This window comes from Podarcis melisellensis (assembly GCF_964234715.1).
Source record: "Podarcis melisellensis genome assembly, chromosome: 14".
Lineage (NCBI taxonomy): Eukaryota > Metazoa > Chordata > Lepidosauria > Squamata > Lacertidae > Podarcis > Podarcis melisellensis.
The window spans coordinates 41,654,275-41,708,194 of NC_138546.1; the positions used below are offsets into that span (position 1 = coordinate 41,654,275).

At 45.4% G+C, this 53,920-nt stretch overlaps 1 protein-coding gene across 1 annotated transcript; it reads left to right on the plus strand.

Annotated features, from left to right (window-relative positions):
* The first annotated feature begins 8,167 nt into the window (after positions 1-8,167).
* On the plus strand, positions 8,168-45,924 carry CYP19A1 (cytochrome P450 family 19 subfamily A member 1). Its single transcript, XM_081888630.1, has 10 exons — positions 8,168-8,538; positions 27,723-27,898; positions 32,318-32,468; positions 35,981-36,135; positions 37,988-38,164; positions 39,701-39,815; positions 40,537-40,651; positions 42,544-42,706; positions 44,066-44,307; positions 44,865-45,924. The coding sequence occupies exons 2-10, from the start codon at positions 27,760-27,762 to the stop codon at positions 45,114-45,116; spliced, it is 1,509 nt and encodes a 502-aa protein (XP_081744756.1). The 5' UTR covers positions 8,168-8,538; positions 27,723-27,759; the 3' UTR covers positions 45,117-45,924.
* The last annotated feature ends 7,996 nt before the right edge of the window (positions 45,925-53,920 follow it).

The window sequence follows — 53,920 nt, forward strand, 5'->3', positions numbered from 1 at the left end:
TTACAAGGCTGGCATACATCCCTCTTTGAGAGTTCATTGTATACGTGATCAGTTAAGGTTGATCCATTGGGGGCATCTGCCATAATCACTGCCACATCGTAGGTGCAGAAATGATCTCTTACCTGCATTTGGTCAAGTGATTTTCACTGCTTGTGACCTTTCTGCAGACCTTCTTGAATGCTCCACAGCATCAACGAGGACCCTCTGGAATCATGGGACTTCTAGGGCCACCAACATGATTGCACCCTGGGGGTCCCTGCTTTCTCCCCTACCAGTCCCACCAGATGCTGACCTCCATGGAACCCTCCAAGTCTGTTCATTGGTGATCTAGATCATGGGTGGCTAATATTGTTGGCTCTCCCAATATTGGTAATGGGACATTGGCCATGCTGGCTAAAACTGATGGGAGCTGGAGTCCATCTACCCCTGGAGGGCCAAAGTTTCCTCATCCCTGGTCTAGATAATTCATTTCATCCCACTGAGTGCCTAATAATGATCCTGGTATGAGTTAATTTCAGGAGAAATTACGTACAATTAGTCCAGAGGGAGGAGATCCTATCTTGAGTCAACCTATTGGCCATAGAAGTAAATCAGAGCTTGAATTTGGATTAAAAAGAAGAAACCATGCATATAATAAAGAGAGGAACAGAATGGATAAGATGCACCTGGTGCTTCAGTATGAAGTTTTGGCATGGGTCATTTTGACCTCCATTGTGCCAATGAAGTTTGAAAGTAATTTGCAACAAGAAGGGGGCAAAGTGAGAAAACAACAATTGCTGAACAGTGGAAACTTCAAACGCACATTGAACAGGAGAGGTAATGATGGTTTTGTTTTGTTTTCTGTTGTGTGTTTTTTACAACAAGAAGCACAAAATCACTTAAGGCCCAAATATTCAGGAGTGTGAACTCCTGAATTTTGGTACCATAAAAGTCACATGAAGTACGTCTGAATCTTACAACTGTTGATTGGAGAGGGGGCAGATTGGGACAAGTGGAGTCTTTGCAAGTGCATGAGATCTAACTGCATTTGGCTGAGATCTCAAAGAGGTCCTTCTTGTTCTCCAAGTGGTGTTCACACAATACTAGGAAGAAAATTGCTTCTGCCTGAGAAATATTTGACCTCTTTAATAAATAATCCCAAGATATATCCAATCTAGCTCTAGGCTTTTTATTAGGGAACAAGTCTAATGCAGATTTTTTTTTCAGTGCACAAAATATTCAAGTGTACAGGAATTAATAGTATTCTAGAAATATTTTGTGGCTGAACCAACTCAAAGAGATAATATGTGGCTGTTGTCAAAAGCTACAGCCCTGAGTAACCTCTCTCAGCAATGACTAGGAATGATTATTATTGCTTATCCCCAGTACTTCTTTTCTGGGGGGGAAAGGTGGGGGAACTCAACATGAAGTTTGTTTGTTATTATTGGTAATGGTAAAGGACCCCTGGATGGTTAAGTCCCGTCAAAGGTGACTATGGGGTGCGACGCTCATCTCGCTTCAGGCCAAGGGAGCCACTGTTTTTCCACAGACAGTTTTCCATGTCGTGTGGCCAGCATAACTAAACAACTTCTGGCACAACAGAACACCGTGACAGAAAACAGAGTGCACAGAAACGCTGTTTACCTTCCTGCCACAGCAGTACTTATTTATCTACTTGCACTGGCATGCTTTCGAACTGCTAGGTTGGCAGGAGCTGGGACAGAGCAACAGGAGCTCACTCCGTCACGGGGATTCGAACAGCCAACCTTCTGATCAGCAAGCCCAAGAGGCCCAGTGGTTTAGACCACAGCGCCACCCGCGTCCCTTGTTGTTATTATTACTATTTCTAAACCAGCCTAGACTATGTCCAGTTTTTATAGAGCATTCACCTTGACTTGCTTACCCAAGGTTTGCAGGAAGGTTAGGTGATACCCTGTTTTTTATTCAACGTTTGTTCTGATTTGTTTGCAGAAAAGTTAGATTACAATGGGCATTGGTTTCTGGGGTGTTTATACAGTTGATCTTTCATTCACCCCACACTCGTATTTCAATGCATTCAGTTGTCACTTTGCTAACTGCAGTCTGTTTCTTATTTTAAAGTGGCTTAACTTAGAGCGCTTTTTCCACTTTAATTGCCCAGACCTAAACTTCCTGGACATGGGTGGCGCTGTGCGTTAAACCACAGAGCCTAGGGCTTGCTGATCAGAAGGTTGGTGGTTTGAATCCCCATGACAGGGTGAGCTGCTCTGTTCGCCAGAAGCAGCTTAGTCCTGCTGGCCACATGACCCGGAAGCTGTATGCCGGTTTCCTCAGCCAATAAAGCAAAATGAGCGCTGCAACCCCAGAGTTGGCGACGACTGGACCTGATGGTCAGGGGTCCCTTTACCTAAACTTCCCGGAATGTGTCTGAATCCCTCCTGCAAAATACTGACAACCTGGAGGTACCTGCTGCCTATCAGGAAAATGAAAGAAAAGAGGGTTAAAAAAATCCCTCCACCCACCCCACAACACCCCACCCCACCCCTGTGCTGCTGCACTGAGCCCAATCCGAGTGCTTGCAAAGATGGCAGCTTTTAAGCTTATGAAAGAAAGATGTCAGAAGATCCCATCATGGATCCAGCCCCAGATATTTCTTTTTTCACATTTAATTTGACATTCAATCTGCAAGTGTGTGGGGATGTCACATGTCTGGGTGGGCCTTCCTGATACCCTACATTTCTATGTGCAGGGGAAAATTGTACGGAGCATTTGATCCTGCGGTCTGAAAGCACAGACTTGTTAACTCAGTATGAGGTTGGCCTGGGTGTCCATCAGAGGATGCAGGGAGTACATAATAATACAATATGTCATAATGATGTGATATATTAACTTCTCTGCTGAAAGGAAGCATTTAACTGTGATACAGGGAAGAAAGCCATAAAAGAGGCCAATTTAACCCAATTCGCTTTTCCTAGCACTGATGGGGTCCTATTATGCTTTGAATTAGGCATTGGAGAACACCTCTTGAACTGAACAACATGTTTCTTTTTTTTCTCTCTTTTTAAGAGAAAGCAATAATGCCAATTTTAATTCCATCCCTTACACAGTGAAACTACTGGGTTTAAGGTAAAGGTTACCAGCTGGTTTCACAGCTCATCCTTTCGGCATGGTCTTCAGCCAAGAGCAGGAAGTGCAGTTATAAAACTTCCACCAATAAATCAAAATATATTCTCAGGGCGTATCTGCTCTTCAGATTAGGATAGGGATGGGGGAGGAATTCGATTCAGTTGACATTGAAAGATGAACTTACCTAAATCACACTTACTGAAAGAATACGTGAACTGAAACACAGCTGCCTCTTCAAAATTAATTGCTCCTCTGAATTTTGCAATATAGTTCTCCAGCCAAGCAATGTTTGCAAAAAGGCATTTACTAGAGTAAAACATGCATGGAAATGCATATCTTAGTGAAAATGACATACAAGAATGCATTTCGGTTGGATAAATTGCTTTGCAAATATGTGTACATTAGGCAAAATCATGCACAAAAGAATATTAGGAGAAATTTTGGAGAATTCGCACTAAAATGTTGATGAACTTTCATGATTGCTCTTTAAAAAGTGTGGGGGGGGGATCACTAATGTGGAAATGTGGAGAACTGTAGTTATGAGTGGGAAAGTAAGGAAGAGCCCAGAGTGACAGATCCTTCCATCCCTAGACTAGGATTAATAGCCCTTTCCTTTTCCCATCAAATCTAGGAACTGTAGCTCTGAAAAAGGGGATGCAGGGGTACTCATCTCAAATAGAAATCTCAGCACCTTCACCAAGCTGAGACATTGTAGGGCAGGTATGTTCTGAGGCATTCCTGGTTCAAGATTTCTCCTGATTGGTCCCTGGCTTTAGGAAACCACAGCTGTTTCCTTCTGCACATCCTTGTCCTAAGCTGTTCTTTTGCAGACTTCCAAACCAGATGTCTCAGCTGCATTACCTTTGAACTCTCACTCCATCAGTCCCACCTTCAGCTTTCCTGCCACAAACCCTTCCACTTGGCTTCACCGACTAGAAAATATGAAAAGGTGACAGTGAGTGAGCTCCTTGGCTTCAGCATAGTTATGGTTGCATGAGAATTATAGCTGTGTGGGAAGGGCATACAGTAGGATTGCAAATGCATGCTTGAGAACTCAAATCAACCCACTGGACTTTTTGCATGGCTTACCTTGGTGGAGGTGCCAAACAAATTAATCCTCTCTCCAGCTTTCCCAGACCACTTTGATGGGTGCCAATTTCATCCTACTGAAGTTGCTGCTGTTGTGATTGATTCAATTCCTTACTCACTATTTACCCTGAGGTCCCAAGGCGGGCTACAACAAGTTAAAGGTATTAAAAATCAGTTTGAAACTCAATTACACTCAAGAGCATAGAGCAGGTCTTGAAAGCATCTATCTCAGGGGAGAAAGGCCCGGGTAAAGAGGCAGATCTTCAGCGTGGAATGGAAACTCCGTAATGAAAGTGGGAAGGGAAGGTCACAGTGTAGGGGCTGTCACAGAGATTGCCCTCTTCCAGGTCACCACAATCTGAACTTCTAAGTACAGTGGAACTGCCAACATGAAATTAACACTCTCAGGAAACACACTGGCAAAGCAGGACCCAGCAGGGTTGAATATCACGCTCCTGACCATTGACTGATGGATGGTACCCAGTGATGTCATCTGATGGGCAGGTGGGCATGGACCTCCTGATGGGCCAAGACTGGCCCACTGGGTGGAGATTCCATGCTTTATTTGTATATTTGTAGCTAAACAAGCAAAATACGCCATGTTCCCAGCCCGCTCTGCTTGTTAGCAGCACCGAAGTGAATGCAAACCTGGGCAGTGTGTCTGGAGGTCCTGGTCTGCCCAGAGGACAAGACCCCTCTCTCGGCCTCACTGATATGGTCCAAAGGAAAGCAGAGCAATGCGTTTGGCAGCAGTTTTAGCTACAGCAGTTGCTGGAATTAGGCATGGAAGGTACCGTCCAACCATCTTAGGGACTATGCTCTGTGTAGGATTTCTTCTCCTGAAGATAACCCACAAGGCAGTGGAGGTTTAGGATAAGAGTTTCCCTTCGCCTAGATGGGCTACCTTCCCAGGGTGGCGAGCCCCATCTGCCCCTCGCTTCCCTCTACAGCATGTGCAGAAACCGTCTTCTTGACTGTTGGATCCACTATTGGTCTTGCCCGCTCAATTCACCAGAGCCTGCCTTCACATGCAAGCAAAGTCCCTAACTGAAAGGTTTTGAGATACACCGGCTACTCTCACCTGGTTTAGCCAGCCAGCCAAAGCCATTTCCCAGGATGTGGCCTCTGTCACATGCTTAAAGCTTCTAGGAGTCGCAGGTGAGAACTGAGTGCAGGGTGGGGACCGAAGGTGGATAAATTACCCCCAAAAGGAGTATGGCGTCTCCCCCACCAGAGATACTACCTCTTCCCTAACACCCAAGACACCCCGCAGTAGTCATGCAGAAAAAGAGGTTTCTTTTTAGATGCAGTTATAAAGAACTGTGGGGTGTCATGGAAAAGGAAAATACTCTGCTTGCTGCTCTAGAAAGCATTTTGCATCCTCCCTCCACAAAGGTCCATTGTCAATTTCGACAAGACGTACCTCATTTTAAATGGCATAAAAAAGAACTTTGTTAATTCATTCAAAAGCCTACACAGGGTGAAGAATGTTTAGCGTCCAACCTAGAGATCATTGTCACAAACAACAGTGCCAGTTATTCCGATTTCATTATACAAAGTTCCAGGAATTCTTTTGGCATGAAATAAGTCTTTACTGAATCAAGTTTCATTATGAAAATAAAGAAATAAAATGTTTCACATTATTTAACCGCTTTGATGCTGACCTTACGAGACGCATTCGCATTCTCCTTGTGGCATAGTGGTTTGAATGCAAAAGAGTTTGTAAATGAAGAAATTCTACAAAGGGAATGTAAGACCAACAATTGTCCTGGGCCACCAAACAATTTTTCTACAGCTGCCGTGCTGCCTATTTTTAGAAAAGTTTGTCTCGGCTGCTACCGCTGTGTGTGGATCCTGGGAATGATTGCTGCAGTACAGCAGCGGTGAAGGGTTTTTCTACAAATATTTGCGCAAGAGCAGTGAAATAATAGTAGGCTGTACATGATGATCTGAAGCCTGAATCCCAAACCAGTTTGGGCCAAATCAGATTGAGCCAGAATGCCCAAACAGAGTGATTCGGGGCAGACAAAAGTGGGGTGGTCAGGGAGGGAGGGGTGGAGAAGGAGAGACAAGCAGCGTCCGCAAGTTCTGCTTCCCCAGCTCATTACCAGCAGAGAACTCCCTGGCAGAGCAGCACTTGGCAGGATTCTCCGTTCACCAGCTGGTGAGCACAAGATTCAATCCTGTTCCCTGCAGTGCAGCCATGGGTGCGGAGAGGAAACACAGCATCTCCCTCTTCCTTCTCCCGTCTCCTGACTGCATGCTTAGTTAAATCCTAATTTAGCCTTAGGGTCAGACCCCAAATCTATTCAGGGCCTTGGTGCAGGTCAGGACGGTCCCAGATTGGCCTGCGTTGGGGTCAGTCCAAAGTGCAGGATCATGCCCTCGATCACATCAGATGTGTGCATTCCGAGCATGCACGGTGCTCAGTATAAGGTAAAGGTAAAGGACCCCTCTTCTGCCAACCTAGCAGTTCGAAAGCATGTCAAAGTACAAGTAGATAAATAGGTACCGCTCAGGTGGGAAGGTAAATGGCGTTTCCGTGCACTGCTCTGGTTTGCCAGAAGCGGCTTAGTCATGCTGGCCACATGACCTGGAAGCTGTACTCCGGCTCCCTCGGCCAATAAACCGAGATGAGCGCCGCAACACCAGAGTTGGCCACGAGTGGACCTAATGGTCAGGGGTCCCTTTAAAGGACCCCTGGACGGATATGTCTGGTCAAAGGCAACTATGGGGTTGCAGTGCTCATCTCGCTTTCATTCCTAGGGAGCTAGTGTTTGTCCACAGATAGCTTTCTGAGTCATGTGGCCAAAGGGACTAAACCACTTCTAGCACAAGGGGACACCGTGACGGAAGCCAGAGCGCATGGAAACACCGTTTATCTTCCCGCCGCAGCGGTACCTATTTATCTACTTGCACTGGTGTGCTTTCGAACTGTTAGGTTGGCAGGAGCTGGGACAGAGCAATGGGAGCTTGCCCCTCCGCGGGGATTCGAACCGCCGAGCTTCCAATCAGCAAGCCCAAGAGGCTCAGTGGTTTAGACCACAGCACCACCCGTGTCCCACTACTGTATAAACAACAACAACAATCGAGAATCTAGTGCAGGCCCTTTGTACTTTTCCATCTGGCCCTTGTGACCCCTCCCCAGGCCACACAAACAGCAGCCCTACTTCATGTCCTTGTGTGTTTCCCCCAGTTATGCATCATGCACATTAGGGCTGGCAGTTATGTTTTGTCTGCCTGACACATGCAAAAGATAGGAGTGCTCTTCTGGACAGATTATGAGCTAGTTTAAAGAGTTTTAAGCTTCCATTGCTCTGTGGTTTGTTGTCAAATGCTCGTTGAACACAGGGGGTCCGTTCTTAACCTGAAACTGTTCTTAACCCAAGGTACCACTTTAGCTAATGGGGCCTCCCGCTTGCCACCACACCGCCACCACGTGAGGGTTAAGAGCAAAGTTCTTAACCCGAGGTACTATTTCTGGCTTAGCAGAGTCTGTAACCTGAAGTGTCTGTAACCTGAAGCATCTGTAACCTGAGGTACCGCACTATCATGTTGGGATGCTACTCTGCATTCCATTTCCCCTTCACAGGGCAAGGAAACAGTGGCGTAGCGTGGGTTGTCAGCACCCGGGGCAAGGCAAGTAATTTGTGCCCACAACCCGTGGATTTGCACCCCCTAACCCATGGATTTGCTCCCCCTAACCCTAACCCCCAGGTGTTGCGCCTGGTGCGGCCGGGGCCCCCCTGCACCCCCCACGCTACGCCACTGCAAGGAAATGCCCCATGTAATGATTGCACATCTTCAAGGCTATATAACCAGACAGGGAGCGATGGCCAGGATTGCTACATTCAAGTTTGCAATTGCCATGTGAATCCTAAGTCTCATTTCACCTTCATCTTCACATTGCGATGCCTAGCATCAAAGTTTTGCCTAACTAACAGCGTATCGTTGCTCTTCGCCAAACTATCTCTTGTAGCTCCCTCGCCCATTCGTCAAGCCACTGAGCATTCAAACAGGTTAATTTCTTTTCAGTTGGATTCCTTTTTTAATCCACCGCCAGTGGATTTTGGGGCAGGGGCTTAAGTACATCCTGCTAGAGAGGTTAATTTACAAAATTCTCTTTGGGGTTGCAAAGCCCCTGACCTGCCACCTCCTCATACACAAAAATCTCTTAGCAACCCATCTCTTAGCAACAAGGAGTACCTTTAGTTTAAAAAAAAAGGAGAGACAGGAAAAGATGCTACAAAAAGAGTGATCACCAGGAAATCTTTTCTGATCTTTTGAAAGACCACACACATCATTTAACTATTGCAACTGACTTCCAGAGCAGAACCTAGAAAACGGAAGTGAGAAAACAGCCAGGTAACTTTATTAAACTTTTCTATTTTAACATGTGTCATAGTGGGATGAAAAACTAATATGAAAAAGTATTGGAGTTTTGATTGTGGGTTATTTATTGAGTTGCCTTCATCTCAATGTATCCGGGGGTGGGGTGTTTTGTGTGTTTTTTTGCGGGGGGAGATACCTTTTCCCCCTGTCTGAACAACTGTAGTTATTGTAACTCAGTGAAGATCAGAATTTCCTTCCAAAATTGCTTTGAGCTTAAATCTTCTTGAGCTGAGAGAAGCAGCAAAAGAAGGCTATTTCTGTAACTTTTAATGGTGTGGCATGCTAGAGCAACAGGGTGACTGCTTCCCGAGGCAAACTTGCTTCTCCACTTCATTACTTTTTCCATTATTTCCATCACCCAAAAGGAAGAAGCTTTTCTTTGTTGATCGTGTTGAAATTTGGGTTGGTTTTTGTTACTCCAAATTAGACAGGGGGGTGAGAGGTTCAGCTTCTGCAAGGAGAACTTAATTGACCAAACTGATAAATTTAAAAGATCTTCATGCAAAAGAAATACCTGTAGCTGAACTGGAGGGATGAATGATCTGGTGACTCTCCACTGATGACATTGGCAAGACCTACAAGCCTATTTTTAATTTGATATTCTTTTTGAACACTTTGAGTCAGCTTACTGGAAAAGACAAATTCCTCAGTCAGCCCCCTAAATTAAATTTGCTCTTCTCTTTTTGTTGTTTTAAAAAGAAGTTTGTTTTGTTGTTCCAAAATGTATGTTCTCTTTCCTTGTTTTCATATGTTTCCATGGGTTTCACACCCTAGATATTCATTTAAATACCAAGGGGTGCACCCAAAGGTTATTCTTTTAAAAGAAATAATTCTGTCAAGGGCTACAATGCCTAATAGCTCCCTAGAATGTTGCCAAAAAAAAAAATGCATTCAATCCCTGAGTTGCTTTGCATTCTGTTGATACTGTTCTATGTTTATTTGAGGAAGGAAGGAGAGGTGTTGATGATCATCTGTTTTGAACAAAGAAAAAGAAGTTTTCGGATATAGTGACAGAACCCAGATTCAGATGGGAGAGAGAGAGAGAGAGAGAGAGAGAGAGAGAGAGAGAGAGAGAGAGAGAGCACACTTTGTGGATTATTAAATGCTTTGGCAATATTTTTTGCTATTTGGAAAACCAGCCCTTACATGAGATATAAACTCTGTCGTATTGTTAATGTGTTCTTTTCCACTTCTCCGACCAGCGATGTAGTCTAGAGAGGTAGCACTTCCCAGGGTTTCTTCTAAGGTGGACTTAAGGTAGCTCTGCAATCTGTGAGTTTTATTTACAAGGATAAAAGTGAGCCTAACTGGAGGGAGACGCTTCCTAAGAAGCAGCAAATCAACAGACCCACAATAACTCCCTAGAGGGCAGGTAGGGATGGGGGGCAAATTCAATTCAGATGGCATTTAACAACAAACCTACTATACATCATTCACATTTTCGAAAACAATACACAAATCAAAATGCAGCCGCTCTTCAGAAGTCACACTTCTCCGAATTTTGCAATGCAGTTCTCCAGCCAAGGAATGCATACAAGAATGCGTATACTGGGGGTTGTGTGCACAAAAATGCATATATTTGTGAAAATAACATTTAAAAATGCATTTTATTAGGAAACCTTGGTTTGCCAAAAGAAGAAGAAAAGCTTCATTTTTTTGTTGTTGCCCCTGAACTACCCAAAGTTGCCCCATTTCCCCCTTCCACCCAAATTCCTTCCCTCCTTATTTTTCCTGGCTTTCAGAAGTGTTTATCTTCTTATGTACTTTCAAAGAGTAATTTATTTCATAAACATAATTTAAACAAAACCTTCTTTTCTGGTTGCATGGCTTGGGGAACAGACTGCTCAGCTGCATGAGGACAAACTGGGGTAGGCTTCTATACCAAGTGTGTCTGTGTAGCACATGAAAGTCAGAAAGGAATTACTTTCCCTCGGTTTCCAGGACAGCAAATGCATGGGTCTGCTGTAGTTTTTTTTTTAAAAAGTGCATTGGATTTTTATTTTGAGATTAATCCCAGAAATCCCAGTGAGGCTCATTTCTGCATAGGATTTTGAATTCTAATTTCAGATAGTCACAGAGATCAGGGACTAGTAAGTGGCCATTATAACAGACTAGTTCATCCACGACACTCTTGTTTCTGCTCATCATTAGCTCTTGCCCTGCACACCAGCACCATGCAGCCCTCAACAGGTAAGCTCCGAAGGTTGCCCACCCCTACCCCAGAGAGAGAGGGGGGGATTTACATATACATTGAGGGGGGGAGTGTTTGATCATCTGCTAACTTTGCCCATTTGCCCTCTGACAAATAAATGACCAGTCCATTTTCATTTTTAGTTAGGAAACTGGTCCCTGGTAAGTGAGAAAAATTCCCTGATTTGGGGGGGTTAACAGATGGTGACACATTTGAACGTTTGGCTAGTGTGCTCTACCGCAGACTTTGTACTGGTTCTTGTGGAGATTTTCTTGGCGATTGGACTGACGTTCCATTCCATCCATTTGGTCCCTCAAATTCCTAACCAGGCAACTAAAGAAACTGAAAGCGTGACAAAAGTTGTGCTACCCTTTGTTGTGATGGAGCAGGCTTGGAAGCATCTGCCTTTACAGAAACTAATAAAATACAAAATAACAGTCTAGTTAAAAATGAAGGGAATGAGACCATGGTTAATAAATTCACTTCTGAAATGCAGTTTTGTAGATTGATTGCAGATTGATTCAAAAGCAAGCCATTCTGCAGCAATGATTCCCCATAATGAGACACTGCCTAGCCATTAATGGTTTCTTTGGTACCCTTTCCAACACTGTATTTTTATGATTCCATGTAGATTTCCTCCACACACTGAAGGTTAGGCTAGAAGACTCTGAAGTTCCTCCCAGCTCTCTGATTCCGTGATTAACCAGTCATTTTGGGACAGTGAGATAGAGCATATTTGGGAGGGTGATTTATAGCAGAGAAAGCAGAGAGTTAGTCAGCCTTTTTCTCCATGCAGCATTCCAACACAGGAAAGGACCATTCAATTCTATGGAAAGTGTAGCTTGAGCCTAAGCGAAATTTAATAAAATATTTCATTCTCTCCCCCACCCCCACCAAGCACCTTTGAAAACTTAAGTACCATTTTATTTAGCTTTTCTAACTTTTAAGGCAGCCCTTGGAAGCAACAGGGATGAATGAGATTTTGCAAAATAATGATACAGTGTGCAAAGGGAGGGTCACACAGGACAGATTTTCTCCCTCTCCAAAAAAACCACAATAAACAGAGATGCAGGGTACCAATTGCTCCTTTTGATGGCTATTTTGAGCTGATGTCCCCACTGTTCTCCTTCAAAAAGCTGCTGAATGGAGGGCGAAAGGTGCAATGTGAAATTACCATCTATTCTGGAAGCTACTTTTGATGATTGCTGTTTTTGGTCTTCTTTTTCTGAAAAGTAACAAAGCTGGCATTGTAAGATGTGCTTTGGGAGAGGAGAGGTGGAAATATATCACAGTGGAATTAACAACTCAAGACAGAACATCCTGCAAATCCTCATTTTGTCCCATTCTCCTTTAAAAGGGAAGCAATTACCCCTATATTTTCCTAGGTATCTGAGCGGCATGTTGTGTCCCTCACTTAACAGCTCTGTGTTCTGTAAATAATAGCCACTTAAGCTATCGTGATTGTTGGGTGGTACTTGAAAATTTATACCCCACCCCTTTCCCTTCCTGTCTGTAGCCCAGCTACATGTCCTTAGGATGCAGTCCTATTATTTTAATTTAAAAATGTTTCTCAGCTAGACCTTCAACAAAAGATTCCAGGCCAATAGACAGAAGTATGAATGAAGACTGCCTTAGTAGATATACACTCACTCAACCGCATTGATTGGCAGAACTGGCACTGCTACAAGTACCACAGAAACACCCGTTTCAAATTTGTAATAACTTGATCGTTTCGTGCCGCAGCATCTTTGGAACTACCTGCCTATTGATATCACTGTACACTTTTCAGCACCTGCTAAAATATAGATATATATATAGTCTTTAGACAAGCCTGCCCAGATGTTAAGAAAGTTGCCGCGAGTTTTAATCTGTTTTTAGAGTAATGTTAGGATAGCTCAGTTGGTTAGAGGGTGGTGCTGATAATGCCAAGGTTGCAGGTTTGATCCCTGTATGGCGCAGCTGCATATTCCTGCATTGCAGGGGGTGGGACTAGATGATCCTCAGGGTCCCTTCCAGCTCTACAATAATCCAACCCCCACAACTCTCTCAGCAAAGAACATTGTTATGGGTTATATACACTCTGAAATGAATAGGCCGAAGAAGCTTAGGTCAGTAAATTTCAGGGGTTCTAGCCTGGGTGAAACTTAGCTGGAGATGAATTTGTTAAATTTGCCATTTGATGAGCTCATAATACTGCATTCTTTGATAATAATGGTAGTAACAATTTGAAGAACTTTTCAGGCAGAGCATTCAGGGTTTAATCATATAACGATATATATACTGTATATATATATAACTCAAAAGGAGGTCTGGTTTGAAAAAATGCACATCTCATTAGAAGCCAATGGTTGCATTTATTTATTACATTTATATCCCACTTATTCCTCACATTGTTGTTGCTAATTTTTCTTATTGATAATTTTGTTGCTTTTTCCTCCCCCCCCCCCTTTTTGGAAACTGTTTTGAGGGTTTCCAGCCCCCCTTTTCTTTTTACAATTAAGCAGGGTATAAATTGTATGGAATAAATAAATAATAAATAAAAGTTTGGAAACCGTAGCGGCCAGAGCAGTGGGGGCTAGAGAAAGGGGAGAAGTTTGATTCAGCAGACTTAGACCCACTTTTTTCCCTTCCTCTTTTCCCTCTCTGTCAAACTTTCCCTTTCGTTTTTTGGCCGCTCCTTGGGTTAGCTAGATTAGGCTGGGTCTGAACTATTTTAACTCCCATTCAAACAGGACGGGGTGTGTGTGGAGCTTCACCCTTGTGACTTCAGGTTATTGCAAATAACCTCAAAAATACCAGCAGGGAAAATTATTCCCCATGGGGACACATGACAGCTCTGTCCAAGGTACAGCCAGACTTGTTGATCAAACTTTGCTGAGTGTGTTTTGAAGGGAAACATAGTAAAAAGCCACACTTTTTTTTCTCTAATTGAACGTATGACTCAGTCCAATATTTTGTCCAGTGTGCTGAATGAAATACAGGCAGGAGTACAATGGTACCTAAGAGAGTGACAGGGACTCCAGTCATGACCTTAATCTCAGGGTTGTTGCTGCTGTTTGTTGCTGCAACATGATCATTCCGTAAGACTGTGTCTGCAAACTGCACCTTCTGACTCCTCTCCTGAGGCAGGAAGGAAAAGTAACAGCTGCAAGAAAATAAGTCAAAGAGAAAGATCGGGAGGGAGGAAAGAGGGGAGGAATAATAATAATAATAATAATAATAATAATAATAATAATAATATTTTATTATTTATAGTCCACCCATCTGGCTGGGTTTCCCCAGCCACTCTGGACAGCTCCCAGGTAAAGGTAAAGGTTCCCCTGCCCGTACAGGCCAGTCGTGTCCGACTCGAGGGTTGTGCGCCCATCTCACTTAAGAGGCCGGGGGCCAGCGCTGTCCGGAGACACTTCCGGGTCACGTGGCCAGCGTGACAAAGCTGCTCTGGCGAGCCAGCACCAGTGCAGCACACAGAAACACCGTTTACTGTGCTTTTACTGTGAACCTAGCAGTTCGAAAGCACTTCTAAGTGCAAGTAGATAAATAGGTACCGCTTTATAGCGGGAAGGACAGCTCCCAACAGAATAATAAAAACACGATAAAACATCAAACATTTAAAACTTCCCTAAACAGGGCTGCTTTCAGATGTCTTCCAGAAGTCAGGTAGTTGTTTATTTCCTTGACATCTGAAGGGGGGGCGTTCCACAGGGCAGGCGCCACCACCGAGAAGGCCCTCTGCCTGGTTCCCTGTAACTTCGCTTCTCACAGTGAGGGAACCGCCAGAAGGCCCTCGGAGCTGGACCTCAGAGTCCAGGCTGAACGATGGGGGTGGAGCCGCCCCTTCAGGTATACTGGACCGAGGCCATTTAGGGGTGGCGCTGTGGTGTAAACCACTGAGCCTTGGGCTTGCCAATTAGAAGTTCGGCGGTTTGAATCCCCGCGATGGGGTGAGCTCCCATTGTTTGGTCCCTGCTCCTGCCAACCTAGCAGTTTGAACGCACATCAAAGTCCAAGTAGATAAATAGGTACCTCTCAGGAGGGAAGGTAAACGGCATTTCTGTGCGCTGCTCTGGTTTTGCCAGAAGCGGCTTAGTCATGCTGGACACATGACCCGGAAAAACTGTCTGCGAACAAACATCAGCTCCCTCGGCCAGTAAAGCGATGAGCGCCACAACCCCAGGGTCGTTCGCAACTGGGGTCACCTTCAAAGGGTCACCTTCAAAGGTAGCCCAATATAGAGAGCAGGGAGGAACCAAAGCTCTGTACACACCATACATCTAAAACAATTCCCCCAGTCAGAAAAAGAATCCTGGAAATTGTACTTTACTCCCTGAACTACCATTCCCAGCACCCTTGACAAACTACAGTTCCCAGGAAGCTTTGGGAGAAGTGGAAACATAGAAGCTGCCTTATACAGAGCCAGACCATTGGTCCATCTGGCCAAGTATTGTCTACACAGACTAGCAGTGCCTTTCCATTGTTTCAGGCAGGCATCTCGCCCAGCAGGAGCGCCAACCTGGCTCCATGACCATGGATGCCCGGAACCATGGGTGCCATGCAGCGTGCAAGGCCCTGGCACCAAAATCTGTGGGTATCTGGCCCCTTCATGGGGAAATTTGTGGGATGCTCAGGCACCCAGGGCCCCAGAGACTTGTCACCTATGCCTCACAGTCAGTAGCATAGCTGACAACTTACAAATTTGAAAATAAGGGACCAGCAGCCTCAGAAATAAGGGATCAGCAGCCAAAATAAGGGATTTTCAGAGCACAGGTATGTTCGACTTCTGAGCCCCTCCGAGCGAAAGACAGAAAGTCCAGCCAGCAGCCAAACAAAGCCTCAAGTGGTGGTTCCCACAGCGCAGCAACCCAGCAAAGGTGATGCAGCAAGGAAAACCACCGTCACCTCTCTGCTGGGAAGCGCTGAGCAAAGGATTTTCCCCAAGCAGTCAGAGACTGTGTCTCTGTGCAGCCAACCTCTTCTCCGCCCTTTGCATGCCTCTTCTGGTTCTGAAAAACAAGGTGGAGGGGAGCTTCTCAACACCCTGTGACTCTTCCCCACCCTGACACATCTCTGGCTTTTGGCCTTCCTCCTCCCACTCACCAGCTTCAACTTCAACCAGGCAGAGAGCCTTCTCGGTAGTGGTACCCGCCCTGTGGAACGCCCTCCCACCAGATGTCAAAGAGAAAAATAACTACCAAACTTTTAGAAGACACCTGAAGGCAGCCCTGTTTAAGGAAGCTTTTAATGTTTACTAGGTTATTGTATTTTACTGTTTTGTTGGAAGCTGCCCAGAGTGGCTGGGGGGACCCAGCCAGATGGGCAGGGTATAAATAATAAATTGTTGTTGTTGTTGTTGTTCTGTCTCTGATTCTGGCCGTCTCTCTTCCACGACCTTCCCAGCTCACTAACCCCTTCAGCTTCTGACCCCTCTTCTTCCCAGTCTTCTTCCTCTGACCACCCATTGTTGTCCCACCACCACTTCTGCTTGGTTCCTGACCCCCTTCTTGAAGGAGCCCCACCCACCTGAAAAACATCCGCCTCTCGCTGTTTCTGATGGCTAAAACATTCACTTTTTCCTCATTCCATGACTGTGAGCCATTGCCTTTTTGGGTGGCTCAGGTGGCCTGTCAGTACGCCACAGGGTGCACACGCCTGATTTGGCAGTGATACTTTTGCTCTTTTTTTGACATTTGTGGGCAGCCTAGCAATGTCGGCTCTCCTGCTGTGTTTTGTGGCGCTGGCGTCGTCATCGCTCTCCACTGTGCTCCGGAACACCTTTGGAACTCCAGATGTTGCAGAACTACAGCTCCCAATAAACACACAAGACATAACCGGCTGTACTTTTGAATAAATATGGTATACTATTCATTGAATCAAATTGTAGAGTTCAACGGAAGTTTCATAAAGTTCAACGGAAAAAGCAGAAGACCCAGTGGATCAGTTCATTCTCTAGTCAGTTCATGCATAAGGTCCATACATGTATAAGTGTCTATTCCACCTGTCTGTTCATAGAGTCCAATAATCCACATGAAAGGTTGTTGCAGCCTTGTTTTGCCATCCTAGGTTTCATCAGTAGAACAGACTGGTAACAGTCGTTTCTTACTGCAACCACTACTATGCTATAAGATCCACTATCCTGTAATATTACATATGAGCCTATTCTACTGATGAAGCCTAGGATTCCAGAAATCCTTGTCCTAGACTCTGTGAAAGGATTCTGTGGGACTGTAACAACCCTACATGTGGATTATTGGACTCTATGAACAGACGGGTGGAACTGATCTACTGGGTCTTCTGCTTTTTTTGTTGAACTTTATGAAACCTCCGTTGAAATCTACAATTTGATACAATGAATAGTATACCTTGTTTATTCAAAAGTACAGCCGGTTCCGTCTTGTGTGTTTATCCAGTATGTTTTACGTAACCATAGGTTTGTTGTTGTTGTTGAACTACAACTCCCATCAGCCCTAGCCATTGACCATGCTTGCTGGAGCTGATGAGCATTGTGGGGCTGCAATATCTGGAGGGCCACCCCTGCTTTAGAGCAAAAAAACCTACCATATTTTTCACTCTATAGGACGCACCAGACGATAAGACGCACCTAGTTTGTGGGGTGGGGGTGGAGACAAGGGGGGGATTCTGAATCCCAGAAGCCAGAACAGCAAGAGGGATCTGGCTTCTGGGATAGCCTCTTGCTGTTCTGGCTTCTGGGATAGCCGCTGAAGCCTCTCCTGGGCAATGGGATGAAGGCTCCCTCTGCCTGGAAGAGGTTGCGCGTGGGTAAGCTGTCCTCTGTACCTTCCCCCATCTCCCGCAAGAACCGCGCGCTCTTCAAAGGGAGCTTTTCTGGGAGGTGGGGGAAGTGACACAGCCCCCCACATCCCACAAGAGCCACACAAAGCCTCTGCAGGGCAGCGAGGAGCCTTCCTCCCGCTGCCCTACGGAGGCTTCGCGAGGGGCTATCCAAAAGCCCGAATAGCTAGAGGGCTATTGGTCTCTGGACTTCTTGCTATCTTGCTATCTAACCTTCACAATCACCCTGGCCTTTCTGATTTCAGTGGGATTTACTTCGTATGATATTTCAGATTGCAGCCACAGTGCAGCTGCTGATTTTAGGGCAATTATTGTTGTGGCTACACCGGTATCTCTCACAGTCAGAACATCAAGTTTGCAGGAACCATTTGCAAAGTGGTCAGCTGTTACAGTTTCAGAAGTTGCACAGCTATAGAAGTAGCACAGCACCATTGCTGGAAGCTTAACGGTTCATTGCCGCTGCTATTCTTTTGCTACCACTGGTACATGTGCTGAAGTGCACTGTGTACGAACATTAATGCTTCTAGCCAATGGCTTTCACAAGAAACATGTGGCGCAATTGCCTTGCTTTAGCTAAGCAGATCGGAGGCAGGTCAGTGCCCAGATTGGACAACCCATCTCCCTGGTCTGCTGCACTGAGTTGCTTGGTGGTGGTGAGAAATCTTGGGCATAAATGTACTATGGGACACGGGTGGCACTGTGGTCTAAACCACTGAGCCTCTTGGGCTTGCCGATTAGAAGGTCGGCAGTTTGAATCCCTGTGGCGGAATGCGCTTCCATTGCTCTGTCCCAGCTCCTGCCAACATAGCAGTTCAAAAGCATGCCAGTGCAAGTAGATAAATAGGTACCGCTGCGGCGGGAAGGTAAATGGCACTTCCATGCGCTCTGGTTTCCGTCACGGTGTCCCGTTGTGCCAGAAGTGGTTTCGTCATGCTGGCCACATGACCCGGAAAGCTGTCTGTGGACAAACGCCAGCTCTCTCGGCCTGAAAGCGAGATGAGCACCGCAATCCCATAGTCACCTTTGACTGGACTTAACTGTCCAGGAGTCCTTTCCCTTTTCTTTTTTATATAAATGTACTAAAGAAGTCTTTAAAGATGCCTGCTTCTTGGGAGAAAAGCAATGACAAACCTAGACAGCATCTTAAAAAGCAGAGACATCACCTTGCCAACAAAGGTCCATATAGTAAAAGCTATGGTTTTCCCAGTAGTGATGTATGGAAGTGAGAGCTGGACCATAAAGAAAGCTGATCGCCGAAGAATTGATGCTTTTGAATTATGGTGCTGGAGGAGACTCTTGAGAGTCCCATGGACTGCAAGAAGATCAAACCTATCCATTCTTAAGGAAATCAGCCCTGAGTGCTCACTGGAAGGACAGATCCTGAAGCTGAGGCTCCAATACTTTGGCCACCTCCTGAGAAGAGAAGACTCCCTGGAAAAGACCCTGGTGTTGGGAAAGATGGAGGGGACAAGGAGAAGGGGACGACAGAGGACGAGATGGTTGGACAGTGTTCTCGAAGCTACCAGCATGAGTTTGTGGGAGGCAGTGGAAAACAGGAGTGCCTGGCGTGCTCTGGTCCATGGGGTCACAAAGAGTCGAACACGACTAAACGACTAAACAACAAGAACTAAAGAAGTGGTACATTTTTAAAAAAATGTGATGGGCAAACCAACCGGGAAGTCTAAATACTTGTGGGCAGGTGTCCTCATATTTGGAGAACCCATAAAATGTGTCTTTTCGAAGAAGTACGGCTCCAATGAATGCCATGGCAAAATTGCATTTGGTATGTGTGTGTTGTTGCTGTTGTTGTTTTTTCCATCAACTACATTAAAAAGAGATGGCATTCAAAAAATATTAAGGGACAAGGGGGGAGGATAATGCTCTCAATGGCTACTAGCCACAACAGCTATGCTCTTTAGCGCAAATTTCTCCCAACACATTTTTCACAATGCCATTTTGACTAGTGGATCCATTTTTGTAAGCTGTTTTCCCTTAACAAATGTTTGCATCTTATTTCCGTTGGTTTATTCGTATTTGTGCAGATTATCCCTAATAAATACATTTTAAACAATTTTTATATTCCCATTAAGCATGAATTTCCATTAAACTATGCACACTTGCAAGCTTGTACAAGGCAAATCGAGGAAAGTATCTGCCAACATAATATTGTGATCACTCTGCTCCTATGCATTTAGAGATTCATATTATCGCATGGATCCTGTGCCTCATATATTGGCCCACTTTCAATGAGTCCCCATGTCCCCTCTTGCCCTCTTGTGCCTGAGAGACCAGGGATATAGAGTACCTTGCCCACTATTTATGAACAAGAAGAAAAGAAACAATTTTTGTAAATGTGTTTCAGTTGGGGAACTACATCGCAAAAGTCAGATCCTTGCAAATTTCAAAGGATGGCTGTGTATCAGTTCTTCAGTCGCTTCAGGAAGTCTGAATTGGGTAGGTACACCTTTAAATGTGAACCAAGTTAAAATTCTCCCCCGTCTCAACCCAAGATCCATGGCACAGCCCAAATACAGAGCTTACAGGTAGCAACTGAATGTTTCTTTCATTCTGGAAGCAATAAGAGGTCGGTTTCAGTATCTAATAGGAGCCGGGGTGTTTCAGTCAATAGTTATTTGCCTGTCACCATTCAGATTTAAGTGAATTAATAGACCACAGATACAGAGATTGTCGGTCTTCGTATTCTGTCATTGAAAATGTAGAACACTGTGTCCTGGAATGTGATTTGCGCAGAGACTTAAGGGATAAATGGATTCTCCCTATATCTGAAAACTTTCTGCAATTCTTACTCAGCAAAATCTCATCTGGCCCGGATTCAAGGACAATGAAAATCTCTGAATTGCTGCATCATCTTAGACAGCAAAGGAAGACAGAGATTAAGAAAAATGTGCTTTAACACACAGGAAGGATGTTATAGGGCATTGGTTCCCAATTGGTAGTTCGCAGAGTAACCCACCCAGGTAAGGTAAAGGTCCCCTGGACAGTTAAGTCCAGTCAAAGGCAACTATGGGGTTGTGTCACTCATCTCGCTTTCAGGCCGAGGGAGTCGGCGTTTGTCCACATACAGCTTTCTGGGTCATGTGGCCAGCATGACTAAACCGCTTCTGGCACAATGGGACACCGTGACGGAAACCAGAGCGCACGGAAACACCGTTTACCTTCCCGCCGCAGGGGTGCCTATTTATCTACTTGCACTGGCGTGCTTTTGAACTGCTAGGTTGGCAGGACAGAGCAACGGGAGCTCTCACCCCATCATGGGGATTTGAATCACCGACCTTCCGATCAGCAAGCCCAAGAGGCTCAGTGGTTCAGACCACAGCAGGGTCCATGGCACCATGTACATTTCTAAAACTACCACAGAGATATAAAGAAAATCAAAAGCAGCAGGTCCATAGTTTAGCTTTTATAAAACAGGGAGTCCACAGTAGTTATATAATTAGGAACCATTGCCATAGCGCATTGGCTAAAAATAATACCTGGCAATTCCTCTGTTCAAATTGTACCTCAACCACCAACTTGCTAGATGGGGCTTTGGCAAACTAAATTACATGGGGCCCCAGAGTGTTGACATCAACTTCTGTGAAGGGGGCACCATCTGAGGCTGGCCATGTTGGGCCCACACTTGCAACAATACTGATCTACTTTGCAGGCATAAGGATGAGAGCCAGTGTGGTTCAGGGGTTAGAGCAGGAGTGGGTGGGGTGGTCTGTCTCCTCCCAATGATTGTTGGACTTCAACTTCCATCTGCCCCAGCCAACATGACCAATGGCTGGAGATGATGAAAATTGTAGTCCACCTGTGAGTATCAGACTAAACACAAGGAGAAATGGGTTCAAATTCAAGTCACAATCTCTCAGCCTTACTTACACGCTATGTTAATTGCATCGCTTGCAACCCTGTCAATGGGCTTTAAAATGCAATCTTGGGCATGGTGGGGGAGGGGGCAATTTCCATTAGGAGCATAGCTCCCAAATTATAATCCTGATGGAAATCACCCTCCGCACACTTGCTTTGCAATTTGCAAGGGTGGCCAGGGGGAACAATCCATAGATAATAGGAGATTTCATTTTACTGAAGACATGCACACATATAACGCATAACTAGCTGAAGAGAGTCAGTTCAGAGATAAGGTCACAATAGCTACTACTAATAATAATAAATAATAAATATTTATTTATACCCCGCCCTTCCTGGTTCAGAAAAACCGGGCTCAGGGCGGCTAACAACAAAATTAAAACACTTAATTGAGGCAACAAAAAACAACATAAAATACAAGATATGAATAATAATAAATTCAGAATTCAAAAATCAATTTAGGGGGTAAATCCATCCAATAAACATTAGATGATCACCAGGGCTAGCTGGCTAAATTAGTCCTATTTGGGTCAGCAAGGAGACCAGGGGAGAATTAGCTGTGGGATCCCAGAGCGGGTAATCTTCATAAAAAGGGGAGGGGGGAAGGAAGGGGGATAAAAGATCAGGCTAAGTTCAAATTGAAAGCCAGGTGGAATAGCTCTGTCTTACAGGCCCTATGAAAGGAGATTAAATTCTGCAAGGCCCTGGTCTCATGGGACAGAGACTTTCACCAGGTTGGAGCCATCACTGAGAAGGCCCTGGCCCTGGTGGAGGATAATCTGACTTCCTTAGGGCCTGGGACCTCTAAACTATGATTATTCATGGACCTTAAGGTCCACTGTGGGGCATACCAGGAGAGGCGGTCCCGTAAATACGAGGGCCCTAAGTCACAAAGGGCTTTAAAGGTCAAAACCAACACCTTAAACCTGACCCGATACTCCACTGGGAGCCAGTGCAACTGGTAAAGCACTAGAATATGGAATAATGGACTCCAGGTGATGTTCTTCTTCCAGCCAGCTACTAGAGGATGCAATGCAAGCTGCGAAATCAGCCCTTTTTTTGCAGCTCATAAAGCCACATGGTAGGCATGATTCTGTGCTCTAGCCAGCGCTCAACTGGCTTCTGAACAAAGGTGTACTTAGGCTGCCATGCACCTATGCAAGGAGCTGTATTGGCACCCACCCACATCCCTTGGACCCTTGGCAAGGAGATGTATTGGCACCTCCAAAACCAAGAAAGACCATGGACCAGAAGTGCAAAAAGTTTGCTTTCGGTTGCCTATGAGCCAGTGTGGTGTAGTGGTTAAGAGCGGTAGACTCGTAATCTGGTGAACTGGGTTCTTGTCTCCGCTCCTCCACCTGCAGCTGCTGGGTGACCTTGGGCTATTTCAATATTAATTTGAAATATGGAATAGACAGGAAGTTGGGTCTTTAGTGTTAAGACCAATAGATGTTTTATTGTTTGCCAAGAAAATTATGTGTCTATGGTTATTTTTGTAATTTGTGTGTAATTTGGTATTTGTGTTTTTGTGTGTGTGTTTTTCTTGTTGTATAAATAAATAAAATAAATTTAAAAAAATAAATAAAAATCTGGTGAACCGGGTTTGAGTCCCCGCTCCTCCACATGCAGCTGCTGGGTGACCTTGGGCTAGTCACACTTCTCTGAAGTCTCTCAGCCCCACTCATCTCACAGATAGTTTGTTTTGGGGGAGGAAGGGAAAGGAGAATGTTAGCCGCTTTGAGACTCCTTCGGGTAGTGATAAAGCGGGATATCAACTCCAAACTTCACTCTCCACCAGTGACTACCTCAGCAGTCATTGGGGTCAGGTCTGCTCTGCTCCACCTCCCAATAGCCTCCTTCTCCTCCTCGATCGGTCCATCTGCCTGCCTGCCACCCTACTTTCCTCCCTCCCTCTGCACACTGCTTTCTCTTCTGCCTCCTCCTTCCCTTCCTTTTCCCTCCTCCTGCAACTCTCACCTACACTCTCCGTCTTTCTTCCCTCTGAGCCCCACTGAATGCTCCACTCACACTTCTAATAGCACCGCTGACCGACTGGGTAGGGGCCCCACAGGGCTGTTGTGATGGCCCGTGCCAGGGACCAGACCCCTTTGCTGAGATGCCCAGAGGAGCCTGTGCACCTCGCCCGGCCACCCAAAGCAGTGGAGGAGCAGCCTAGGGAAGAAGAAGAAGAAGAAGAAGAAGAAGAAGAAGAAGAAGAAGAAGAAGAAGAAGAAGAAGAAGAAGAAGAAGAAGAAGAAGAAGAATAGTAGTAGTAGTAGTAGTTTGGATTTGATAGCCCACTTTATCACTACCCGAAGGAGTCTCAAAGCGGCTAGCAATCTCCTTTCCCTTCCTCCCCCACAACAAACACTCTGTGAGGTGAGTGAGACTGAGAGTTTCCCCAGCCACTCAGGGAGGCTCCCAATAGAATATTAAAAACACGATAAATACAGTGGTACCTCGGGTTAAGTACTTAATTCGTTCCGGAGGTCCGTTCTTAACCTGAAACTGTTCTTAACCTGATGCACCACTTTAGCTAATGGGGCCTCCTGCTGCTGCCGTGCTGCCACTGCATAATTTCTGTTCTCATCCTGAAGCAAAGTTCTTAACCTGAGGTAATATTTCTGGGTTAGTGGAGTCTGTAACCTGAAGCGTATGTAACCTGAAGCGTATGTAACCTGAGGTACCACTGTACATCAAACATTAAAAGATTCCCTAAACAGGGCTGCTTTCAGATGTCTTCTAAAAGTTTGGTAGTTATTTTTCTCTTTGACATCTGGTGGGAGGTGTTCCACAGGGCGGGTGCCACTACCAAGAAGGTCCTCTGCATGGTTCCCTGTAACGTCTCTTCTCACAGTGAGGGAACCACCAGAAGGCCCTCAGAGCTGGACCTCAGTGTCTGGGCTGAACAATGGTGGTGGAGACGCTCCTTCAGGTATACTGGACTGAGACCATTGAGGGCTTTAAAGGTCAGCACCAACACTTTGAATTGCACTTGGAAATGTACTGGGAAACAATGCAGATCTCTCAGGACCGGTGTTATGTGGTCCTGTCGGCCACTCCCAGTCACCAGTCTAGCTGCCACCTTCTCGATTAGTTGTAGTTTCCGGGTCACCTTCAAACGTAGCCCCACGTAGAGCGCATTGCAGTAGTCCAAGCGGGAAATCATGCATCATTTCATCAGGCATGTTTCATAACCCAGAGCTACTCAGAATACTAAGGGGCTGCTCAAGCTCCAAAACGCCATAGAGGGCATTCAGGAGAGATTGTGTCAAGCGCTCACTTAATCTTACAATTGCATAGCGAGACAAAGGCTTCAACCAGATTGCCAACCTTCTCCACTGGAAATTCCCCCAGAGCATTTAGGAAACATCAGGTTCCATTAATCTCTGAGAGTGGGCCATCCCAAATGGGCCCCACCCCCTTTACAGGGGGCAATTGCTCCTGGCTGTCTAAACTTAACCTGACAATAGTCAGTCCATCCCAGGAGAGGATGAAACATGCTTCTTTCCTATTGTTGCAACAATGGGGGGGGGGGAATTGTGATGTGTTTTTTCTGGTCCAGGAACAATTTTCGTTAACCAAAACTCTGTCACTGGCTTCATGCCAGATGTATCTCAACAAAATAGTAAAATCATCTGTCCTTATCTACTCTTAAAGTGCTTTATCTTACAGCATACATTCAAAACATCAAAATATATGAAATATAAAGGTAAAGGGACCCCTGACCATTAGGTCCAGTCGTGACCGGCTCTGGGGTTGCGGCGCTCATCTCGCTTTATTGGCCTAGGGAGCCGGCGTACAGCTTCCAGGTCATGTGGCCAGCATGACTAAGCCGCTTCTGGTGAACCAGAGCAGCGCAAGGAAACGCCATTTACCTTCCCGCCCCATCTACTTGCACTTTGACGTGCTTTCAAACTGCTAGGTTGGCAGGGACTGAGCAACGGGAGCTCACCCCGTTGCGGGAATTCGAACTGCCGACCTTCTGATCAGCGAGCCCTAGGCTCTGTGGTTTAACCCACAGCGCCACCTGCGTCCCTTATATGAAATATAGAGCATGTCAAACACAGGGTAATTTCAATCATTACCTAACAAAAAACAAATGCCCAAACTCGGTTTAAGTACACAAATGCAAAGCAAAACAAGAGTTAACTGACAATAAAGTTTCTGGTACAGTGGCACCTCGGGTTACATACGCTTCAGGTTACATACGCTTCAGGTTACAGACTCCGCTAACCCAGAAATAGTACCTCAGATTAAGAACTTTGCTTCAGGATGAGAACAGAAATAGGGCTCTGGTGGCGCAGCTTCAGTGGGAGGCCCGATTAGCTAAAGTGGTGCTTCAGGTTAAGAACCGTTTCAGGTTAAGAACGGACCTCCGGAACGAATTAAGTACTTAACCCGTGGTACCACTGTACTTGTCTTCTTGGTCTGCAAGGATCCTGGCTTAAATACACTTCAGAGGGCTGGGGTCCACTTGCTAAGCTAGGTGGAATAGAGCAGGGTCTCATATCCTTACTCCAGAGGAGGCTGTCCACAGCAAAAGGCAAGTGGTGGGAATGGCAGTGATGGTCCGTCTCTTCCCACATACCCTCCAACATTCCACGGATGAAAATAGGGACATTTCTCAGTCCCGTGCTAATGGCTCTCCTTGGCCTCCCGATTTTTGTCCCCAACACCCCCCCCCCATGCAGAGCATTTCCTATGAGAAGAAGAGTGAGTGCCGCCACCGCCACCCCAATGGGACACAGTACACTTGCCCTGCCCTATAACATCCTGAGAAAACTCCTTAATCCCGTTTTCATTTTATTTTTTTCTCAGGTAGATTTTCAAAAATTAAAACACACACCAATAAATGCATTTTAGAAAGGGGCAAGATTAGACAGTGGCGTAGCGTGGGGGGTGCAGGGGGGGCCGGCCGCACCGGGCACAACATCTGGGGGTTAGGGATAGGGGGCGCAAATCCACGGGTTAGGGGGCGCAAATTACTTGCCTTGCCCCGGGTGCTGACAACCCACGCTACGCCACTGAGATTAGACGCACATAATATCAAGACAAAAATCAAGACAAAAATATCAAATCAAGACAAAAATCAAGACAAAAATCAAGACAAAAATATCAAGACAAAAATCAAGACTCCTTGCACTCCATTCTGCTCCTCCTTTATTCCTTCTCAGGGCAGCCCTGCCCTCTACCTGCCCCCAGAGCCAATTTGCCATGCAGGGCTGGGCATCAGAGGTGGCAGCCTCTCCTTCTTCCTCACCCACTACCCAACAGCTGCCCAAGGGAGGAGGCTGGCAGCAGTGGCCATGGGACTGTCCCTAGAAAATAAGGACACTTTGAAGGTATTTTCCCCAGCCTCCTGGAAGTATCAGGTGCTGGTGTAGGTCTTACTGCCCCTCAGCCCTTGCTCCCGATCTCCCTGAACCAGGCCCTTCTGTTGGACAAGAAAGCTGTGTGTTGCCCTCTATTTTTATAACTACCTTGACAATCTCCCTCAGGGCAGGGCAGTGCCCCGTTGCCAGCACTGAAGTAGGATTCAGCAGCCAGTCCTGTCAGCTACTCTACGCAGAATGGGTGTTCACGTGGCGCCGTTTTGTTCTTTGCCACGGACAGCAAAATCCCTTCTGCCAGTCTTGACAGCCGACCGGATGGCCATTGCAAATCAAAGTTTTGCACAATCCGTGCAGAGATATTCTAGTCTCAAACCCTGCCAATTCTTCATTCACAGGCATCACCCAGCCTTCCCAGTGTGGCCGGGGGAAATATGTTCAATCGTCTTTGAAATTCAAGGACGCTCCTGTCACTCCTTGCAATGGTTGTCGGAAGGTGATGAGGATGAAAGGCTTTCCGGGGCTCTGCTCACAGCCCAGGGTTTTTAATTTCCTTTTCCTTTGATTAGAAATTTGGCACAGGGTCCCAGGTCTGCATCCTGGCCGGCCGACCAACTTACTCGAGGGAAGCTTGGGAGATAGTAACTCCCTTGGCTTGAAATGCCACGAACAAACCTGCGCGCCAATTCCAAGGTCAGAGACCCTTTTGTTTGGTGGGGGGAAAGAAAGAGCGTATCTTCTCTTGTTTTGACTTGTTGCTGCCGTTGTCTAATCTAAACCACTGGCCTTGTCATAAAGTAAAGCTGGTAGTGGGACAGGCTTTCTCAGTTTATGGGATGGAGAAGGGGGGCGTTGCAAGGCATCAGTTGGAGCCACGATAACAACCCAAAGTGACGGAGTGTTTTGTCAGTGCTCTCCCAACACGCTGGATTTTCATTTTGCTCTTGCAGGACTATCGATTGGCTCAGGCCTGGGGCAAAGACGATCATGGAAGCCTTCAATCCGATGCAGTACAATATCACCAGCGTGGTCTCAGAGACGATGCCAATTGCCACAGTCCCAGTCTTGCTCCTCATAGGCTTCCTGTTCCTGATGTGGACTTGTGAAGAAGCAACAACCATACCAGGTAAGTTCTTTCAAAGCAGAGGCTTGCATCCAACTTTTACTCAGAGAAGTAAGTAAAGGATCTGAGATAATTGGGAAAGGGGCTGAAGCTTTGCATGCAAAAGACCCCAGGTTCATCTCCAGGCAGGGTTGGGAGAGATCACTGCCTGAATTGCTGGAGGGTTGCTGGCAGTCAGTGTAGACAATACTGAACTTGATGGAACCATGGTCTGACCTAGGATAAGTCATATGTTCCTAACCATGTTCATGAATTTCAATTCGTTCACCGGTTACTGCATTTATACCCTGCCTTTCCTCTAAGGATCTCAATATTGTATCCATGGATCTTCCTTTCTTCATATGAGCTTCACAACAACCCTAGCAGGTAGGCCAGGCTGAATGGTGGTGAAGGGCACAAAGTAGGAATTTGAGCCCAGGTCTCCCAGGTCTTAGTCCAACATCCTGCATCACACTACTCTGACTAACATTGAATGCAACCCATTGTGCATGAGATAGCCTATAATTTCCACTTTTAAATATATGCAGAAGACGGGGGAAAAACCTCTCATTCAAGGAGAATTAGAAATGGCAAATGAAAGCAATCATATTATAATCTGGGCTAATTTCTATTTTATTTGCAATTTTAAAAAAGTACATGGCGTCTCTCAGGAGCTGAAAACACATTGCAATTTGAATCTTCCCCTTCACACTTCATCCCATTAGAACTAATCTCCTCGTGTTACTTGCCCCTGGTTCATCTGAGGCATGGGTAGACAAACTAAGGCCTGGGGTCCGGATCCAGCCCAATCACCTGATAAATCCGGCCATCGGACGGTCCAGGAACCAGAGTGTTTTTACATGAGTAGAATGTGTGCTTTTATTTAAAACGCATCTCTGGGTTATTTGTGGGGCATAGGAATCCGTTCCTTGTTTTTCCTCCCAAAATATAGTCCAGTACCCCACAAGGTCTGAGGGACAGTGGACCAGCCCCTGGCTTGAAAAGTTTGCTGACCCCTGATCTGAGGCATGAGCAGAGTGCTATCCTAACCTTGTCTCCTCATAGGCAAGTCCTCTTGCGTTCAGTGTTAGGACTGCAGCCTGAACTCTGGATGAACTCAGTCTCATTTCCGAGTAGACCTCTGCAGGCTGCTGCTGTTAGTGCCTCACTCCTAATACAAATCTATTGGCATTGGTGTCACTTTAATTGTTTGCTTATTTCCCATGTTCAGACAGGATTTTGCATATTACTGAATCACAGAATTGTGGAGCTGGAAGACATCCAGAGGGTCATTTAGTCGAACACCCTGAAATGCAGGGTTCCTGCTCACAGCTGCCCTGATTGGGCTCGAACCGCCAACCTTCTGGTTAAGAGCCAGATGGACCGATCCTTTGTGCCACCGGGATAGTCAGTCAGCGGCATGGTTCGATGCCCTATTCAGCCAATGAAAATCACTGAGTGACCTTGGCTCGGTCACTGTCCGCAGCCGGGCTGTTTTTTTTTCAGTAGGAACTCACCAGAAGTCAGTTCCAGTATCTATCATGGTACCTCAGGTTACAGACGCTTCAAGTTACAGACTCCGCTAACCCAGAAATAGTACCTCGGGTTAAGAACTTTTCTTCAGGATGAGAGCAGAAATCGTATGGCGGCGGCACGGCAGCAGCAGGAGGCCCCATTAGCTAAAGTAGTACCTCAGGTTAAGAACAGTTTCAGGTTAAGTCCGAACCTCCAGAACGAATTAAGTTCTTAACCCGAGGTACCACTGTACTCTGCTTTCAAAAGGTACCTGTCTGAAATCCTGACGAGGGGCTGTCAGTCAATATCAGGGGTCAGCAAACCTTTTCAGCAGGGGGCCGGTCCACTATCCCTCAGACCTTGTGAGGGGCCAGACTATATTTTTTTTGGGGGGGTGAACGAATTCCTATGCCCCACAAATAACCCAGAGATGCATTTTAAATAAAAGGACACATTCTACTACTACTACTACTACTACTACTAATAATAATAATAATAATAATAATAATAATTTATACCCCTCCCATCTGGCTGGGCTTCCCCAGCCACTCTGGGTGGCTTCCAAAAAAATATTAAAATACTGTAATACATCAAACATTAAAAGCTTCCCTAAAGAGGGCTGCCTTCAGATGTCTTTTAGAAAAGTCTGGTAGTTGTTGTTCTCTTTGACATCTGGTGGGAGGGCGTTCCACAGGGAGGGTGCCACTACCGAGAAGGCCCTCTGCCTGGTTCCCTGTAAGTTGGCTTCTCGCAGTGAGGGAACCGCCAGAAGGCCCTAATGTAAAAACACGCTAATACCCGGACCGTCTGCGAGCCGGATTTAGAAGGCGATGGGGCTGGATCTGCCCTCCGGGCCTTAGTTTGTCTACCCATGATATAGAAAGCCATGAGCTAGATGACCTAATGGTGTGACTCTGCATAAGACATATCCTTTGTTCCTGTGAGGTCCCTTCTGACCTCTTGTTTAACTCCCCCTGAAAGCCATACAAGTGAGTGGGACCTTGTAGCAGATGATTCCATGAATCAGGGTTGCTGGATTCTCATCTCCCGTCAGCCCATCGATGGGAGAAATTCCCTTTCTCAAAGTGCCTGGTTCTTCAAATTTGGAATCCTAAACACCAGTGGCATGCAGTCAGTGGACCAGGCGGACTAGGCTAGCCCCCCCCCCCATGTTCTCAACACACACCTTGGTCATTCCAGGGTTGGATACCCTATTCAGCCAGTGAAAATCACTGAGTGACCTTGGCCACAGCCAGGGCTTTTTTTCAGCCAGAACTCTCAGGTGGGTGCCATTGCCATTTGAAGAGAACAAGGGAGGTGTTCATGGTGAGTTCCAGCACCTCTTTTTCTAGAAATAAAAATAGCACTGCTCCCACTTTGTCGCATCCAGCAAGATGATTCTGCCTACTGGAAGCTCTGGGTGGGAGCCAGACTGAATTAGCTGCATTTATTTCTCAGGCAAACAAGACTTAAGATACCAGTCCAGTGTTGTGATCCCAGCACTTGTTTCTACGCAAGCAAATTTAGCATGGGACGTTTAGAATGGGATGTTATCATTTATTAAATCTACCTACAAGAAGCACAGGATATATCAAAAACTCTAAACATGCGTACTTGCCAAGAAGCTATTTTAAATCTGCCTTGTAAAAATGTAAAGTAAGAGAAATCAGGACGCTTGACACTGTAGAAGTTCGTGTGAGAGCATCACTTCATTGATCTCAGTGGAGCAATTTCATGCTGAAATGCATTTGGTCTTTTCCATTCTCCACAACCTGGAGAAGAGCCAATATCTTACACATTTGCCTCGCTCTGTTTTCAAAACATTGTCTGCATTTTTTCAAACCGCATTTGGAGCATATGACTGGGGCAACCTTGAGAGATCATTTGGCGTAAAAGGTTGCGGCATACTCTCAAAATAAACAAAGCAGTGAAACAAATGCCAGGCTGGATTAAACTAGCCCTCCCATATCCTTTCAAGTACTGTAACAGCCTTACGGATAGTATCAGGATTGGGGAACCTATGTTGCAGGACTACAACTCCTATTGTACAGGACAAGCTGCCTGGGGCTGAATTCTGAGTTCCACCGAGTTTTGGCTGGAGAAATAAGCCATGTGTATGCCACATTTGGGGCGTGGGTGGCGCTGTGGGTTAAACCACAGAGCCTAGGACTTTCTGATCAGAAGGTCGGCGGTTTGAATCCCCGCGACCCGGGGTGAGCTCCCGTTGCTTGGTCCCTGCTCCTGCCAACCTAGCAGTTCGAAAGCACGTCAAAGTGTAAGTAGATAAATAGGTACCGCTCTGGTGGGAAGGTAAACGGCGTTTCCGTGCGCTGCTCTGGATCGCCAGAAGCGGCTTAGTCATGCTGGCCATATGACCCAGAAGCTGTACGCCGGCTCCCTCGGCCAATAAAGCGAGATGAGCGCCGCAACCCCAGAGTTGGCCACGACTGGACCTAATGGTCAGGGGTCCCTTTACCTTTACCTTATGCCACTTTTGGGGCATGGGTGGCGCTGTGGGTTAAACCACAGAGCCTAGGACTTGCTGATCGGAAGGTCGGCGGTTCGAATCCCCGAGACTCGGGGTGAGCTCCCGTTGCTCAGTCCCTGCTCCTGCCAACCTAGCAGTTCGAAAGCACATCAAAGTGCCACTTTTACACACACACCCTCCCCAGAGCTCAATGTGGCATACATGGCTCTCCCTTCCCCATTTTTATCCTCACAATAAGGGAAATTTTGAAGCACCCCATTGTTCAGTTTATTTATTTATTTATTTATTATTCGATTTCTATTGCGCCCTTCATCCAGGGATCACATGGTGGTTTACAATATAATGTCACAAACACAGATAACATAGTAACAAACAAAATATTATATGTGAATGGAGGCTAGTGATAAAATCCATCTCTCCCCCTTTTCCTCTTCTTTTAGGCCCTGGCTACTGTATGGGGATTGGTCCCCTTATTTCTCATTGGAGATTTCTATGGATGGGTATCGGCAGTGCCTGTAACTACTACAACAAGATGTACGGTGAATTTATGAGAGTCTGGATCAACGGAGAAGAGACCCTCATTATTAGCAAGTAAATCTTTGATTTCTGAAAGTCTGGGTGGAGAGTGACTATTGCTATTAGAGTGTCAATATGTAAGAGGAAATTTCTTGATATCTGTCCTGAAAAAACAGGTGGGAAGTACCATTAAAGATAAAATAACCAAGCAGGTAGAACAAGCCTTGCTGAAGCACAGCCAGCATGGCTTCTGCAAGGGCAAGTCCTGTCTCCTGAACTTTTCAGAGTCTGTTGAGAGTGTCAACAGCGTGAGGTGATCTGGTTGGCATAATTTCTACAAGCAAAGCGTGCGGCATTTGAGACTTCTTAGTGTTTGCATCTGGTTACTCTAATTTATTTATTGTGCATTTTGAGAGAACGTATATACTGATTAATTACAATGACAGCATAGGTCTGATTGCTAGGGCACAACCAGGGGTGGGCTTGGGCAATCTTTTTAATATGGTGCCCTGGGTGAGGTCAAAATCTGGTACCCCAAAATGGATCTTCTCAATCTTGCACCCCCTTCGTGGGGGAACCACCCACATCACCCTAAATCCAATACTGGCACAACCCTGGCTAGATCCTTCTTCGCTAGTTTTATGGAGCTGACTGCATTCTTTTTCCTGCTGAGTTTCCATGGCAGTGAGAAGAGAATCTAAAGAGGAAATTTTGAAACGGAATCTTTCTCTGTGTAAAGAATAAAGGTAAAGAGGAAGAGGACTGGAAGAAGTTTAAAGACTATCTGCAGAAACACTGCAAAGTTTATGAATGTTAAAATGATGTTGGATATGAAAATAATATGGCATTAGGGATACAGTTTGGAAAAAATATGCAAAAATGTAATAGAAAAAGGGTGAAAGACCAAAGTTATATGATGTCAAAAGTAAATAATCTGTTAAGGGTGTTTAAATATAAGGAGGAAAGATTGGAGACATAATAGAATGATTTTAATAATTAGAAATGAGTTTTGAAAGAGGGTAAGGATTTGCGGTATCTGATTGAGTAAAGAGGAACACAAAAAAGGGAGGCGTGAGGAAGTCAAGAAGGAAAGTTAATTAAGTATGATCTTAAAAGCTGGAGTTTTTATTTTTATTTTTGTTTGGTGGAATTTTTTTTTCCTGTACCTTGTTTTTCAGAGCTGTTTTATGTGTATTTTGTTTTTCTGATTTGTCTTATTATGTTCTGTTTTTCTTCGTTTTTTTGGTTGTTATGTCTTTCCTTTTTATAAAACCTTAATAAATATATTTTTTTTTAAAAAAAGTAAAGAATAAAGGTAAAGGGACCCCTGACCATTAGGTCCAGTCGTGACCGACTCTGGGGTTGCAGCGCTCATCTCGCTTTACTGGCCAAGGGAGCCGGCGTACAGCTTCCTGGTCATGTGGCCAGCATGACTAAGCCGCTTCTGGTGAACCAGAGCAGGGCATGGAAACGCCGTTTACCTTCCCGCTGGAGTGGTACCTATTTATCTGCTTGTACTTTGATGTACTTTCAAACTGCTAGGTGGGCAGGTGCTCACCCCGTCACAGGGATTTGAACTGCCGACCTTCTGATCGGCAAGTCCTAGGCTCAGTGGTTTAACCCACAGCGCCACAGGAGCCCCGATGCTGGCTAGTCTGTAGAGATCAGAGAACACATCATAGATCATAGAATTGTAGAACTGAAAGGGACCCTGAGTATAGCTGTCAACATTTCCCTTTTTAAAAGGGAAATTCCCTTATTCCGAATAGGAATAGGGAATAGTTGACAGCTATGAAGTTCACCTAGTCCAACCACCTGCAATGCAGGAAAATACAGCTGTCCCACACGGGGATTGAACCTGTGACCTTGGCATTATCAGCACCATGCTCTAGCCCACTGAGCTATCTAGGCGATCAGAAAAACTCTGCCGTCATAAGCAAATGCCTTGACTCATGTCCTATGTAGTTTTCTGCCATTAAAAAGTCACCCGCTAATTTCTGCAAAGCACACCTCTGTTAAGAGATGGGAGAAGGCCAGGCCAGAAGTTGAGCGTTGTCTTGGTTGCATTTTCCTGCCCATTTGACAACCCAGCCTCATCATATACCTTGCACTGTGGAGCTTTGCTGTTGACACCACGCTGATATTTCTTAGCTTTTAGCTCCCTCTTGAGGACATTCAGCTTCAGTTGCTGGTCTTAGGATAAACCACTGCAGCTGCACAAAGAGAAAAATAATGAAAACCTGAATCGTACATTTTAATTTATTTCTGTTATTGGCATGATTTATTTGTGAACCATCTTTCAACAAATGTTCTCAAATGTGGGCTCTTTATTAGCAATTGCGGCAACTTATCTTTTTTGAAACTAACTTTTCTTTCGTAACCTGGTAGTCACAATTAAATTCAATTTAAAAAAACAACAACATGTAAACACTATGGGAAATGTGTGGGTGTAAGTGCATATGTTTGTGAAAAGAACGTGCGGAAATGCATTGTATTGAAGAAAAATGCTTTGCAGAAATGTTTGTGGAGAAACTTGTGCTAAAATGCTGAAGAGTTTTCATGACGTCTTCCCTTGGAAAAAATAAAAATTGCAAACGGATGTGGAAGTGTGTAAAACCAAACATCAGATTGGAAAAATCAGAAACTGCCCCTTGCAGGGCGGAGGCCTCAGCAGATGTCTGATGAAGGTACGCCCAATAGCAGCTCACCCTTTCTTTGGAGGAAACGAAGTGGTACCTTCTGGGATATCCTTGAGGGGTGGGAACAAACCAGGCCATCGCCTCTGGTGATGCCAACTGCTGAGGTCCAAGCCCCACCCATGTCTTCAGCCTCAACATCCCTGCCTAGCTTTCAGCATCTCTTCTGGTTTTGGATCTCACAAGACTGCGATGGGCTGCAAAGATAGTGTCTGTGCTACAAAGTGACCCAAAATCTCACAGAAGGAGTTGTGTACAGCTGTCGTAATAAAAGACAACGTCAAACACTCTGCCAATCAACTTGTTATGTCTTCTTCTGTACTGAGCTAAGAAATAAAATAAAGAAATCTGTGGGTTTTATTTTGTTCCATCAGAGGAAGAGATTGGCCAGTGGCGATGATCTAACTGATAGCAATTTGCTGACATTGGGGGCGTTTGATGACATGGGGAATATTGCATTCTTTTTCCAGAATATATGCTAGGGCTCCTCTTCCTTTCATAGTGCAGTACCTGTTGTGCCATAGCCCTGTGACTTTTAGACTGATTCAGCGATGTTGCTGTTCCCCCATCATTTCTGCACATGTGCCCTTCTGTTATCCCACTTTCCCCCCATGAAAACTGCAGGAAATAACTGCATGCTGGGATACTGTTTTAAATTTTGTCATTTTATTCCCATGTTAAGGGGGCTGCAAATGTGGTTTTTCACCAGGATTAAAAAACACGAAAATGAGTGCTAACCCTGTGCAATATTCCATTTGTTTTCCAGAAGTGGATTTTACATGGTTTGGAATCTTGAATATAATGCCAAAGTTAGCAGTTAGGGAAACACCAGGGAAACAGAACGAATTGCCATGTGAATGCGGTCTTAATAGTCTTTCTTCTGCTTGCTAGATCTTCAGGTATGTTCCACGTAATGAAATACGGTCATTACACCTCTCGATTTGGGAGCAAGCTGGGCTTAAAGTGCATCGGCATGCACGAGAACGGAATCATATTTAACAATAACCCAGAACTCTGGAAAGAAATCCGACCCTTCTTCACCAAAGGTAAGATCTGGAGTTCTGGTTCTCCCTGAAGTGACACAGCATCTATTCCTGTTTTGAAAGTGCAGTCAGTCTATGTCATTTAAATAAATAAGTAGGAGAGGATGACTGATGTGCCAAATGAGCAAGAGTAACTCAAACTCAAGCAACGGCAAGTAGCTCCACTGAGATACTTCCAGGCCTGGTTTCAGGGTTCAGCATGGATCAGGACCTGCTCAGCGTCTCAGGGCTCAGAAGAGACCCTCACTGACTGGCCCAACCCAGCCAAACCACTGGGGCCAACCTGAAGTCCCAGATGCCCCTGCTGCCACTGTGCCTCAGTGACTCAGAGCACCTTTTACCCATTCCAGTTTGTGTACCAACTATGCCCATTCGTGCACAGGATAGCCTTGCCATGGAGGTCCATGTGATGATAACCTCACTGCTAGACTACTGCAATGTCCTCTGTGTGGGTCCACCTTTGCTCCAGGTTCTGAAGATGCAGCAACTTTCATATGCAGCTGCCATGGTGCTTATTGGGTCACCCATTTTTACAAATATTACACCGGTGCAGAAGGATTTGCTCTGTCTGCCTCCTAGCTCCTGAGCCAAATTCAGAGGGGTTTTCTGCTCACACTAGACACCCTAAACAATTTGGGACCATTATAGCTAGCAGACTGCCTCCCCTAGTGCAGACCAAGCTGATCTTTAAGGATCTTCTGATGAAACCCTTCTGGCCAGTCCAAGGCTGGTTTATTGCCACTCGGTGAGGATGCAGAAGACATCCTTCTTGGCAAGAGCATCCTCTCTCTGGCGTGTCTTCCCTTAGGTAATTCATGAGGCAGAGATAGTAATTAAAAATTGTATATATATTCCAAAGTTTTCCTGGGCTTTGCCTCTTCGCTTTTAATCCCCTGTTGCCCCTGTTGCTTAGTTCAATTTGGACAGTTGTGCTTTGTTTTTACCTACCGTATTTTTCGCCCTATAGGACACACTTTTCCCCCTCCAAAAATGAAGGGGAAATGTGTGTGCGTCCTATGGGGTGAATGCAGGCTTTCGCTGAAGCCTGGAGAGCGAGAGGGGTCGGTGCGCACCTACCCCTCTTGCTCTCCAGGCTTCAGGAAGCTATCCACAAGCCTGGGGAGCCCACAGGAGTTCCCGCCGGGCTCCCAAGGCTTGCGGACAGCAGCCTGCAGCCCGAAGCCGCACTCCGGGCTGGGCTGGCTTCAATTGGCAGCTTCAATCGCCCCTCCGCCATTGCCACGGAACCTTGCCCCAGATTGGGAAGCTAATCGGCTGGCGCAGCGCTGCTGCGGCTGCTCTTCTTCAACGGGGGATACCAGCAAGCAGCCGGCCAAGGCTCCCTCTCCGCCCTGCTGCCCCAGGAAGAGGGGCGCCACTGCGCAACGAGGCGAGGACGCACCATCGGGGAGCTCCCCGCTAAAGAAGCCATGCAGGGAGCGGGAGCCTCAGAACCCGAGGCAGCGCACCCCGGGCTTTGGACAGATGTCCACAAGCCTTGGGAGCCCGCAGCCTGCAGCCCAAAACCCTGGGGGGGATATTTTCTTTATCCCCCCCCCAAAAAAGCTAGGTGTGCCCTATGGGCCGGTGCGCCCTATAGGGCGAAAAATACGGTAGTTTTTAGGAAAGTGTATTGAAGGCCACAGTTGTATTCATATGGTTGCTTGGAGACTGCTTAGAGATTTTTATTACATGAGGGGGTATAAAATTGTGTGTGATATTAATTAAAGGCTTAGTGGAGCCTAGTGCTAGCCCTAGAGACTTCCATTTTGCTTCCTTGTTTGGGCACTTCCCCTTGAAATATGTAGCTCAGTACCAAACTGTCCAGACTATAAGGAAATTTGTGAAATTGCAGCTCTCTCTGGCCCGGGTCTCATGCGGATGGTATCTATTTGTGTTGACTCAACGGCTGAACATTTGAACCAGCTTACGGAATCGGCTCCCAAGCCTGAATACTTCAACAGCCTGAATCTCATGAGACGTATCATGCTGGACACGTCAAACAGACTTTTTCTTGGGATTCCTCTTGACGGTACTGAAATTATCTTTCTTAGGCTTCGCCATGATTCCATAATCATCCCCTCTATTTCCAAAGTCCACTGATGAGTGTGGATGCTTATTTAGACAAATCATCACTATCTGCATATAAGAGGGAAATTTGGGGAGGTGTGGTGGAACCCCAAGGAAGGCAGAAGTACAAAATCTCTTTTTTTGGTGGGGGGAGGGGATGTCAGGCTATGTACATATGAATGCGCCCATTTAAGCCATTCAGTGCAAGCCCTATTCAGAGTCTCCTCTTCTCCGGCGATCACTCATAGCCAAGTAAGATTGTCTTCCATGAACACAGTTTTGACTGTGAGTTCATAAGTGACTGTGGAGGCCAATTCTGGATCCACACATCCTTCCACAGTGGGGACACAGGTTTCTGGGCTGGAGTTGATCATGGTGAGGGTTCACCAAGCGTGCCTTCCTCTTAGTACGTTTCTCCCTTTCGTTCTGAGTTCAAGCATCTTCAAAGCCCATGACACCTTTGGTAAAGGCTGTTCTCCAACTGGAGCGCTCGCAGGCCAGTGTTTCCCAGTTGTCAGTGTTTATACTACATTTTTAAGATTTGCCTTGAGAGAGTCTTTAAACCTGTTTTGTTGACCACCAGCATTACACTTTCCATTTTTCAGTTCGGAATAGAGTAGTTGCTTTGGAAGACGATCATCAGGCATCCGAACAACATGACCAGTCCAGCGAAGTTGATGCTGAAGAATCATTGCTTTGACACTCATGATCTTTGCTTCTTCCAGTGCACTGGAAGTAGTACTTTGAGTAGACCCATTGAACTTAATAGACATGACTTAGGTTAATTGGTTTCAATGGGTGTACTCTGAGTAGGACTGTCCACTACAACCCATTGTCTCCTTTGGGGTGGGTGGGCACCGTCTTGATGTCCCACTTAATGTGTGAGATTGTCAATTAATCCTTGTGCGTTTACTGCAGACTTCCACAGCCTGGGGATCTGGGGATGTCTTGAGCTCCAGTTCACATCATCCCTGGCAATGGGCCATGCTGGCTAGGGATGATGGGAGTTGTAGTCCAAAATATTTGGAGGGCACTAGGTTGGGGAAAGCTGGTTTAGCATATCACCTGGCTGATCTTAGACTGGCTGAACCCACTGAAAAGAGTTGGGTCTCAGTTTTCCTTCCTTATTAACCATTTCAGTTGCCTGTTGAGGTCCTTTTCCTTCATTTGTTTTATTCATTGCTGCCACTTCTGGGTTTTTTTCCCCCTTCTCCACTGATAGGAAGCAATGTAATTTTCCTAAATAAGTGACTGAATTGATAGTTACAGGAGACCCCCTCTACGCCCGGATGTAATTCCCTGCTTGGAATGGTCGAGAAATTAAGATTCACTTCTCACCAAACTTCCCTAATCCAGACTTTCTGGGGAAAAGAATACATGAATCAGAACCTAGCCTTACAATTTTGTGATTGGCCCCATCAATGGGTTGCTGTTCATGGTGCTGGAGCTTCTTTCCATTTATGTTTCTGTTTCCTTTGTCATTTGCGTGTAATTTCAGAAAACGAAGTTGTGCTTAAAATCCAAAACTACTTTGATGCTTGGCAAGCGCTGCTCCTGAAACCTGACATCTACTTTAAGATTTCTTGGCTGTATAAAAAATATGAGAAGTCTGCGTAAGTACCAGCAACAGCAGCAATTTTACTGAGAGAGGGCCAGGGCTTGCCTTGCCTACACACCTACTCTAGAGTTTTCGTTTATGGGAGGAGTAAAAAGTGCTTGGAATGCAGTGTAATTCTGCACCGTCTTTACACAGTTACCTGGGAGTAAGCTCAATTGAATACAGCGGGACTTACTTCTGAGTAGACAATGTAAAGCTCCACTTACAATCAAGGACTAAACGCTCCATGTTTCCTAAGAAAGCATTGCAATTAAATAATTTAAAGTAGATTGGTGACCTTTTCCTTCAGAATTATAGGAAAGGCTTTGAACGTCAGCATCACCATTTCTTACCTTTGGTGCAGGTATTTTATTTCCAGCAGAAACAGGACTCTGTTTTTGCATCTGCAGACACACACACACCACTTTTAATTGTTCCCCGAGATGTTGAGGGGAGGAAAAAGGGAAAGCGGGATATTCTGGGATCAAATCAGAAACCAGGATGGTTTCTGTAATTCCAGGACTGTCCCTGGAAAATCAGGACAATCGAAGGGTATGGTCTCCACAGGTTGTGAAAGGTTGGGGGGGTGTCTGTTTGGGTGGGCACGTCTGTGTCTGCAGTAGACAAATGTCACATCCTGTCCAGCTGCAGTGTAGGTTGAAACATGCAGGGCTGTCTGATTCTTACACCAAGGCACTGCAGGTACTAAGCGATATACTGGATTCCTTCTGTTTTAGGAAGGATTTGAAAGAAGTCATCGAAATCTTAATAGAGAAGAAACGACAAGAGCTTTTCAAACTTGAGAAACTGGAGGACCACATGGATTTTGCATCACAGCTGATTTTTGCTCAGGTGATTAAAAAAAACAACGCATGAACTGTAATTGATCACCTCACATTGGGGCACAAAGCATGCTGCTTTTATAGAAAGTTCCTTTTTAAATTATAGAACAGATAGTTCATGTATCTTAAGAACTTAAGAAGCGTCCTGCTAGATGAGAACATGAAGAGTCCTGCTCCTCACCATGGCTGGTAGCCAATGATAGCTAGATCCTCCATGAATTAGTTGTGGCCATCGCTACATTTTGTGGGACTATGGCTCTGTATTATGTCTTCTGACATATAGCAGCTCTCAAAGTACTGAGCTTTCCCCTCATCTGCTACCTGGAAACATGGGTGTAGCCAGGATTTTTGTTGGGGGGAGGTAGTTGTTGAGCTTTCTTTAGGAGACCCATCAAAGTTGTAAGCTTTGGGGGGGTCATGGTGGGGGCATGCTTTTCAGTAATTTCTGTGGATCTAGTGGGGCCTGCCCCCTTGACTATGGCCATGCTTGGAAGCACCAGGGAATGAAACCTGGGACCCTCTGCATGCAAATGATGTGTTCTGCCATGGACCTATGACTTCTCCCCACCTGTGATGAGCAAATTGCTTCATTTATTCCTGGCTTTTCCCACCACAAACACAGTAGGGATGGGAGAGAGATGGGATTCCGTCAGCGAAATTGGCGGATCTACCCAATCCACACTTTCAGAAACAGTATGCAAACTGAAACGCAGCTGCATAGCTGTCAACCATCCCTTATTTGGCAGGAAAGTCCCTTATCCCAGTGCCGTGTCCCGCTGCTGTCCCTTATTGATGATGTCCCTTAAATTTCAGGGGTTTCAAAGGAAGCAGCTCCTCTCCCTCCCTCCCTGCCGGCCAGGGAGGAGGGAGGCTCCAATAAGGAGTCTAAGAACGACTGGGGGTGGAGCTTGCATGCCTTGTGCCGATCAAATCGGCCGTGTTGCCTGGGGACTCGCCTTTGCTCAGCGCTTCCCAGCGGAGAGGTGACGGTGGTTTTCCATGCTGCATCCCCTTTGCCGGGTTGCTGCACTGTGGGAACCACCACTTGAGGCTTCGTTTGGCTGCTGGCTGGGCTTTCTGCCTTTGGCTCGGAGGGGCTCAGAGGTCGAACATACCTGTGATCTGAAAATCCCTTATTTTGGATGCTGATTCCTTATTTCCGAGGCTGCTGGTCCCTTATTTTCAAATCTGTAAGTTGACAGCTATGCGCAGCTGTCCTTCGGAATTTGCACTTTTCTCCTGCCAAGTAATGTGTACAAAAAGGCATATACTAGGGTAAAGTGTGCATAGAAATTGCATGCAAAATACATTATATTTGGGGAAATTGGGTTGCAAGAGTATGCATATTAGAAATGTTTATTTATTTGTTTTAAGACATTTATATGCCACCTTTTTTCTTCCAAGGACCTTAAGGTGGTGTACATGATTCTCCACCTCACCATTCATCCTCACACCAATCCTGTGCAGTAGGTTAGGCTGAGAGGCAGTGACTGGTCCAAGGTCACCCAGTAAGCTTCATAGCTGAGCGGGGATTCGAACCCTGGTCTCCCAGGTCATAGTCCGATACTCTAACCATTACACCACATGTATATTAGGAGAACTTTGCACATAATTGCAGGTAAATTTCCATGAGAGCTTTTTAAAAATGTCCACATGCTGATGTGGAAATGTGGGGAGCTAGAGTTAAGACTGAGGGGAAAATGAGAACCTGAGAGAAACAAAAATTGAGTGATTTGCACATTTCCAAAACACAACCAGCTGTTGGTCCTCTGATGCATTGATGCATTGCCCTAGACACACTGCCCTACTGAGTTCATTCTCTTACTGCTCACTGGTCTGAGTAGAATTTAACACGTTGGCAACCAAGTCTAGTAGCCATCATCTGCCCGTTCAATCTTTCAGAGCCGTGGGGACCTAACTGGTGAGATGGTCAACCAGTGTGTTTTGGAGATGCTGATAGCTGCTCCAGATACTCTCTCGGTGACTCTGTTCTTCATGCTGGTGCTGATTGCAGAACACCCTCAGGTGGAAAAGGAGATGGTGAAGGAAATAGAGGCTGTGATGGGTAAGCACTCAGTGACACTGGAAGAGAAGGGTGATTTCCCTAATGAACAAATATGTACTTTGAGCTAGGAAGGGTCCAAACTATTAGTGATCCAGAGATAATGATCCAAATGTTTTCTGTAAAACCCCACTGAACACTAGGCTTGCTGCTTTAATTTGGTGGCAGGGAATAGAATGGCTCTTTTACCTTTGATAACTGCTGGATGTTCAAAAATTAGACTGGATTATTTATTGGGATACTCTCTCTGTGGCACAAATACCAAATTACACACAGGAATAACCATAGACACAGAATTTTCTTAACAAACAATAAAACATAAATTGGTCTTGACACTAAAGACCCAACCTCCCGTCTACTCCATATTTCGATTTCATATTACTTATTGCCAATACACACTTTTATCATAATTAAACTTTGTCTTAATATATCTTAATCCTTATATCTGTCTTGCAACTATTACTGAAGTTCCTTGAATGCTGCAACAGAGTTTAAACTACTATATTTATATTTCAAATATTCTTTGAAAAGGGTCCAAACTATTAGTGATCCAAAGATAATGATCCAAAAGTTTTCTGTAAAACTCCACTGAACACTAGGCTTGCCGCTTTAATTTGGAGACAGGGAATAGAATGGCTCTTGTGCCTTTGATAACTGCTGGATGTTCAAAAAATTAGACTGGATTATTTATTGTGATAATCTCTCTGTGGCATTCAAAGCACTCTGGAAACGTCCATTGGTGTGAAATGTTGCTGTCCTGTAGCTAACTAACAAAAGCAGGAGTGGGGAACTGGGAATGGTCTCCTACACAGCTGTAGGTCACCTCACATCACAACAACATTGGGTGATCAGTTCTTGCTACTTTGGAGCCCTGACAATAAGCTGATGGTTGGAACTTCAAAGTGCTCAGTGCTGCTTTCTGCAAGCACCACCAGCTGATCATCATTTCAAGGGTCTCTCTACAGGATCGCTGATTGTTTGTGCTTGCAGAGGGATATGTATGGGTCTTTGAAACCCCAACAGCCAGCTTACCTTCAGGGCTTCAGCGCCATGGCTCTGTTAGTTTGGACTGTGCAGGGAGTTGGTTTTGTTTTGTTTCCCACCTGCTATCTGCAGCGGTTCAGTCCCACAACAGAGACATCAAACGAGGATGTAGTCTTGATAGTCTGTTTCTCAGAGCTGATCAGCAAGACTCAAGTTTTAGGTTTTTATACTGAAGCAAAATTCAAAAGCTGGCTTTAAAAGTGTACAAATGAATTCTGCAATTCTGCCGTATTCCAAATCTGTGCAGAAATGTCATTTCAGCTCTTTCTCAGTGGTGATGTCAGAGACCAGCTGTTTTATCTTACATGCTTTCTAAAGGTGACAGAGATATCCAAAGTGAGGACATCCCAAAGCTAAAAGTGGTGGAGAATTTTATTCTCGAGAGCATGAGATACCAGCCAGTCGTGGACTTGGTCATGCGCAAAGCCTTGCAAGACGATGTGATTGATGGCTATCCTGTCAAGAAAGGAACCAACATCATTCTGAACATCGGGCGCATACATAAGCTTGAGTTCTTCCCCAAGCCAAATGAATTCTCACTTGACAACTTTGAGAAAAACGTAAGTTTGGGGTTTGTTTGTTTTTAATTGTTTGAGGCTGTTGCTTCACTGGCATCGGTATCTGGTCTCTTCAAGTAGTTGCTAGGGCCTCGAGACCCCACCGCTGACATATGATCTGGGTCCTGTCTTATATAGGACAGGGAAGTTCTTGGTGATAAAATTAAGTCTAATAGGTAAAGGCAGACTTAGATATGAGTTCAAATTCAACCTTGCCACAAGAGCACGTGTGCCCACCAGTAAAACACCGTCCGAAAAGAATTTTGACACAAGATTTCTTTTTCTGTAGTGTTTTATCAGTGTATAGAAACTGATTCGTAATGGGAAGGGAGTCACACAAAAACTGCAGTAAACTGCATGTGCTCCAGAATTGCTTTTAATAATTTCCCAATTTAATTTCTCCAGAATTTTGGAGTGGAACTCAGGGAAGAGTGAACTGAAAGGAAAATAAAGTTGTGGAATAGGGATGAATAGATCTCCCTTGGTGTGTAGTGTTTTGGGGTGTTGTTTATGAAATTTTTAAATTCTGACTTTTCTTCGAAAATTGTTTTTTTGTGAAGGTCCCCCATCGTTACTTTCAGCCCTTTGGATTTGGTCCCCGTGGTTGTGTTGGGAAGTTTATTGCCATGGTGATGATGAAGGCTATCCTGGTGACTTTCCTGAGAAGGTGCAGTATCCGGACTCTAAAAGACCAAGGTCTTAACCACATTCCAAAAAACAATGACTTGTCAATGCATCCAGATGAAAGCCAGCCATTGCTGCAGATGCTTTTCGTGCCAAGAAATAACGTGAGCAACAACCACCATGATTAATAAAACAGCCCATGAAGTCTCCAAACACTGATTGTTTGGGCTACCCTAATGAAAACTGATTGGTTGGACTACTCTGCTCAAATGAATAATTCTCATCCACCTGGGGAGCATCCATTCACTCATCCAATGAATAAATTGCTGGTGCAAGTGGCCATTTGATAGAACTCAGGTTCTGGCTGCCATTCAGAATGGAGCACCATTTTTTTGGTATACCAAAAAAAGAAGAAGTTAACATTCATTCAAGGAGGAGCTACAAGTATCTTTGCAAATTATTCTGGGCAGCTGAAATTGTGTGATGGAAATTCCGTTCTGCAAGAAGCACTGAAGAACCCATTTATGTAGGTCCATGGAGATGAGATGAGATAAGAATTATGCAAGAGGCAGCAGCTGGATTCTCGCACCACTGTTGATTAGGAAGCAGAAGTCAAATTTTGAGCTGCACATGCACAGATAAGACTTTTTTGAAAGCAACAGAACAATGTAACTCTACTGTGGAGTCATGAAGCTTTCATTGACGGCTGTGCTTGCTGTCTTATCATGGCAAGCCATCCTGATTCACTTTGGGGTACAGCAAAGCACCGGTTTTCTACTTCTGTTTGATTTGAAAGAGAGGAGCACCCATATTCTCTCTGGACTCGATGGGTGACTTTCTCCCATTTGTTTTGTACGTTGTGGGGTGCATGTGTGTGGGGTGGGGGTTTGGGTCACTTTCACAGAACTATTTTTCCAGGCTGAGAGTATAAGTTGGGTGAATACGAGCTGGGCGTCTGCTTGCAGCGAAGCATACGGCCGCCATCTTTTCTTTGCCACTGCTCTTTTAAAAGCATCATGACCAATAGCCGGGGGGGGGGGGAGAAAAAAATCCAAACGCTGCCACATTCTGCAACATGGGCATTCAGCAGCTGCCTGGGCTAACTGGAAGGCCACAGATCTGTGTTCTCCTGCCATTTCTGGTCCACCACTGAAATGGCAGGCTGGAACATTCCCTGGGCAGCAAATTTCCCCAGGACTCCAAAGTAACTATTTCTGGGTCAGCTGTCCATTGGCTCTCTCACATCTGGAAGAACTATGAAGGTTTCTGGATTGTGGTGGGACTTCTCTGGGCCGTCACAGAAGCATTCGCTACCTCTGATTCCTGGCTCGGAGTTTCCACCTTTTCGTGATGACAGCCTTCGGCCAAGCTTAGTCAACATGGTACCCCCCATGGGCTATGTTCTCAGCAGCAGCCATTCAGGGCTCAAATTCAAAAGGGATATCCATGCTACTGAGAAGATACTGTTCATGAATACCTTAGAATGGGAGAAGAACTAGGAGTTTCCTCTTCAAGCCTCAGCCTCTTCACTCTTGGCTTCAAACTCTGCCTCTCCTTTTCTCTCCATGCGTTGAGTCTTAACTCAGCTTACCTCCTTCTTCCAGGACGAAGCTCAAGGAACAGCAAGTCGCTCGGTCCAAGAGTTGAACCTCTCCCTCACCTTTATCCATCAGCCTTGACAGCAATGGAACTTGCTTTTTTTTTTTTTTGCCTGATCATCCCTTGAGTGACCCCACCTGGCCAATCTTGGGAGAACTCTGGCACCGTCTTCTGAGGTCCTTGCAGTTTTGCTCTGTGTTGATGAACTGGACCAAACACATCCATACCAGATGATTTCAAAGAGTTATTGCTGAGCTCTGCAGGACTGATTTCTGGTTCTTGTGATTTATTCTTGTGGTGTGTTTTTTTCCTGATTCTGCATGCAAATATGTATGCCTAAACTGATTGTTTGTATGATTTCATGCTCTTGCTCTGAATTCAAGCACTGCTTTGGTGTGATCAGTTCCTGTGAAAGGTTTTGCTGATTTTTGGGATGACCTCATTGTGCAGTGGCTGTTGCACAAATCAAAGCGGGGGGGGGGTTTCTAAACGTAGACACATTTGCTGTGGTCAGGTTGCTTTCGAGGTATATTTAAAGGGCTTCTCAGTTAACTGGTACTCTCATACAATGTGGGGGTCATTATAAGGAGAATGTGATTTCCCTGTGACAATAATTTCACTGGTTATTGGTCCATTTATGGGCACCATTCAAGGTACTGGTTACATTGGGGTGGTATCAAATACTAGTCATACTCAGAGTAGAGTCACTGAAATTAATGGACATGACTAAACTACAATCCTAGTCTGATTTAACTGGGAGTAAATTGGGTTAGGATCGCAGGTGTGCCTTGCCTGTTAATGCAATGGGACTTAGTCTGAGTAGATAGCATAGATGTCAATGTTTCCCTTTTCTTGTGAGGAATCCTATTCGGAATAAGGGAATTTCCCTTTAAAAAAGGGAAACGTTGACAGCTATGGTGGATAGGGGCCCCACATGCCTGATACATTTAATGCTATATCCTTCCACTTTAAGCAGTCATGGATTCCCTCAAAGGCTTCTGGGAACTGTAGTTTGTTAAGGGTACCAAGAGTTGCTAAGACACCCCCCATTCCCTTCACAGAACTACAATTTCCAGAGCAGATTAACAATCAACACCTCTTCCCAAGGAGCTATGGGAATTGTAGCTCTGTGAGGGGAATAGGAGATCTCCTAGCAATTCTATTGGAATGAATCTACTTTAAATGTATAGGGCAGAAGGGCTTATGATTAGGATAGCAGCCTGACTTAGGTCTCTTCACTTCAGTGGGTCTTCTCTAAGGAGAACTTAGCTGGATGCAAGCCAAGATTATCTGAATGGCTGTATTCTTCCAGGAGAGACCCTTCTTCTGGTCTGGCCAACATCTGAAGCCCATTTGGGAAAAACTCAGGAGAGGCACTTCTTCTCAGTGTTGCTTCCCAGGCTTGGCAATTCCTTGCCAAGGGAGGACCATCTAAGCCCCTTCTCCAATGGCCTCCCACCAGCATGTAAAGATGTGTTTATTCAGACAAGCCTTCAATGTCACGCGCTGACTTGTTATGGGTACAATTCATATGTTGCAATTTGTTCAACTGGCTGTTGTTTCGATCAGCTTTATTGATTTTTATTGATGTTTGTACGTTTTTGACTGCTATTTTGTACTATACTTTGTATTTCACTGCTGTTAGCCACTTTGAGCATCATTTGGCGGGAAGGTGGGTTGCACAATTAATAAATAATAACATAACATGACATAACATAACATAACAACATAACGTAACATAACATAACAACATAACGTTGGGGGAAGCTTTTATATAAAGCTTGCTTTAAATTTTTAAGAAGGGAAAAACACCCACTAATTCAATCACCTAAAGCCATGACAAATATCTTTCTTCTTTCTTTCTTTCTTTCTTTCTTTTTCTTTCTTTCTTTTTCTTTCTTTCTCTTTCTTTCTTTCTTTCTTTCTTTCTTTCTTTCTTTCTTTCTTTCTTTCTTTCTTTCTTTCTTTCTTTTTGGTGCAAAGCAAAATTTCCATGACTTTCCCCCCCAAAAAACTGATTTTAAAGGGTGAAAGTAAGCAATGTGAGGGCTATCTTCTGTAACGCGTCAACTGCTAGCATTTTTAGGTAAAACTACTGTAAAATTGTATTGTAAAATTATTGTACAGAGGTTTTAATATGTTGCCTTATGGCAGGGGTAGGACATCTGCTTTGCAATGCAGAAGGTCCTAGACTTGATCCCTGGTATCTCTACGTAGGACTAGGAAGATCTCTTGACTGGAAGGAATCCTGGAAGGCAGCTGCCAGTGAGTTTAGACAATCCTGAACTAGACATACCAATGATTTGACTCAGCACAAGGCAGTTTATTGTGTTCCTTTGTGAAGAGAAGGAAACCAAAGTCTATGGGTCGCCTGTTGTTGATCTGTGAGGATGAGACCTCAGCTTAAGTGCTATGCTGAATGTCAGGCAGCAGAGGGCGCACACAGAAAATGTCAGCATCCTAATTCCGTCTAATATCAAAAATAAAATTAAATTAAAAATGCCAAGCAAAACCAGAGTGCTTGAGCACCTCTCAGTTTGGAAACATAACGGGGACACCCAAAAGTAAGGTATTGGTTTACACTTGCTCGTGGGACTCCCTACATATGCAGAAGTATATATGTTTGTAAAGAAAGCTTTTTAAAAAGAAAAAAAAGGCACCACTTGATAAGGACTTGTGAGCTTCCTGGATTCACGGAGTGTTGAGGTGTCAGGTGAGTGGAGGAAAGAAAGGGAAGAAGAAGAAAGAAACCTGCTCATTGATGTTCAGGGGTATTCTTTCTCTGAATTCTTTTTATATATATAAAAAAATTATTTGGTTTTACAAATTGATAATTACATTCAAATCACATATAAGAACAAATAACCAAGATTCTTCCAAATCTTTAGACTTCCTTCCACCCTAACCCCCACGGGTTCTTTGCTAATCTTTTTTGCTGCATATTATTACTTGTTCGATTATCCATTGTATTCAAAGTCTTTGTTACATTACAAGTGTTATTTGAACCCTGCTAAAGAATCCAGTTGTTTACAGTCGTCTCCCATGTATAATATAAATTTTTCCCAATCTTTATTGAAGTCCTGGTCTTCCTGATTTCTGATCTTCCCGGTCATTTTTGCCAACTCTGCGTACTCCAACAACTTAGTTTCCCATTTCACTCTGGTCGGGACCTTATCTTTCTCAGAATTCTAGCCCAGTTCTAGACTTTCCCCACCCACTGATTTGCCTCTCTGAATCCACCGCCCTGCCTGCTTCTGCTCACCATGTTTGACAGGGCAAATGCTGTATCTGGAACTCTGCAGCTAGGAAGTCGACCCCTCTGCTGTTTCTGAATTCACAATCCCTCCCATCCAAAAGAGCTTCTCCCCTCCAGGTGATGCTGAACTTCAGTTCCCATCAGCCCTGAGCACTGGCTGGAGGCTGCCACGTTGACTAGCCACGGATTGGCCACTGTGAGAGGCTACTGGACTACATAGGCTTTTGGTCTAATTCAGCTGAGCTCTTGCTATTTTCCCATGTTTGGATGGAAACTCGGGCCATAAACACTGCTGGGTGTGTTTCTACACACTTGGGGTTTCCCTAGATATGTAAATTTGTACAGAAAAAGAAAAGGTGTGTTTTTGTGTGCCTGTTGTAAAGGTAAAGGGACCCCTGACCATTAGGTCCAGTCGTGGCTGACTCTGGGGTTGCGGCACTCATCTTGCTTTATTGGCCGAGGGAGCTGGCCTACAGCTTCCGGGTCATGTGGCCAGCATGACTAAGCCGTTTCTGGCGAACCAGAGCAGCACATGGAAATGCCGTATACCTTCCCACTGGAGCGGTACCTAATTATCTACTAGCACTTTGACGTGCTTTCGAACTGTTAGGTTGGCAGGAGCAGGGACCGAGAAACGGGAGCTCACCCCGTTGCAAGGATTCGAACCACCGACCTTCTGATCAGCAAGTCCTAGGCTCTGTGGTTTAACCCACAGCGCTGCCTGTTGTATACACACACAAACATGTGCATTTGTTAAAAAGCAGGGACCGGTGAGCTTCGAGGAATTATGGCATGTGGATGGTAGTTGAGTCCCTAGAGGCAAGAAAAACTCGCTCCATCGGTTGCAGATGGAGTTTCCAGGCTCACAATGAATGCCAAAGAGAGCAACATATCTTTTGAGTGAGGAATAGGTACAGCTGCCCAATCACAGCTCTGCTGAAACTCCAGATTTCTTAGTAGTTGTTGTTTATATGCAATTCTCATTTTCTATTGAGGGAAGAGAAAGAGAGATGGTTCTAAAATGGGCTTCCCAAACTTGTTCCCTTCAGAGTGCTTTGAACAACAACACCCATAAGCCACAGCCAGCACAGTCAGCGGGGAGGAGTGATGGAGCTTGCACCCTGAAACATCTGGTCTAAAGGAAGCAGAAATAAGCCAAATTGTGTGAGCTCATTGATTACGTACAGAAAGTTATGGAGTTATGGTTGTGGGTGGGAGGTAAATGGAGGGAAGGCAGGAAGGAAGAAGGAATTGCCTCTTTTTAAATAAATAAATAAATAAATAAGAATCCAAACCACTTAATATTTCAAAAATCTCTAAAGTGGTGTAGGAAAATAAACCATGTGATAAAAACAGAACTGTACAACATAAAAAACCCAGTTAATCAATATTATAAAAACAGAAATCAGGAGTAGTGTCATGGAAAGCATGGGCAGAAAGAAAGGACTTTACTAGATGTCTGAAGCTTTTGATAGATAATGCTTCAGAGTGCAGGAGACCATGGAGAAAAATGCCATTTTGGAGACACACAGGCCCGTCTTACCCATAGAGGCTAGTGGCACGGGGTGCCAGGGCGGCAAGTTCTGAAGGGCGCCAGGCAAGAGTCCGGGGAACATCAAACGAGCATGCTGAGTGAACGAGGGTGCGTGCGCCGCTCCTGCAGAGTGTTGGCTCAGTTTTTTCCCTTTTAGCCTGCAGGCACCAAATTCTGTGGTGCGCCAGAAGGCTAAAAGGGAAAAACACCGAGCTGACACTTCGCGGGAACAGCGCAGAAACGCTTGCTCGGTGTGCTGCCTGCTGTGGCCACCGTGGTACAAAGCTGCCAGCTGAGCTGGGAGGCGCCGCATCCAGCCTCCGCCTCTTCCCCACTGGCGGAGCTGGATATGCTTAAACTGGCCCTGGAGACACAAACTGTGATGGCCTGGGATTCGGACTCGGAGGTTGAACCTGAGGAATCCCAGCCTGCACAGGATTCCCCACCTCCAGAACCAGCTGAGCTGGGGCTGGGGCTTGAGCCTGAAGGGTCCTCACCTGTGCTGGATCCTCAAGTACAGGCATCAGCTGAGTCTGCTCTGGCTCCTGAGGGGGTGGAGGACCCATTGCCTGCAGGCGCTCCACTCTCAGCCCCGTCAGGGGAGGTTGAAGTTGCCTCTGGGTCCAGTAACCCTCCAGCCTCTCCTGAGCTGCAGAGGCTCAGAGCAGAGAGGCAGAGGGAACTAAGTTCCCGCAGGAGGCCAGGAGAGGTGAGTCACCTGTGGACCGAGGCCGCCCTATCCCTCAGGGCAGATAAAAGCCAGCCAGCCCCACTCCCAAGTTGCGGGAACAACGTTGTTGGTAGCCAGTTCCTGCCTGTACCCTGTCCTGCCAGATCTCCTGACCTCACCCGACTCCCTACCTTGGACCCAGCTTCAGCTTTGACGGACGGCCTCAATACTGCTCCCTCGACCTCGGACTGGACTTGGACCTCGCCGCACGGAAACCCACAGGACCAACACAGTTTGCTCCTGCCACACCCGCACTCCCCCTTTGTAGAGGGAGCATTCGGGAAGAACCAGAAGCCATAGCTGAGCCGGTACAGGCTCGGGTGCAGGAACAGCAACGGGTCGACGCTTGGGCTCGCCTCACGGAAACCCACGGGACTAGCACACAAGCCTATCATATTCTGTACAGTGCAGGGGCGTGAATAAAATCTCTTCCCAGATGGTCTAAGTGTGAACTTACAGGTCAATACAGGGTGGGTGAGCTTTCAGGTCTTTGAAAACTCTGTGTGTGTGTGTGTGTGTGTGTGTGTGAGAGAGAGAGAGAGAGAGAGAGAGAGAGAGAGAGAGAGAGAGAGAGAGATTTGAAATTTAATATGCAGTCTTTAAGGTAATCATTCTAACATGTCAGGGAATCAAGACATCCTAGCCAGGAAGGCAGCAGAGAGTATTAATGGGGTCTGCAGGGTCCACTTCCACAGCCAGGCCGCTGAGAAACGAGACCTCAGAGTTTTAGCATCAGGGATGTCTCCAATTGTAATGGGAGGCGACTGCCCACCTCTCGTGCCGTGCTTTATAAAGCTTACCTTAAACTTGTAGTTTGTACGGAAATTTGATTTCATCCTTAAATTGTATTTCACAATCAACAAATGCAATAAACGACAAGGGAAATAAGTGCATTACTCGGGGGCACAGAGGGAAATTATGACCCATTGTACATTTTATGAAAATGAAATCATAGAACTCCAAAGGTTGGCTAGCCTAACCCATTTTGGACTAAAACAAACCTTCCCTATTTCACCCAGATTCGATGCTGATGAACAGTCTCCTAACAGAGTTAAGCGTACAAAATCCTATGCATTTAAAGGACCACATGTGTCCATAGGAACCTGCCTGTGTTTTAAGATCGGCATCAGAGAACTTGCTTGTTTCCCACCTTGAAGATCAGTCTATTATTATTTTCAGCGCTTTTTATCTGGGAGGGCGCAGGGATACGCATACCCCTAAACATTTTGTGAATCTTTTGTCCATTTACTGTATTTATTTTTCCCAATTTGAACTATAAAATGGTGGTTTTCTTGAGACAAAATGAGCGTACCCCTAAACATTTTTAAAGAGAAAAATGTTGTTGTTGCTGCTGTTGCTGTTGTTGCTGTTGTTGTTGTTAGACTGGCAGGTACTAGGGATAGGAGGCTGAATCCTGTGTTCTCTATCTGCTAGCTCCAGGAGGAGAAATCCAATTGGAGGAATCCACTGCAATGCAATTCTGGGCTGCATCAATAGGAGTATAGCATCTAGATCAAGGGAAGTAATAGTGCCACTGTATTCTGCTCTGGTCAGACCTGACCTGGAGTACTGTGTCCAGTTCTGGGCACCACAGTTCAAGAAGGACACTGACAAACTGGAACGTGTCCAGAGGAGGGCAACCAAAATGGTCAAAGACCTGGAAACGATGCCTTATGAGGAACGGCTAAGGGAGCTGGGCATGTTTAGCCTGGAGAAGAGGAGGTTAAGGGGTGATATGATAGCCATGTTCAAATATATAAAAGGATGTCACATAGAGGAGGGAGAAAGGTTGTTTTCTGCTGCTCCAGAGAAGCGGACACGGAGCAATGGATCCAAACTACAAGAAAGAAGATTCCACCTAAACATTAGGAAG

What these genes read in the sequence shown, in the direction of transcription:
- CYP19A1 (XM_081888630.1), top strand. Translation starts at nt 27,760, where the DNA reads ATGGAAGCCTTCAATCCGATGCAGTACAATATCACCAGCGTGGTCTCA. An exon ending in TCTTGGGATTCCTCTTGACG is followed by an intron (nt 38,165 to 39,700) that starts GTACTGAAATTA and finishes GTGTAATTTCAG; the next exon opens with AAAACGAAGTTGTGCTTAAA. An exon ending in CACAGCTGATTTTTGCTCAG is followed by an intron (nt 40,652 to 42,543) that starts GTGATTAAAAAA and finishes TCAATCTTTCAG; the next exon opens with AGCCGTGGGGACCTAACTGG.